The 60,948-nt window shown below is 34.6% G+C and overlaps 3 protein-coding genes and 3 long non-coding RNA genes across 6 annotated transcripts; 5 read left to right on the top strand and 1 right to left on the bottom strand.

The window, feature by feature from the left end:
- The first annotated feature begins 2,612 nt into the window (after positions 1–2,612).
- Positions 2,613–7,950, top strand: LOC113722643 (uncharacterized). The gene is made up of 7 exons (XM_027245912.2): positions 2,613–2,974; positions 3,693–3,746; positions 3,862–4,054; positions 4,755–4,830; positions 5,269–5,374; positions 6,245–6,281; positions 7,562–7,950. Exons 1-5 carry the CDS (start codon positions 2,812–2,814, stop codon positions 5,362–5,364), a joined length of 582 nt encoding a protein of 193 aa, XP_027101713.1. The 5' UTR covers positions 2,613–2,811; the 3' UTR covers positions 5,365–5,374; positions 6,245–6,281; positions 7,562–7,950.
- Positions 7,951–13,087: 5,137 nt separating this feature from the next.
- Positions 13,088–14,557, top strand: LOC113722621 (uncharacterized). Its single transcript, XR_003456763.2, has 2 exons — positions 13,088–13,896; positions 14,133–14,557. It is a non-coding gene; the product is annotated as an uncharacterized lncRNA (long non-coding RNA).
- Positions 14,558–16,852: 2,295 nt separating this feature from the next.
- LOC113722634 (uncharacterized) lies at positions 16,853–24,966 on the top strand. The gene is made up of 3 exons (XR_003456765.2): positions 16,853–17,065; positions 22,136–22,154; positions 24,930–24,966. It is a non-coding gene; the product is annotated as an uncharacterized lncRNA (long non-coding RNA).
- Positions 24,967–25,525: 559 nt separating this feature from the next.
- Positions 25,526–26,866, top strand: LOC113722627 (uncharacterized). The gene is made up of 5 exons (XM_072049498.1): positions 25,526–25,618; positions 25,709–26,068; positions 26,160–26,280; positions 26,376–26,520; positions 26,721–26,866. Exons 2-5 carry the CDS (start codon positions 25,974–25,976, stop codon positions 26,864–26,866), a joined length of 507 nt encoding a protein of 168 aa, XP_071905599.1. The 5' UTR covers positions 25,526–25,618; positions 25,709–25,973.
- A 7,950-nt stretch (positions 26,867–34,816) lies between these two features.
- On the bottom strand, positions 34,817–38,293 carry LOC113722740 (uncharacterized). The gene is made up of 2 exons (XM_072048318.1): positions 37,681–38,293; positions 34,817–35,197 (listed from the first exon to the last, which is right to left on the bottom strand). Exons 1-2 carry the CDS (start codon positions 38,101–38,103, stop codon positions 35,147–35,149), a joined length of 474 nt encoding a protein of 157 aa, XP_071904419.1. The 5' UTR covers positions 38,104–38,293; the 3' UTR covers positions 34,817–35,146.
- Positions 38,294–45,142: 6,849 nt separating this feature from the next.
- LOC113722742 (uncharacterized) lies at positions 45,143–48,364 on the top strand. The gene is made up of 2 exons (XR_003456814.2): positions 45,143–45,689; positions 48,096–48,364. It is a non-coding gene; the product is annotated as an uncharacterized lncRNA (long non-coding RNA).
- The last annotated feature ends 12,584 nt before the right edge of the window (positions 48,365–60,948 follow it).

Here is a 60,948-nt window from a genome sequence, read left to right as displayed (position 1 = left end):
CAATGATTAGGTGTGAGATACAAATAGGGGAAAAAAAGAGATAAAAATATGGTAAAATATCTCTCATACATATGTCATGGATATTGGCGACTTTTAGCCAAAAAAAAAAATTTTGTTGTTAAAATAATATGGTATTATAGTGTGCTAATTATTTTAGAACCATTTTGTACATGAACTAAATTTAATTTAAATTATACAATAGATTATATATGCTTGTGATTTTGTTTAGTGGTTGGATCTTATATTCGTGAACAATCTCCAGAGAAAAAAAAATCTAGATTATACTAATTCTATAATTTTTATTGTTGTATTAATTGTTACACTATTTCTCTCATTTTGTTAGGTCTATATTAATGCAAGTTTAATTTTGATTAATTCTTGTGTCCCAGGCAATAAATATATTAAAACTTTATCATCTTATTATCTTAATAGGTATTAAATTGTAGAAATTACATACATAAGTGATATTCCATATATAACTGGGAAGATGTGTTGTTATTATTATCCAAACTTTTAAACTTTTCAAAAATTTTAAAAATTATTCAAATTATAATACAACAAAATTTTATTACATATTTTATAAGGTTATGTGAAAAATTTTCATAGTATTTTAAAATATATAAATACAAAAAAAATTTTAAATTATACATATAATCAGGTATTATATAGATATATTACGAGTACTTACTAACTAAGGTACTAAGTTTTAATCATTAATAGAACATCTTATCATTATTTCAAATAAACTTCCTTGTATTGGTTTGGTATAAGTTTTTTAAGTTAAATAGTATATTTGTGCCCATAAATTAGTAAGTTTTGGTCATTAATCAAATTTACTATGTTATAAGTAAGAATTACTATTTATGTATAAAAACTTACTATTACTTGAACTAAACTTACTCTCTAAAAAGTATGTTTGGGATATAAAGTAGTAATTTATTTCTTTAAAAAATTAAGTTTCATATTTATTCCAATTTACCTTTTGAGACAGAAAAATTAGTAATTTATTACTGTTAATTTACTATTTAAGATAAGAAACTTACTTCCTTATTTTTATGCATTATCCTATTTAGGTGGATCGGTCCAACAGGTAATTAAATGGTCGCTAAAAGTATGATAACCTATTATATCAGATAAAAACTGTTTAGTTACCATAACGATAGTTGTTACAGCATTTTCCATGACTTACATGTCATTGTTGATTATGCAATACATATTTTGTTGTACTAATACCAAGAATATGCATTAGATTATTGGATTGCACAAGTTCTAACTAATTGAACGTAGGTTAATAAAAGTCAGGGAGTGAAAAAGTGTTTAAATTCTAGATATGTTCATAGTTTGTAGCATTTGTATTTACTTTAGCCTTTTAAATATATTTGAATTCTACATAACTTTCTATTAGTTGCTATTTATGTTTAGGTTACTTCCTATCCAAAATCGAATTTCAAACTATATTTCATTTTTGTTATATTTATACAATCAACAAGGAAACGATGAAATCTAACCCTAAATCAGAAAAAGCATACTCTCAATCTCTCATCAAGGAAAATTTATTCCTCTGTAGCATATGCATATTTTACTGATATTTATTTTTGCTTACGATTTAGGCTTTTCAAAAGCAAACTTAGGCTTTGTTTCGAGGAGCTGGGGTAAGGTTGGTTGCAAGTAGCAACCGTCCAGAAAGGTTGACGGCCATGATTTTACAAAAAAAAAAAAAAAAAAAAAAAAAAAAATTTAATGCCCATCTTGTGTATTGATTTTAACACCATGTATAGGGCCCATAAATTTTGTTTTATATTTACAATTACATCCTATGGAATTGACACAATACCAGCCCAAACAATTTTTTTGACAACTATTTGGACCCCTGGTCCCTGTTTCAATAGCTATTATTTTGGATTTCTTTTTGAATTTTTTCCAATTACATATTTGAATCACTTTTTCGTTTTTTATTTTTTTCAACCATCTTTCTTATTGCACACGTGTTACTTACTTTCCTAGAAAACATACATTAGAATTTTTTCAAATATACTTCTAAACAATACATGCAAAAATGCCCCCTGAATGCGAGGTACATCTACGACTTCTCTGGGATAAATTAAAGAATAAGAATTCGAGCTCCTCATCTACTTTGTGGAGCCATTTTCCTACTCAATACCTTATGATATACTTTAACCATATAATCTTGAATTAAAGCGTCTTGCATGATCATTTAGACATGTTAGTACACAGACAATGTATACGTTAAATATAAATGCGTGCTATATATGTTAAATATATATGTTAGTAACCAGTTTTAAATGCATGCTATATGTGAAATAAAAAAATTAAATATAGATGGAGATTATATGTTATGCTACTAATTAGCGTAAATTATTATATTACTGAAAAATTGATCCCTTTCTTCTTATTATTATTGTTATTATTATTAGTAGAAAATTTTGAATTCAAAAACTTCCAATTTATCACTTAACTCAATTCTCCCCAAAAAATTGATCCCTATCTAATCTTATTGGAAAATTTTACTCTCTTTTAGTGTTTTTTTTTTTATTAAAAATTAACTCTTACACCTTTGCTCTTTACTCGGAGTCAACACTTAAAAAGTCATCGACTTGCGCAAGAACCAAGAAACTGCTAGTAATGGCTGAATTCAAAGCGTCCACACAGTGACTTCAAGTCAAGTTGCTAGTTATACGCAGAGGAAGATCTCGAAATCCCTTTGCTTTTTCGTGCAAATCCGGGGCAAGACAGAGGGGAGCAGAATCAAGAAGTCTGAGATTCAAGCAATTTAGCGAGGAGGAAGAGGAAATGAAGAGAGCATCTGAAGCTGAACCCATCAGGCCGAACCTCGCGTGTTCTTATCCAGATACTGGTACTTCTGTTTTACTGAAAAAAGCCAGACAGTTGCTCCGAGGAGACAATAGAGAATCTTCTGCTTCCTCTTCTTGCTCAGTTAATTCTCCCTTGTGTGGTAAGACTGATTGATTTCATTTTTTTTTTGTCAGCCACGTAATCTTTGTACGAAATTTTTCAGGAGAGGGTATGCTACTCAATTGTTTATTTAGACATTGTCAGTGACAATTACTGGAAACAAAACAATATATGGATAGGATGGAGACTGGTAGTGGGAGAATCACTTGTTGAAAGTGGGATATTTCAGTGACAATTACTGGAAACAAAATATTTCAGCTAATTACTGTTTTACCGTCTACTATTATTGTTTTACTGTCCACATTGTCATGAGTGGTATTGGTGGTGACAATTGTTGAAGCCCTTTTAACTAAGCGAATCATTTTTAGCACTAATTGACTTATGGTGTAGCTAATGTTTAGTTTAATTACTATTTGGATGATCAGTTGTTGAATCGCTTTTTGAAGAATCGATTATCATCTCAATTGGTTGTGGGCTTGTCAACTAACAAATAAAGATTTTGGGCATCTCTGGCCTATAGTTGTTTTGAGTTGGATGATCAGATCAGGTTCTTTAATACGCTGGTTGATTTGTGTATTGGGTAATTTTAGGATTATTAAGGCAGAGGGCCTGGGAATCTTAGCTTTAGAAGAAAATGGCAATGGAAACTTATTCCAGAGTGCCAGTTTTTTGGGCAATGGGGAGGGTCATAGGATGATAGGACGATAAGAGTGATATTGGTAGAGCTTAATGAGTTAATGAAGCTATCTATGATGCAGAGAAAGTCGAACGAAACAGGACTGGCATATCAACTTCTTCAGCAAGTGAGACAGGTGAATAAGTAAACTTGACTTTTGCTCTTTGTTTATGTTTATGTTTATTTGTTTCTTACTTGTTCTTCCCTTGTAGTGTAAGTTGAGCTAAACATCAAGTTACACATTCTGTCAGATGCTTTGCTCTTGGAAATGACATTAGGAGGAAACAAAGAATTGTGGGAGATGCATTGGTTAGGACATAAGGAGAAGATGATGAAGGGCTCTGGTGATGACAAAACTGCGAATGACCAGATAATCTTGCCACGAGCTACTTATTGCTCAGTTAATTCTCCCTTGCCTGTTGAGATTGATGATGACAAGCACAGGTAATTTCCTTGAGTTTTGTTAGTTATATAGCTAAAACTGAGTCTGAAAGGGCACTTGGCTAGAGAACATCAACTCCGTTCTGCATACAAACATATTCGTACACGAAGCTACACGCGCATGTGTTTTTTAGTGAAGAGCTTGTTGCATGTGAATTTGACCTATAATATGTCACTTAGAGTTTCACACTCCACGTCCAATTATGCTGTATAATAATATGCTTCATTCACATCTAAATTGCACCTATTCAACCATGTCAGTCTTCAAATTCTCATTTTGTTTCAATGGTTTTACCCTTTATATTGAATTTCAAAAGGTAAATTTAATAGCAGTAATTGCAAAAGCACTACTTTCCGTATCCCTCATCAGCCACTCCTCAATCCCACTGGAAACCTTGGTTGACCTACTCCCCATTCCCCTCTGGTCTTTTCTGCCTCCTCTTGCCGTTGTTACCCTGTTTCCTGCATTCGTCTGTATGTTTGTTTACTTCTTTCTGGGTTGTGGTTTTACCATGAAGTCCAAAAACTTCCTTGTGTATAGTAATTTTGATTCAACGACCAGTCTTATAATCTAGTAAGACTCGAACAAGCTCAATTTCATTTCAAGTTGACTTATTGCAACATTTATTGCCCCTTGGAATCTCTGTTCTTAGAGATCCTATACTTGTTGCTGAACATTTTATTTATTCTGCACTTACACCAGAAATAAAGAGTTGGAGATCACTGATGCTCGAAAATTACAGATGGAAGTTCAGAAACGGCTGAGAGAACGTCTTGAGGTATTATTGTGAATTTCTTGATGGAATATTGTTGTGAACTGAGGTTTTTGGTTTCGTTCCGAATTACAGGCATAATGCTAAGAATCTAAAGAATTAAAGGATGATTTTTGGTTTTTGTCAAACCTACACTTTTGTAATTCATTGATGCATGACAGAAACCATGTGTATTCTATAGCTCTTATGGCTTTTTGACTATTTAATCATCTCAGATAGATGAAATTTAGTAAAGTTGCAACTGAGGCTTTGTTTTCACTACATGATTCTGTGATGATACTCATGTCTCGAATTCCTGGATCTACAGAGTCGTCTGGTTCTGTTGCTTCGTATTTTATTGACTTGCTATTTTGTACATGAAGCGATTGGTTCTTTTCCTGACAGGAAATTTGAGGTAACTGTCTTTTGATTCTTTGCTGATACTATTATATGAATTGTTGTCAGGCTCAGAGACAGTTGCAGCTGAAATTACAGGAACGATTGCTGCAGCTGAAATTACAGGAACGATTGCAATTTCTCCAGAAACTTAATGAAAATTAGCCAATATCAGGTACCTCTTTCCTTTTTCTCTTCTGATTCTCCTCCTTTTTTCTTTCATTCTCTTATCCAAATTATGTTTTCAATTTCTGAGTGGTATATGCTAAGTTTTTTATGGATGTACTGGACATTAAACAAGTAGATTTACAAACAGATTATGCACTTCAATTCCTGACATTTTCTTTTCTTCTTAGGTGTTTTTCTTATCCACGAGGAAATTGTTAGTTGGTGTTTCTTTTTGTATGTTTATTACTCTACATAAGATGTTTATTTATGAACTATTTGTGTTTGAATGAGCTTTGCTAAATAATCTAAACTGTTGGACTTTTGAAAATATACTCTCTTTCCTGGCATCTATGGGATGTTGGGAGTAGTCCCAAAATTTCCTGATTTCCTTAATTGTGGAAATTGCAGCGTGTGAGACCTCTGACATACAAGTTAATCATTCACTTTAAGCCTAATTTCTAATCTGATTGATGCTTCAATGCGTGATTTGGAAACTTATCATGTACAACTTTGTCATGTGTTCATTATTCCGTGAATCTTTCACTATTTTATTGTGCTTCCACTGACTTGTCAAATGCTCCACCATGCTATCTTACAATGTTAATTTTTCTTTCCTGCAATTGTTTCTTTCTTTTGGTTTAAATATATGAAAAAAAGATTCCCTCCACATACTAAATTTTACTTTGCCAATTGGATGCTTCAGTGATTGGTTTAGGTGACCAGTAAATAAGTCCTTATGATTCCACCATTTTTCCAATTAACTGGGCTTGTATTTTAAATTAATGTTATAATTTAATCCTATCACCTTATTTTCCCTCTATAGCATTCAATATTAAATTTACATACGTCTTCTTCTTTTGATGTGCTTCTCTTGCAGTTTTGATGGGCTAAACGCATTGCTTTTCTTGGCTAAGGTATATTTATTTGTTGTTAAACTTTCACTTTATGTTCCTTTGTGTATGGTTTATATTTCCTAGTGTTCAGATCTTGATGTCAGGGTTCTATACCTTTCTTTATGCTGTTTAACTCTTGGTTTGCTTTGAATGTATCGTTGTATTAGCTTTCTATTTTTTTTATTGCTTTCATTGCTATTTGAGCTATAAAAGAATGGATATCTTTAAGTAGCACAAAATATTAGTGTCATTAAGCCAGTGTCGCTACAATATTGCCATTGTAATGCTTTATGCATCAGTATTTATAATTACCTGCTGAAGTTCTAAAGGTGCAAGTCTTAACTATTAAGTTCCCTTTGTTCTGTAAAGTTAAAATGGATTGACATCAGTGGAATAAAATCTAGTTACATAAATATGTGATAATTTGGAAAGACAATTTTGGAACATGGCGCGGTTAATGAATCTTTTTATGCACTTGAAGATCAATAATTGCTACATTGTCTAATGCCACTCATCGCTGGAGTACTTAATGATCATATACCTGAGGTGTCAAAACTCAGCTAGGGCTTTTTGGATGTTTCATTAATCTTATCTCATATTCATTTATCGAAAAAGCGATATAGCTTTGTTAAACTCCTGTTTTAGATACTCAGGGATATGCACTGAGGATGAGCTTGGTATTGTTTTCAAAGTACGTCTGACAAAATTCAGAGTTGAGACTGGGGTCAAAACTTGTCTTGGGCAAGCTGATTGTCTCACATGTAGGGCTAATTTTGAGTATGCTACCTGTTTCAAATATCGGGTTTGCGTGAGATACTTTTCCCCAAGGGATTTTGCTCAATGACCAAATTAGAATTTGTTGACAACATGTAATTAGTGTTTACAATCACATCCCATATCAGTATAGTACTGGCTGAAGAGGGAAACACCTTTATCAGAGCATGGTAGTGGTTTCAACAGTGTCACTCTCTAACTTGTCGGTTATTCTCCCTTAAGTGGCGATGAAATTGGAAAATCCTAAATTTTGTGGCCTAAATTGAGATTTTGCACATTCTTTAGGGAGTGTTCCTGAAATTTGCCCCAATACAATAATGCAATTCTTGTAGTATGGTGAGGAATTGAAGATGCCATCGACAATGCTTTATTCACGGACAGGCAACTTACTGTCTTCAGCCAGTGAGACTGGCAAATTCTCTTTCCCTCTACAAGTTATCTTTTCTTTTGTTCTTCATTTGTTTATGTTTTTTTTTCCACCTTATTTGTGACGAAATTAAGCTCAAGATGAAGTGGATATTTGTCAGGTACTTTGATCTTGAGCCAGAAAGGAGTGATTAACAGAGATGCAAGGAATGGGACTTGAGGAATTCAAGGCATTAACCGACAAAGCAGGAAACATTTGAGCAATCTGATTATCAGACAACAATGTCAGCTTAAGTCGCTGGTTAGCTAGCTGAAAGGAGATCAACTTCTTTTTCTGTAAATGTGTATCAGATATCAAAGTGAACCTTTATTTTAACAAATAGAATATTAAATACCCTAAGATAGGGGTTGCTTGTTGGCTGTTTTGGGCAAGGTGCCATTTTCTTAGTTTGATGGGAAACAAATAGCGGCTGCTTCTATTTCTGTTTTCAGGTCTGATAATGAACGGTACACTTGAAATATGTTTTACTATTGATGTGCACTTGTGTCCCTTGACATTGTAACTTCTACATCTGATACTTCCTTTCTCAAATGTCCGTCTATTTTCTATGAAAAGGTGTTTGTAGATCATTGAGGTTAGTCTTCATGCTTGGACATTACACAAAGATGAATTCACGAAGATTTAGTTTTAGTCCAGCTTCTGCCACAGAGATTTTTCTATCAAGACCATATCCTTTAGGCCACAATTACATTGAATTTGCCAGTGACTCACCCTTGAAGGTTTTCTGCAGAACACTGAGCAAATGTAAATGCATCATTTGAGATATATATATAATGATCCTTATTCTTAGTTCCACTTGTAGAGCACAGCCAATAATTTTGCCCATGCTGATTTCCTTCTAACAGGGACTTTAGACCCCTGGTTAGGGAAAAGCAGATAGAGGAATATGAGCTTTAATTTTCTTATTCTTTGTTGTGAACTTGTGATCCTTAGGTCCAAACATTAAAACCTCAACAATCTTAAAATTGATTGACAGGAAACAAAGGCAAAAAGGGGGAAAAAGAAAAGAATTTGGGTTGGTTGGTAAGTGTAAGTGGAAGAGAAGCAATTGGTCAACGTATGTGAGATGTGTTCTAGTCAAACTTCCATGGAACCCAACCCTTGTTTTTTTTTTTTTTTTAAAAATTCATTACGCTCGCCCTTCCAATACCCAAGATCAGGAATTCAAATTCTAGACTTGACAGTTAAAAGAATTCTAAAAACCCTCTTCTAATCACTGTGGCGAATTTCAATAGTTCATTGAATCTAACTTAGCTTATAAAAATATTAATCAAATAATGATGAGATTTCTAATTTGATTCTCAAATCCTCCTCTTTATTTTCACCACTTGACAGGGTTCAGATTTTCCTTGAATAAAGAACATAATCTTGCGTATATGCATTCGAAATGGGAACTTGCGTATTATTACTAACTAGTGTTCAGGACACTTAATAAAATAATCATTTCATTTTCTTTGTGTCTTTTCTGTTTAAAGCCCATCATTCTTTTTCTTTAATTGTGAAAAGCAATATGATAGGACCATGACCATCTTGAAATTGACTGCATTGGTGACCTTCAATAATAATTTGGGACAACCATCAATCTTAAGATTACAAAAGGGAGAATTCAGTTAGAAATAGTGCTTAATTTGGTCCCTTATAATATGTGGGCAAAGTGGTAGAGTTGTTATCCATTTGCACTAAGCAAAGTTAAATTTAATTGTCAATGGGTTAATGTGCCGGGGGGTGAAGAGACCAGCCATGCCTCAGAAGAGGACAAGTTGTGGAGAAAGCTGTGGAACCTACCTTTGAAACACAAAGTTAAACACTTTGAAACACAAACAGCGTCCCAGTGAATGAACTCATACACGAGGACAAACAAAAAAAATCCTCTGTTGTGGCGAAGAGATTGAGTTTGTGGAGCATATGTTATTATTAGGTTAATAAACAAAGAATTGTGTCCAACATTGATTGAGAAAGAGTGATTAATATGTAAGTAAGGATGTGAAATCTAATAAATTTTTGGGTCAATGTTTGGACTCTTTAGTGGATTTTCTCCAAGTGTTTCTCCCCAACAAGTGGTATTAGAATGGGATTCAAGGTTGAATCCTAGTTGACTACTGAGATCATGTGAGTTGGAGGCTGTTACCAGATCATGTATGTTGGGCGCTGTTACCAATTCAACAATTTAATACTTTGCATCCTTGTTTCAAGGATTGACAAAAAGTATTAAAGGTGATGGATGGCAAGTCAAAAAGTATGGAAATATTTGGCGTAAGAATGGAAAACTGGAAAGCATGGAGATACTTAACTGTGCAAATCTAGACACATGATTCAAAAGTCAAGAAAAAGATGGAGTCCAATTTTAATTTTGGACATAAATCGCTGAAGACTTTCTCACAATTCCAGTGATTGATATTTCATCCTGGTAGTTGTTAGATTCAGATTATAATTTTTGGATGGTGTGGAATGCGTCCCAACAAAACATAGGGATCCAATTTTCAAGCGCGAGACAACTCTGACGACTATGAGTTTTTCGTTGTTGGTGGAGTTTTGAAAATCACACATGGCAAAATAAATATGAGGATAAAAAGAAATATGGTGATTTTACTACTTGATTGCCTCAATCGTTAGAAGTAGAGCCAATCGAAAGGGATCTTGAATTGCAAAGTAATGGTAAGAAGAAATCCTGTAAAGAAAAACGATGAATTGAGGCACATTCTCGCGAGTCAACTAAAAGTTGGACTCGAATTAATTACACATGTTCATTTGCTAATTGAATCAACTTGGTATCCTGAGTAAAAAATTATATCCCAATTGAATTAACTACACATGTTATTTTTGGGTTCTTGAGTAAAAAATTATATCCTATATTGGTTCGAGAGATAAAGAAAGACCGGTTAATATATAAGTAAGGATCCAAAACCTAACAGTTTAACTTTTTGGGTCAAAGTTGAGTTTCTGACTTACATATTAGAATTTTTGGTAGACTCTATCGAGATGTTTCTCTCCAAAGTTATTCTTTCCAATGGGATGGTTGAGGAATAATGGATGAAACTTCATCAGATGGTGGGAAGGATTCTTTCCAATACATTGGGGTGGATGGAGGAACGATAGATGCAATTTCATCATATGGCAGGAAGGATTTTTAGAAGCTAATACCATGGTCAAAGGTGAGCATCATACAGCTCTAACTGCAAACATTCTTTGCCAAATCTAGAAATCCAGAAATCCAGAAACAGTAAAATGCTCACTGATAAAATGTACAGATAGCAGATTGATTGTACAAAAAGCTCATCATGAATGGTTGAGTTCATCGAAGCCCAAGATGACACTGAAAGGATGCACACTTCTGAAAGTCTGAAACATCTCAAAACTCAAGATTGTTGGAAATAGAAGCCACCGATGGGAGGAGTGATCATGATCAACACAGGTGCAGCAATTTCTTCCCAAAATGATAAGGACTGGTGTGGCTGGTGTAGTTCGGGACTGGAATGGAAAAATAATCAAAGCCTGGGCATGGCTGGAAGATAGAAGACGTGAACCATATATGGAAGAAGCTTCAGCCATCGGAATGGCTCTAATTATGGCCAAAGAAGCAAAATGGAGGAGATTGTAATTTGTAAAGCTGCAATTGACAAGATTCAAGCTGGAAAGGTGGAGGACTCCACCATTGCAACCATCCTTCAACATATACAAGCAATGAGAGAGATGTTTGAACACTGTACTTTCTCTTTTATTTACAATTTGCTGTGAAGCTTGTTAGGAATATAATGTAGGAGAATTCTTTCCCATGTGGCTCGAGAAGAGTGCACAAGATGATATTGGAGCAGTTGCCCTTATTTTGTAATGTTAATCTTGTGTTTTCAAGTTATTAATATAATGGTTATTTTTTTTTTTGTCAAAAAAAAAGATCTGGAGCCAAGTTTAATTGCAATTGCCCCGGAAACAATTGATTGCTCAGAGGGCGCTCAGCTCATGGGGCCCACAATTTGTGTTCCGGCTGTGAATGCATTTACTATATTGACCCCGTGTACTTGTTCAGCTTTATACTTTTAATGTCATTAACTGTTGCTAGAGATGGGTTTTTGGTCTTTTACTGTTATAAGACGTGTAATTGGAACTTCAACTTGTTCTACCAGAAAGTAAACGGGCTAATCTTAAGGGTCACATAATTTCAATTTTACAACTTAAAAGTTCAAAATTTGCATCGATTTTAGTTTAACAAAAAAATCAATTTTTATAAGAATAGAAGCAAAACAATACTAAGAATTAGCTGTTTTAGGGGGTATTTTTGAAAAATTTTACTGTAACAGAATTTTTAGAGTATATTTTGGGATATTTTTAGAAAATATTTTGAAATATTTAAGAGTAGTAAAGTTTTTAAAATATATTTTAGAATTTTTTTAAACATTAAAAAAATTTAGACTATTTTTTAGAGTACCTTTTAGAGTACTTTTTAAAAATTTTTATATAGTATTTGAAAAACTGGTTTTTAAAAAATTGAAGGATCCAAACAAAGCCAAAGTTTGCAAACAAATATATGAAAGGTTCAGATTTTCCCAGATATTTACGTATCTAGTCATTAACTTAGTAAATTTGTTCGAAATCTCCCACTTACGCTTAAAAAAAAAACTTAATAAGTTTGAGATAATATACAAAACCACTGAATTGCCTAGTAAACTAAAATAAAACACTTATCCTAAAGTTCTAGGTATGTAGTATGAGTATATTACAATATACTAGATATATAATTAGTATCTTCAAATTAGATATATACAACATAACTGATACTCAAAGGTAATGAATAAACTATTGAGAAAATTACACTATTAAATTACGTGCACGAGTGTTGCTATTTAGCTGCTTTAACTTTCTATTTTTTTATTTCTTTAAGAGTTATGATTTACTCTAATTTAAGTTTAGTTTAGTGAAAGAGGAAACCAAAAATCATTTACTAGTTATCTTCTCTTATTTGATATCTTTTTTTAAGCAACATTGAATCTTTATTGATTAGCAACAAAAGTATATACAATCGAATGCACTCATTCCAACCACGTTCACAGGTAGCACTATTACTATTACACAAATATTTACACCTGATCTTCTTAGAATGGTAGAAGAAGATAAGAGGTGAAAATTGACGGTTAGAGTGTAAATTCTTATTTTGTTATATAAAACTCGTCAATTCTCCAAAAATATATATATATTTACACCTCAACATCAGTCTGCCAGAATACGCATCTGTTGAGAAGCACATACATGTTTGGATTGTAATTTTTCACAGAAAAATTTTTATATTTTTTGTGAACATATTTTTCAATTATTTTTTTAACTCACATATATCAAATCACTACAATACAATCTTTTTTTAAAAAATTCTTAAAAATAACAATTCAAATGGGCCTAAGCTAGCCCAGCTCCATAGTCAGGTCCCAGTTTTGCTTTGTTAAAGGTATTCATCTACAGCTACATTGTCCCCTTGGTTCTAGACTTCTAGTCACTGCCATGGCTGATTTAATTTAACAGTGAAGACACCAGAGGCACGTGCAGTCCAGTATACATCATCCTTGCTGCCCGGATTAGGAAGAAATGAGGCAGGTGTCTTCTGTATTAGCATTCTCCCTTCAGCAGTTTCCCTTCTTCGTTAAGGCCATCTTCCAAGCATCACCCTGTATGCAGCTAGCAGCTTTTGCAGATATCCCGACTCCAAAGCTATTCCATAGATTCTCAGAGAAATGTTGAACAAGAGGTCCAATGGGATGCCAGTTATCGTACCAAAAGCTGCTACTATCCTCACTATCACCGATCAGATGCTTAAAGTAGAGGTGAACTTCAGGTCTCACCAGTCAGATTCTCCTCCAAGACCAAAGAGCAGTCAATCATTAAGATTCTCTTTGTCTGGTAACAGTGGGGCAGCGTGAATGTTTTTTGAAATGAGTAACGACGAATAATAAAAATTACAAATTTTTCCAAAAGGTTTGTAAGATTTTTTGGTGGCCAGTGAGGGCACTGGCAGTGGAAATCCTCCATTGGTTCTTTGAAATTAATAGAAGAATGACAATTCGAGTCTCTCATAGGCCTGTTGACGATCCGAGCTGCTCGCGAGCCGCTCGCGAGCAGCTCGGGTCAAAGCTCGGCTCGAGCTCGTGTTGACCGAACTCGAGCCGAGTTCGAGCCGCTAGTTAATATAAATGAGCCGAGCACGAGCCTTTATTTCATAGGCTCGATAGCTCGACGAGCCGCTCGATAGGCTCGAATAATTGTGAAATTATAAAAATACCCCTATATTAATTAAAATTTACAAGTTTATGACTATTTCTCATTTTCTCCATCCATTTACCTAATTCCCAAATCCTCACTTCCTCTGCCGACTCCTGCCGATTCCCAACTCCCAAACTCCAAATTCCCACTTCCGCCGGCTCCATCTCCACCAGCTCCACCCAGCTTTTGCAGGTATGTACTCAGCTTCTCTTTCTTTTCCTTTTCCGTTTTCTTTCTTTCCCAGCTTGGCAGCCCCCTCCTTTCAAAGCTTTAGATCTATGGATAATAGCTTTCTTTCTTTCTTCCCCTGCTCGGTAGATCCATCATTTCAAAGCTTTATCATTCAAAGCTTTAGATCTATTGCAAAAGAGGTAGTTGTGGACCCCGTGATGTTCTTTTGTTTTTTCTTCTACGGTGGTCCAACTTAGGGGCTTGAAGCAGATACATTGACTGGGGAACCCATCTTGAGGCTGATATTGATGGAAATGGAGTTCTGGACTATGGAGAGTTTGTAGCAGTGACGATACACTTGCAGAGGATGGAGAATGATGAGCACTTTCGTAGAGCGTTCATGTTTTTTTGACAAAGACGGATTTTTAGCTAATTTGGATATGGCAATTTTTGGTTGTTGTTTGGCCCCTTTTTATGGCTTATTTTTAGCTGTGTTTAAAGCTATATTTTTGCTGATTTTTTGTGCTCAATTTCTCAATTAGCAGGCTGATTTTTTGACTTTTTTTGGCTGCTGTTTTTCTTTCTTTCTTTTTTCTTTTTGGATAGCTCATTTGCTGGTTTCTTTTGCTTCTTAATGTAATTAGAGTTGAAGAGCATAATTACAGCTTGGCTTGACGATGAATTGCTGAAGACACAATTTATATTTGAAATTTATTGGTAACTAAAAATTTCAAATGTTGAACATTTAGATTTTTATATATTATATGTTTAAGATTATATTAGTGGATAATTTGTACCTCTCAAATCAAGATTATGTGAAAATTGCTGTTATTATTCTTAAATTTTACCAAAAATATGCAGACAAAAATTCTATTTTTTTGCCTAAATTTCGAGAAAGTCAGCTGATTTCGAGCTCATCACGAGCCGAAAAATCGAGCAAAATTTGAGCTAATGTGGCGAGCTGCTTGCGAGCCAAAATCGAGCTAAGCTCGCGAGCTATAATCGAGTCGATCTCGAGTGTCCCTTTGTCTATATCGAGTCGAGCTCGAGCTTCATTTTTCGAGCTCGACGAACTCGAGCTCGAACTCGAGCTCGCATATAAATAAGCCTAACTCGACTCGATAAGTCCAAAACTCGACTCGACTCGGCTCGTTTGCACCCCTAGTCTCTCATCTCTTTCGTGGACGGTGGACCCCTTTTGCCTGCCTACTAGACTTACTTTTAACCATTTAATCCATCTAATCTTAGGACTAATAATGTTTCTTACATGCTACATAATGAGTTTCAAATGCTTACAACATTTTAAATTAAAATAAAAAAGAATTTAAATGCGAATAGATGTTATGCATTGTGCATCCAAATCATGTAAAATATTACACTAGGAAAAAATAAATCCCTAATCTTTTTATCCCAATTAGTTGAGAAATTGGCCAGCCAAAATCCTTAGCCTTTTCTTTTTACTAATTTTTTTATTTAATCAATTTGATGTTGATTTCTATGCAACACTTATAACTAGTTTGGAAGCTGTGATTTTTATTTAAAAAAAAAAAAAAAGAGGGAGATAGAGAAAAGAAAGTGACAAAAAAAGACATGTTTTTAGTTGTTTAGGGGTTTTTGAAGGGAAGAAAATAATGAAAATCATAGCATTTGGATGGATGGGCTGGTGGAAGGACCTGCTCTCAAGTTTTAATAATTAGACTTACCTCCCCAATTTTAACCTTTTAGGTAACAAAATAGACCCAATAATAGAACATCAGAAATTTTTCCCTTTGATTATCCTAAATTACCTCCTTGTGATTTAATTTATATTTTTTTCACCATTAATTTCTTCCCTTTCTAAACAGAACCAAAGAAAACTATCCCTCACTATTGGCTTATGTCTTCCTCTCTTTAACAACTTTAAATTCCCAAAAAACTAAATACTTGATACTCTACCAAAGCCCTCTCTAGTGATTTGCTTCCTCAAAGAAATCAGTCCAAATAAACAAGCACAAATACTATACCTTTGAAACAATGAACCCAAACAAAAGCATACAAACATACATAAACTATCCACACCCAACCTTCATCGAAGCAAAACACGTAGACCAATAGATGAGCAACCTGGAATAAAAGAGGCAAAAAAAATGCTAGAATCAAACCCAAATTACAGTATTGATTTACAACTAAGACCAATTTTCCACAGATGCCGCAAATTGAAATTTGTTCCTTTATCAGCAAAAAAGAAATTAAGATGGAAAAGTGGAAACTCTTAAGCGGGTGTTGGGAGGAGGTTTGGTTGGGCCAAAGAAAGGGAAAAAAGGTTGTATTTGGGAACTAATTACTTAGTTATATAGTGATTCAGAGATGGAGTCGGTGATGGTTTTGATATTGTTGTTGGTGATGGTGGTGATAATCTAAGAGAAAGGAGATGAGACCTTTGAAAAATGCTATGCAAAGACATAGAATTTAAGGATTTCAGATAGAATCATGCATTATATGGAAAAGAAGAAAAACTGAAAAAGTTGAAATAGATATTGGTCTTCATGGTAGTGGTTTGCCAAAAAAGAGGTAACGGCATTGAGGCTATTGTACGATAGAACAAACCCCCTTATAACCCACTTGAATGAAGGAAATTATTGTCATTTTACATGATAAAGGGAGGTAAGTGTAATTATGAGAAATTGAGGGGGGTCCTTGCCATTAGGCTAAACCTCAAGGGAGGTATGTGAAATTATCCCTTTTCTTTTCTATCATAAACTCCCAAACCAGCTATTAAGTGCTCGAATTGAGAATGAACCGCGAAAGTGTCCTTCAAAAAAAGAAAAAAACCGCAAAAGTGCTAAATCTTAATTCAAAATCCATTCACACAACAAGTAAATAGTGACTTTGCTTTTATTTTCACAAAAGCAAAGTAAGGAAGCTACAGGAAGATCCCCAAATTCCTTGAGCTTTTTTGTGCGAATCCGGGACAAGAGGCAGGGGAGTAGAAAACTAGAATCAAGAAGTCTGTGATTTCAAGGAATTCAGCGAGGAGGAAGAGGAGAAATGAGGAGAGTATCTGAAACTGAACCCATCAGGCCAAACCTCCCGCCTTCTCTTCCAGATACTGATACTTCTCTGTTGCTGGAAAAAGCCAGAAATTTGCTCCGAGGAGGCAATGGAGAATCTTCATCCTCCTCTTCTTGCTCAGTTAACTCTCCCTTATTCGGTAAGACTGATGGATTGCGTTTCTTCACTTATTTTTTTTTTGGGTGATCCGGAACATACTCTAACTTTAGCCACTTAGAACCTGAGTCGACACATCAAACCGGGCGATACGCCGCGACCCCCCACAACGCACTCAGATTAGATAGGAGGGTTTAAATCTAGAAAAAGATTCAAACCTAAGACCTTATTCAGTCCAAGAGCCCGCTTTACTGCTAAACTTCACTTATTAGTACTACTCTATATAAGTGATTTCTTCACTTATTAGTACTACTCTACCTTACTATATTTATTGCTCATATAAACATCTTGCTTTTCAAAACTGTTATGGTCAGAATTTTTTTTGGCTAATTTATTTGTATGCATTGGTAACCATATCTATCTACATTGGTAATATATATATATATATATATATATGTGTGTGTACTTTCCCACCTATGATGATTCTAATTTTTTGCTTTAGAATCTTCTTTTGCAGGCTTAGGATAGAGAGATTTGGCTTCTCTCTGTTATCCATTTAGTTTTGTATTTATTTTTGACTATAGACAGCAGTAATTAGCTCTGTTTTCAAACTCGGACCGGACCGGCCGGTCGAACCGGTCGAACCGGGAACCGGCCAGGTAGCCGGTCCGAGTCACATTAAAAAACCGGAAAATTAAAACCCGGTCAAAGTCGGTCAAAAACCGGGTTTGACCGGAAAAAACCGGTTTTTCCGGTTCAACAGTAATTTTTTTTAAAAAAATTCAAACTTTTTAATATTATGTTTTGACCCCCTAAATTGTTAAAACTTATTGATATACCTCAAATATTTGATACTTTATAAATATTGTCCTAAAATTTGATGTTATTTTTCAATTAAATTCATAATTTTAATTCTAAACTTGTTAATATTTATTAAATAATATAAATTGCTACTTGATTGTTCTAATTTCTTTGTATTTTCTTGTTAAATATATTTGAAACATCAAATATATATGGATATACCTTTATTAATATCAATATATTATTAGATATTATATATATAATGTTTTAATTTTTAAATAATTTTTATTTATGACGTCATCCGGTTCGACCCCTATCGACCCCCGGTCGAACCCATTGACCCCTGACCCCTGACCTCGGCCGAGTCGCTATCCGGTCCGGTTCTGAAAACATAGGTAATTAGTAGTATTGATATCAAGGTGAGAGACAAAAAAAAAAAAAAAAGAATACATTATCCAAATGTAAAAAAAAAAAATGGTTAAGCTATAAGCCATTATACTAGTGTTTTTTTTTTCATTGTACTAGCATGTTACTTTCCATAAAGAGCACTTGCTCTTTTAAGCGAACCTCTTCAATCACTCTAGATGCATAGACGGAATTAGAATTTTACTTTAAGAGGCGAATCATCAAACATTTGTTGGTGAAAAAATCATAGTAAATTATAAGTTTTGGGGTGGTTAATCCTTTAAACCACAATGATAGAGTTTAGGGGAGAGTCTATGATTGACAGCACATTGATCGAGTTTGACGAAGTTTGACTCGTTTATTTATCGAGCGCCAAACTCAAGCGAGTTTTTTTTTTAAGAAATAAAAAATTTATTATGGTATTTGAAAATCAATCATTAGAATAGGCTGTACAAATGAAGGAGCATAATCTAGTTTGAGCACTTTAAATTTTTTGCATACAAACTGCAAGTTTTGTGCTAATCTAGCCAAATTTGAAATTATACTGAAAACAAAATACTGTTCGTATTTAGTTTGATTAGTTAGTTAACCAAATCAAATGAACTCTTATATGTCCAAACTCGATTAGAATATTGAGTAGCTTGATTCATCTTACAACTCTTAATTCAAGTCAATATAGTATAAATATCTTGTAATTGCAGTTACATTTCCTTTAGTGTATCTTCGTTTCTTTTGTGTAATTTCCTTAATCAATGTGTTATACTAATCGTATGTAGATTAGAAATTACTTTGTTATATGAAATGTTCCGTCTATTGGTCCGTGTTTGATGTCTTTATCAAATGTGGGATTAAACTAATACGGTACCCCACTATCCCATTTTACTTGTCAAGGTCAATTTAATTCATAATGTACGGAACTTAATCTTTGACCAAATAACGAATAACTCTTTTCATAATTATTCCTTAATTTAAATTCAAAATTTGTTTGTTGCTTTTGAATTTTTAAATTTTATAATAGTTTGTTAAAGCATTTAATGCTAAATACATGACTTTAATGCTTGAAAATTGAAGGAAGGATAAAAAGGAAAGATTGGTCTCTTTTCATTTTTTTTTAGATGATACCAAATAACTTAGGACAAAGAAAAATAGAAATCAAGATTAATAAAATGGGACGAAAAAATAATATAGTAATCTGCCATAGTGGGACAAGAAGAGCTTGCTTCTCGTTTTTACTGTTTTCCGATTCCTTCCATGCACCACGCGTCCTCATTGTGTAGGTCTAACCCATGATTTTAAACTTGGATTGGATCGACCAATCCGATTGGTGGAATCAAGAATCGATCAAGTGTTCGGTTCGAGTTATTTTAAAAATTCGAGTTGGTAGAGACTCGGTCAAATTGGTCAAAAACTTGATTTGATAAAAAATCAGGAGTACCGATAAAAATTGGATTTTCTTATTTTCCTTTTCGTCGAATTTTTTTCCTTTCTTACCTCTAACTCTGAGTCCGTTTGAGCTCCCCCCTCCTTTGCAAATTCATTTTCACTCTTCCATTTCAATTCAGCCATCAAAAATCAATGCTGTAGCCTTTTCTTAAACAAGATCAAGGATGTATTCAAAAGGAGAAAAGACCCAAAAAAATGCAAAAAAGAGAGATGAAGAAGAGAAAATTTTAAAGAAAACAGATAAAAGCTTGATATTTTGTGAGATTGAGAATAAATAACTAACAAAATAAGAATGAAAAAAAAATTTAAAAAAAAAAACAAAGAAGAAGAAAGGAGCTGCAGAATGGTTGGAGAAAGAAGAAATGAAACGCTGGCAGTAGTGCTCTGTGGTATGCGTCAGGGAGTAGAGGGAGAAATGCGGAAGTTTTAACGTGGGGTCAAAGCTTTTTCAATATTATGTTTGACCCCCAGGTTGTTAAAAATTATTAATATACTTGAAATATTTTAAACTATTAATATACTTAAAATAAAAAAAGTCCCCTATGATATACCTAATACACAAAAAACCCTTCATAGTTTCAAAATATAAAAAACGACATCTCATGTTTTGAACTAAATTGCAAATTAACAGAATTCGTTAAACTTAACGAAAATGATGGTTTCGGCTGTTAAACTTACCGGATTCTGTAAGTTTATCGGATTCCGTTAAATTTACCGTTAAGTTTACTGGATTCTGTTAAATTTAACAAATTCTGTTAGTTTGCAATTTAGTTCAAAACATGAGGTATGGTTTTGTATGTTTTAAAACCACAGGGGGCTTTTCTATATATTAGGTATACCACAGGGAGTTTTTTTGCTTTTAACCCTACTTTATAAATGTTGTTCTAAAGTTTGGTGTTATTTTTCAATCAAATTCATAATTTTAATTCTAAATTTATTAATAGTCATTGATAATCATGTAACCTATTCATATCATTTTCTAAAATGTAAAAATGTTATATCTTATTTGTAATTAAATAAATAACTTGATCTATATTCATTTTTGTCCCTAAAAAAGTAGGATATATCCCAAATCATATTCACTTTTTCTTCTAAAAAAGTGGGATTTGACCCAATTCAAGTTATTTTTTGCTACTAAGAAGGTGAGATTTGACATCTTTGTACATAAAAAATGGTTACATATGGGTTACGTGGTAATTTTAGATTAAAAAATAGTCGAAAACTTTAGATGGAATCAAATTTTGTTAACTTAAATTTGTAAGGAACATAAAATTAATATTTTAAAAGTGAATGACGAAAGAATTCATAGCAAAATGTACGAGACATTTTAAACAATTCTGTCTAATTAATTTCCCCACTTCAATCCTGCTTCCATTTCCCTGGACAAAAGAATGGAATAATCGTTTGTCCTTCTGACATCCTTAAATTCTGCACTAACAAACGTCTGGCAAAGATAATTACCCTGTGACGTGTATCCCTTTCTAGTCCTCTTGTATTCTTATCACTCTCTTTTAAGTGGGTTATATAATAACTGTCGAGTCCATGCCCGGGCTCTGAGGACTCACTCTTCTTTCTGACTGCTATATTGTTTGATTGATGATGGAGAGCTCTGTAGTGGAAAAGTTGTTTTGGATGGAAGAAGTAATCAGCTATTTGTTCTTTCCTTTCATTTTAAATGTGTTACATTTTCATTGTTCCCCTTTTCCATCTTCTTGTTCTGCTTGCTTTCAATTCCACAGCTCTGCTGTTTCATTCATTGCTCTTGCCTTTTATTAGTAATAACTTAGCTTTTTTTTTGGTATGTTAATCAACAACTTCCTTGCTACTGGTAATCTTTGTTCGTGGCTTTTCCCTGCATTTTTAATTCCTGGTATGCTTTCTTTTTTCTTTCTTTAGATTCATTCAGTATTGTTTTCTGGCTCTGCTCCTCATTTGTTATTATCATATCCATTGTTTTTCATTTTCTCTTACTCTGCATTTAGTTTGTTATTATCGTTATCATGCCTTCTGTATGCTTGCTTCAAACATTTGTCGGAGATCCTTACTTTACCCTCATAATTTGAGCTTTCAAAGGGGAATTCCTCAGTATAGCTCCATATACTTTGGCTCTTCCTTTTTGTAATTTGTTTGCCATTTAGAGCTGAACAATCTTTCTATAGTTGTATAGCATGTGAGTGTATACTTGTCCTATTCTTGCCTTCCTTTCAAAAAATATAGCTATTATAGAGTTAGCTTACAGTGTTTGCTTATATTTTTGTTTTTCCACATGCTTCTGCTTGCAAGAAAGTACCGTCTGAAAGAAAATAACAGTTGAATGAATGTAATCTGGTTGTTATGGACTGACTGTTCCAGCATGGTTTAATCTTGTAATATGTCATTTGGCTATATAAATTTTGCTATTACAGTTGTTACTCCGGACTGATCCACCATCTCTGCCAACTTTTGTCAGGTAACTCTTATTAAGGCTACAGATCCTCTCCAAGGTATGTATGTGTTATCTCTTGTATCTTATGCATCTATTAATGATTGGTAAGCTTTCATTTGTGTGCTTCTTGTGTTCATTTTGCCACCTTCATTTTCCTTTATCACTGTACTCTTTGATCATGACCTTTCATGTCCCTTATAAATATCATGACTGTTAATCCAAGCATATGCTACAGGTGCTTAAGATTTACTTAGTTAGATTTTGTTTGTTTGGGTTAGATTAAATCATGCCTGATGGTGTTGCAGATAGATTACTTGTTCATTTGTTTTAAGTTATGAATCTCTAATTCTTTTCAGCTGCTTTTCTTATTTCTACTGAAATAAAATAGAGCTTAGCCTTTGTTGTTTGATTGCAGATTTGCATACTTGTGGGAATGTATTTTTGCTATTAGCTGTATCACTGGTCTTTTTAATCCAAAAAATATAGCTTCTCAATCTTTTCATTACTTTGAAATATCCCTTTAAGTTAGACGGTAGAAATGCTCACCGGGGTAAGTGCTATGCAGAAATGTCATCTCATGAGAAAAGTTATTGCACAGTTCAATGAGAGGCTTATGCAGAAAAAAGGAATACTTCTACTGCTGCTTCAACTGAAGAAAACAGTCAAAAGAGAACGAAAAACTTATACTACTAGGGCAGGCTTAGGTCATGTAGAAATTGTCCAGCTTCGACTTGCCCAAATTCTAGGCTCAGTAGTGATGATTTCAATACTGAATCTTTGGCCCTATTTTTAGCCACAGCGAGGTGAACCCTGGATCTACCTCAACTGCTCCTCGTAATTAGGTGGTTTAGATGATAAGTGGATGACCAAACTGATTGAGAATGTATTCGCTAATTTGGATTCCTCAAAGTGTGCAAGACATACCTCCTCACCTCTGAATCAAGAAAATGCCTCTGCAAATGTAGGGACTTCTGAAGGTTCTGATTTTGGAGGTTACATGGTTCTTTTCCTTTTTAACCCCTGGTTGTTCACCATTCCTATGTCTCTTGAAATCCTCTGCGCCATGCATATTATCAGAAATCCTGGAGCTATTACAGCTATCTGTTTATCTTTGATCTTTTATCCTTCTTTCTTTGATAAAGATTCCCTTCTATCCAATGGTTCATTCTTTGTTTCTTTGATAAAGATTTCGGTAACTTTACTGTTTCTGTTTTCTTCAATTCTGCTCATTGTCTTTCTCTGCCAAACATCCTCTTTATCAACAACTAGCAACTAGGCCTCCCCAACCCACAATAGTAAACAGGCAGCCCCGTAGGTTAGGTTGCTATTTAAGTTTCCTTCCTACTGGTTATTTGGTTACTCTCAACCATGCTATGGTGCTAATGTTATTTATTCCTCTCAAAATATTTATGCCCTATATACTTGTCTCATAGCAAAGACAAGTAATGATAGCCAATCAAGATCATCTGCATTGTATTCATTGCCCAGAAAATCTATGATTTTGCCTGATGCTCCTGACTGCCAAAAGGTTCCATCTAGAACTAGCAAATTTTGCTGCTCTGGAGGAGAAGTTCCTCTTCCTTTGTTGCAATACCTTACGATTTATGTCGTTTGCTTACTGGAACTGACAAGGAGAGTGTTGAATTCCATAAAAACATTAGATCTTATAACAACAATTTAGTTCTCACTTTGGTTGGAACGAAGTATGACTCAGAACTTACTAAGAACACCAATGGTGTCTATGCCTTCCGCGTTCAGGGGCAGGTCTACCATTTCCTCAATAGCTTAATGGCATCGGATGGTAAGGCTTCTGGAGTTTAGCTATACATTTTTTATACAGAAAATGAGCTGTCAAAGAGGCTGAACATTTCAGAGATGTTTTGTGAAAGCACACTTAAGCTACTGATGTGCATCGTTTCCAACAATCCTTAGTAAAAGTTCTTTGAAGATCTCAAAAATATCTCTGATCTAAAGATCATAACATTGTCCTCAATTTTGATCCCAGTTTAGACCAACGTGTCTATAATCTTCCTACATCCTCACAAGTAGCAGCCATCTGAAGTGAAAATGAGGATAGAACTCTCAAAAAAGGTGCTCATATCCAGGCGTACAGCCATTCTAATACGAGTCATCGCATACACCACTATTAAGGTCTTCTCCAGTTCCATCATGGTGAAACTGGATGGAATCGTAACATCAAAAGAAAATGCTCAAGTAAATGGAAGACATCTGAATCTTGTGATGAGAATAACCAACTTGATCCCACCTCATCAAGTAGTATTCTGGATATGAGTAATTCTAAACGAAGAGGCAAGCCCTTTAGCTTTGTTTTAAACAACTCCATTTCAACTTGCTTATTATTTTTATTCTTCTCTAGAGTATTCTCAGGTTGTTTAAATGCATAAATTGCAGTTGCTGCCGCTGGGAAAACAGATGAAATAATGTCACTACTAGAGAATATTATTGTGAATTTCTGATGAGAGATGATGATAGATCTATGTTACTCCATACAGGCAGGCTCTTACAACAATTTGCCTTAGATATTTGCATAAAAATTGAAACATGTAGACTAGATGATTGTCAGAGGAGGCAGAATGAGGTGAGGATAGAAATATTGCAGAGAGTAATAGATAGCCTTTCAATAGGTGAGATAGATGGAAACAAAATCGGCCTAGAAATAGTCCTGCTAGCCTCTGTCATTGGTGGACCTAGAGATATGCGATGTAGGTATATTGATGCAATGGCCTTGGTACACAAATACGGTAAACCTGATTATTTTCTTACTATGACTTGGAATACAATGTAGCCTAATTATTTTCTTTCTGCAATGTAGGTATATTGATGTTGATATAACATCTTCAAAGTTCTCCTATACCATGTTTAAAGAATTAGCCCAATTCATGGAGCTGAAAGAGCAAGCTGTTGGTTAGTGAAAATTACGACTCATATATGTTATTGTCATCTATTCTCGCTCGATTATCTATTAATCATTGCTACTTATTTTTACATGTTAGACATCCTGGCAGTTGTTATCTCTGTGTTACCAATAAATACTTTCACAAATGAATTTGGACCTGGCAAAGTGCAGGATTTTGTGATCATCAATGAAGAGTTAGTAAACATTTTTCTCAACTTATACCACTCTTGTTACTATATCTCCTTTTGGCTGTAACTTACTATATTTTCTAAGTAAACAAATGCAGAAGTATACCTCTCCAACTATCAATGTTCAACAAGTTTATAGATATTGAAGGCCACCACATAGCAGAAACCATAAACAACTTCCCGGTTATCATTTGCAGAAGGCTGAAGGTTAAGTTTTTCAATGGTAATTATGCCAATTAAATTGCTATACCACTTGCAATACTGTGTTACCTTACAATTGTGTCTCTGTATATTGGTACAAGTAACTAACATTATTACTTTTTACTACTTTTTGCAAGGGGTTACCCTGTCTACTAGGCTGGATTCAACTATTCTGGTCGATCCTCCTGCTCATGAAGCTAGGCAACTTAAGATCTGGTACCAGCAAATGTTAATTCTTGTACACATTCAATTCACACTAAAATACTTTTATGTGCTTATATCTCTCATAATAAAAAATGACATCAGGGCTGGACAGAATGCAGTGCTTTTTGCTCAGATCATTAAAGAAAAACCTTATACTCGATACAACCCAGATCTCTTTCTACAATCTCCTCAGAAGTTTACTCTCATTTTTTATTTGCAACCAACTCAGAAGGTAATAATAGAGAAGGTTGCACGAAAAATAGATGCCATTGTTATCATTTGACTGAACTTTTGGTGCATTCGGTGTTAGTTTGCTTGGGTCAAGGCTTCCATATCATTCCAAAACATTTTCCAGCGTTACTGGTATATGGCATGTAAGAAATGCTACAAAGCAACTGATGCTTCTCATGGACATCCATACTTATGTAACAAATGTTCTGAATACCAGGAAGCTGTACCAAGGTCTATCGCCATACTTTTTGTCAATCTATGTCTGTCTAGATTATTTTTCTAATATCATATTAGTTACTGAGATTTTGGGATTCTTTCACAGATGCCGTTTTGATGTTAATCTTGCTGATAACACTGGAAATGTAACAGCTACTTTATTTGGTGAATTAGCTGAGAAGCTTTTGACTTACTCTGCTCTGGATGCCATGCAGTACTTTATTAGAGTAATCTTCCTTTCACAGGCAATTTGCTCATTCAATTTCTTTTTCAAATTTCTAATGCTGTTAACAATATATGTGTTGTTGTGTCCCTTTACTAGAATGTTGAGCTTCCATTGGAACATGTCCACGAAGCTCTGAAAACTAAACTGTTAGAGGTCCAGATACAGCCAGCTCAGAGCCGCTATGGATATCTCCAGCAACGCTACACTGTTGTGCATTTTTATGAAGAAAATCAGGGTGAAGGTACATCAGAACTCGCTCGAGACTCCTGGTTCTTTCTTACTGGACTCTCCAATGCAACCTACTCCCCTTGAATCACAGGATAATATTCTCACAAATATTGACAATATTGGACCACTTACTAACAATGCTATACGATTTACTCAGTCTAAGGTCCAAATTAAATGACTAACCTATTTGCCTCAAACATCTTTGTTTACTAGAGAATAAGAGCCCTTCGACAAGCATCTGCATCAATATGGCAAGCAATTTCGATGAAACAGACAATCTCGGAGTAACCAGCCCACTAGCCAGCTTCGAAACTGCTCAGATTAGCACTACCAAGAAGACAAAATTAGCATTATGTTGAACATATATTCATAATGATCTAGTACTGGATTAAAATAGCTATTGTCTGAATGTTCAGATCTAACTATGAAGTTTTTGTGATTTAGACAACATCACCACGTCTACTACCTCTTCTAGCCTTATGCTTTTGGTTATGTATCTATTAAATGCTGGTGATGCCAAACCATTGGATGAACATGTTTTTGTTTTACAATGGACTGCTCTTCGAAAAGTATCTTACACTATTTCTACCTAAGTGGATTATTCATGCTATGGCAGCAATGTATTATCCTAGTGCAGCTGATTTCTTTTCGCTGTTCTGTAGGTATCTATTGCTTTTTCAAATTGTTGAGATATGCCAATTTTTCCTACAAATTTTTTTAGATTGTGTTTGATATTATAATAATTTAGTTAATAGAAGAATAAGTCTTGTTATAATATTTGCTAACCAAAGATTATATTGGTTTGTTAACAAATATTTTAGCTAAGATGTGCTAGTAGAACATTATGTTGTCAAGTAGTTTTGTTGAGATTTTTTAGGATAATTATTAGTTAGAAATTATCATAGTTTGTTTCATGTAATTATTATAAATAGTGAGTTGATAAATAAATAACATAAATTCATTTCCAGTTTCATACAAGTCTTTTACAAGTTAATTTTTTGCAATACTAAGGTGTTATTTTTTAGTTTATACTCTAAAAAACCAACAATGTGGTACCAAGAGCCTATGTCTTAAGGCTTGTGTTGTTTTTTGAGAGAGAGTGCATTCGGTGAGAATCCTTTATAAGTTCAAAATCATGACATGAAAGAACTTTTTGTCAAATGTTTCAATATTTAGTGGTGAAACTTACCAAATTTGGATTATTAAATTTTATAATATATACACATATATATTAGTTATGTCCATACATATTACCAAGTACTAATTAGTAAATAGTAACTAATAATTACTTAACCAGTAATTAATGTCTACATATTACTACTAACAAATTTATTGACTAGTTTAACCATTGACTATTTAACTACTCTGTGTACTAACTATTTGACATTTTAGTATTGGTTTACAGCATCACAGAATTGGTTGGAGTTTGGACAGGGGAAATGACAAGATGCAATAGTGATTTGTTATTTTTTGTTTACTTAATGTCATGATGAGTTGATGACTGATCATGTGCTGGTGTTTTTATTTTATTTTATTATTATTATTATTATATTTAAAAGCTGAAAAATATACAATATTATTTTGGTGAAATAATATTTTTTTTTTATAGAAAATTGAAATATTTTAGCTTACCATCGACATTTCGAATTTCGGATGTTACCGAACTACCAATTCTCCGACCAAAATCTAATTTACTAAACTAAAGTTTGAATGGTAATTGGATATTTATCTTGACAAATCGGTTATCAAATCCCAGAAATTTTTTTTATTGAATTCCCAATTAACAGCTGATGAACATCCCTACTAAGAAGGGACTTCGATCCCCCTTTAGTTGTAGGTCGAGGGATCAAATCTCTTTCGCTAGAAGGTGCACTAGGCACCCGTCTGATCCGGTGACGGTTCAATCCCCTCAAAGTCTTTATTAACCCCTTTGGGTTTGCCCTTTTCCTTTAGTGTAAAATCAGAGTAGAAGTAAGGGTAGAATAGAAATTATCACGTTGGAAAGAAAAAATAGGAGTAGAATAGAAATGATCGTGTTTTTGGGGGGGGGGGGAATGGTTGTCTCATATGAGAAGAGGGAGAATGATCTCCAAGAGCATCTTGAGGGTTGTAAAGCCATGGCACACAAGGATGATGGATTAGTCTACAACAACACTACTGAGTAGAAAACATGCACGGACTTATGGAGACTCCGTCCGTGCATTTTCAGCTTTTGGTGATGTTGTTACATTTGACACCACTTAAAGTTCAATTACTTACAATCTACCACCTGGGGCTTGGTTTGGCATAAGCAATCATGGGAGAGCAATTTTGCTTGGTTGTGCTCTCTGACAAGATGAAACATTGCAGTCGTTCTCATAGGCCTTACAGGTTCGTAGTAAAGCCGTGATCTTTCACATTCTACTTCTTACCTCCCACTTACTGCTGCTGTCATCTCTTTCTCGTATAGGTATTTAGTCATGCAACCTATTTCTAACCAAGTCTCGAACCAGAAAATGCATGGCAAATTTTTCTAAAAAATGTCCCACCTCCCATTTCCCGTCCTCTCAAAAGTGGTGGTGGGATAGCTTTTTTTTTTTTTTTTTTTTTTGGGAAGAAAGTATTCCCTTAAAAGCATGGGATAGTTTTGACTGAATTCAGTTTTAACCAGCATGTGACTGTACTTAGTATTCTCTTAACCACCTCCCATTTTTTTTGGTAAATTCAGCTTTCTCCCATTTATTCCCTTAAAAGTGAATTCAGAGATAAAACTGCATATGACTTTTCTTTTCTCCCTCCAATATCAAGTAACCTAGATTCTATCTAGTGTCCTAAGTTAAAGGCCTCAAAAACAGAAAATACATGTTCAGCAACACATCTCGTGCAGAAAGAAACTATCAACAGGTTTCTGCTGCTTCCCTTCACAACGCATCTAGGTGCCATTCTTGTGGAAAAGGTCATTAAGCTTTAACAATGTCTTTCGACTTTGCTTGCAAGGATTCTGTCAGTCTTTAAAGAGACTGAAGGGATTAACACATAGAGCATATAGCACATAGACATAACATCTAAATATAAAATCCTAGGAAAGCGAAAAAATACATAAACACATAAGTATGCTAGCAAATAAGATCTAACTATTACATTGGGAGTCCTAACTATAATCTAAAAGGGGAATTGTGAAAATAATAAACATATCTGTTACATTTATCTAACTAATTATATTTTTGGCAAAAAAAAAATCTATCTATTACATGGTTTAACTACACACATTTCTTGGGTACTTATCTATTACAATTAACATTTTAATGCTTCCCAAATAATCATCAAAATTAAATAAAATGAATGGAAACTTAAAATGGATAAAATGAGTAAATAAAAAAAAACATTCAAAACATGCAATCACACAGAAGAAACACATAGGAGCACATAAAAGAACTAAAATAATAATAGAAGGTACCTTTCTTGAAATAGTGGTTAAATGAGGTTGAATTTGCCCTATTTATACTCCAAAATCAACAAAATAGTCAAGGTACCAATTTAATTAATAATTTAAAAGAAAAATATAAACACATAGCAAATCCACTTTATTTACTTCAAAGAAATATGAATAAATATAAACACCCTTTACTAATTAAATGCATTCAAATGAAGCATGGCTAACAATTAAAGAAGGTAAACAATTATACTTAAGAAATCAAAACCATTAGAGACTCAATTGCAAATATTGAAAAGTTTTTGGGTTAAATTATATTTTTACGAAGATTAGAGGTCAAAATCAAAGAAAAATAAAGTCTAGAGACCAAATGCAATTAAATTAAGGACGTAATTGAAAGAATTCAAAATTTTAGGGCCATAAAGAGATTACTCAAAAGATCAGGGGACTGATTATAAAATTTCGCTTTTGATTTCTTAAGAAAACATTATTGGGCCATTTTTGTTTTATTTTTAGGCCAGAAATCTCTTCGGCCCAAGCCAGAAAAATCGATCAGCCCATCATATTTAAAACCAATCCAACAAAAAAAAAAGTTAGGCCTAAGCATCATAACTCACATGCAAACCCAGCCAAAAATAAAGTCTTTGACCCGGTTTTCAAACCCAAAAACATACCCAATTTTACATCTTAATGGATGAAACATAATAGGACAAAACAAAAATAATTGGAGCAAAAAAAGAAGAAAAAATATAAAGAATTTTCCAAAGGGTATGAAGTCTTCGGTGAATCAACCTGCTGGAAATTGAAAAAATTTTGGTCAAAGTTACTGGAATCTCGCCGGAAGTCCTTTTTTTTTAACTTTTGAGACCGAATCTTTTCATATGCATGCTTCCCATGATTTCATGAATTGATTTAAACATCAAATCGGACCATCAAATACTATAAATTATGAAAAAAATGAGATCTAAGGCACAAAACTTATAAAAGCTAATGTAATGGCTTAAAATCTCATGGAAAACTTTAAATCAATTGAGAGAAAGGGTTATAATTACTTAAAGATGTTTGCAAACTCGAACCAATATGGAGAAACATAAAAAAAAAAATGCTCCCAAATGGGGAAATCGAATCAAGCAAGCTCTTGCTGCAGTGGTCCAAGTACTGATGATGCCATAATTTCAAGCTCCAATTTGAGAGGCTTGGAGATGTTGTTTCAGGAAATGTTCAGCACATAATTTTCTCTCCTACAAGCATAGATGGTTCAGCAACAAATATTTAGCCAAACAGAGGTAGGATGAATTCAGCAAATGCAGATGAACAGGGCTGTTCAGTCAGCCTTGGCTCAATTTTAGCAGAAAAAAGTTTCGAGGAGCGATGTTTGGGCTGCGATTTGAGGGGTCTATACTGATTATCTGGGAAAAGTTTCAATATAAAAGTTCTTTCTCTATATCTCTAGAAGGCGTAGAAAAAATAATTACTCCAAAAGGATCTAAAACGAAAGAGAAAATCACGCTGGAACAGAGCTGATTTCCCAGTTTTTTTCTCAGAATTTTCTGCATAAAATGTTCTTCCTTTTTTTTTATTTTTCTTTCTCTTTTCCTGCTAATTTACTTTCTTTGCTATTTAAATGAGACCAAAAAACCTCAAACCAAAAATGAATGGTTGGGATAAAAAAAGGAAGAAGAAATGAGTTCATGTGGCATGTTTTGAGCAATTTTGATGATTTTTGACCGCTCTCTCTTGCTAGATTTTTTATGATTAGGTGTCCAAGTGATTGCTAAACTTGAAGGGAAAGAGATAAGAAGCAAAAACGAATTTTTTGTTGTCTCAAAAACCAACTTTTGTACTATCTTCGTTGCTGCAATTGCAGCATTTTTTTTTTTTTTTTTTTTGAGAAAAACATAGGAATGGGTTGATGGGCCTTTTTCTTTCTTTCTTTTTCCAGATTTATATTGGGCTTGACTTGGGCTTCTGGGAGGTTTTTCACTTGGGCTTTGGGGTAAAGGTTTTTTTTTTGTTTTTGGGGGAAATTTTGTTGGGTTAAAGACAAAGGAAATTTCTACTATTATATTCTTTTTTTCTAATTTTGAAAATTCCATTTTTTTCTTTTCTCTTTCCCTACAAAAATAAAATAAAATGAATATTTAAACAATGATATAAATAAAGACATGATAAAAATTAACAAATTTTTTGAAAAAAATTTGGTGTCTACATGGGTGTAAGTCCAGGATTCAAATCTCTCAACTTGCATTTTCTTATCCAAACTTCCTAAAAAATTTCACCGGAGGGTGCACAAGGCATCCATTTGGTCCAATGGTGGTTTAATCCCCTTTGGGTCTACCATTTCCCTTTAGTATAGAGTATGAATAAGAATAGAACAGAAATTATCATGTTAGGGGGAAAAAAAGGCTGTCTGAGATGAGAAGAGGGAGAATGATCTCCAAGAGCTTCTTGAAGCTTGTAAAGCCATGGCACAGAAGGATGATGGATTTGTCTACTACTATACTACTGAGGAAGATGGAAAAGCAGAAAACGCTTGGCTTATGGAGACTCCGTCCGTGCATTTTCAGCTTTTGGTGATGCTGTTGCATTTGACACCACTTATAGTTCAATTACTTGCAATCTGCTACTTGGGGTTTGGTTTGGCAAAAGCAATCATGGGAGAGCAATTTTGCTTGGCTGTGCTCTCTTACAAGATGAAACATTGCAGTCGTTCTCATAGGCCTTACAGGTTCGTAGTAAAGCCGTGATCTTTCACATTCTACTTCTTATCTCCCACTTATTGCTACTTTCATCTCTTTCTCGTACAGGTATTTAGTCATGCAACCTATTTCTAACCAAGTCTCAAACCAGAAAATGCATGGCAAATTTTTCTAAAAAATGTCCCACCTCCCATTTCCCGTCCTCTCAAAAGTGGTGGTGGGATAGCTTCTTTTTTTTTTGGGAAGAAAGTATTCCCTTAAAAGCATGGAATGGTTTTGACTGAATTCAGTTTTAACTCGCACATATTGTAACTGTCGTCTCTTTCTCATACAGGTATTTGGTCATGCGATCAGAAAATGGATTTTTTTTTTCAATGCGAGGACCCATTTTAATCATTCTCCCTCGTAATAAACTTTACCACTCGGAGCAAAGTGTATTGCATATAGCCTCAAATTCTTTTCCACAGGTTGAGCATAAAGTAACTCTTCTCAATACCATCACCTTGTGTGACTTCAACGCTCTGCACTTCCGTCTCTGTCTCTCTCTCTCTCTCTCTCTCTCTCTCTCTCTCTCAATTTTTGTAAATTCCTCTTTTGACATACATACAAGTACAAATCTTTTAGCAACAATTTTTCAGGTCAGGTTTACTTTTGCTTTCTTGGCAAACTCCATCTCAGCCTTGTAAAATTTCAAAAAACCCCCGCCCCAAGTCCTCTGTTTTCTTTTTCGGTAATTTCTGCTTGGATTGGTTTGTTATTTTGGCTTTATTTTTGGTTTTCCGTAAAAAAAAAAAAAAGAAAAAAAAACACTAAAGCATCTCAGGAAATGAAAGAGGCAGAAAACCCCAAAAAAAGAGTGTGGCGTTGGTTTCGGTGGAGAAAGATCTCAGGAGTAGGTACCAATGAAGGCAAAAAACTTTTGGGGAGGAAAGAGAGAGGAAGTAATGAAGGGATGCAGATAATATGGTGATGCTGAATAGGGTAGGAAGGAAGCGGTGATTCTGGGGGAAGTAGTACTTAAGGAAGAAGAGATGCTGATGATTGGGTTATCACGGAGAGTAGGAAGCAAATTTGGGATTGAGCGGGGGAGTAGAAAGTCTGAATGTGGGATCACTCGGTTTACATGTGGGACCGTAGACCACGTCTATGCAAGTTTTTGCCATGTTGAAAAAGGGCAAAATCGAAAATCCAAAATTGTACCTGGCCCCAATTGATAGAAAACGCAACCAAAAATAAAATAAAATAATACGAAATAAAGTACCGTAACTGCATATTAAAATCTATGGACACCAGAAAAGAGTGGCAGTGTGTGCGCTGATGTGTGAAATTCTGTGGAAAACAGGGGAAGACTTAATAAAACCAAAAATTAAGGGTCATAAATGAATAGCTGGATTTCCTGCTTCTACTTTAGACTGCATATATTTAGACGCTGAACGAACGAGAGTTGACGTTTTCAGAAAACAAATGAGTTGACCTAATTACACTCTATCACCCGACTCGAAGCCCTCTAAACATGCCCAAATTGCCCATTTTGACACCCACAAGTTGTAACATACACATGTTACGCAAGTAAAAAGACTTCCCATCTTGCATGATACAAAATGTTGCAGACTTGCCAGGAATTTCGATAGAACCTAACATTAGAAATAAGGGTAAAAAATGGTGTTAGCTACAGCAGGGGCACCACTCGAAGAGGTACACCAACTTATCTAAATAAGTTGTACATGAGGCCACAGATTCCCACCTGAGGAACCATGGTGGCAAAGCAGTTCAGAGATCAAACTGCATATCACTCAAAGCATTCTTTTCCCCCTCCAATATCAGGTAACCTAGATTATATATAATGTCCTGAGTTAAAGGCCTCAAAAACAAGAAAATGAATGTTCAGCGCCACAACATGTCTCGTGCAAAAAGAAACTATCAACAGGTTTCTGCTACTTCCCCTCACAACGCATCTAGGTGCCATTCTTGTGGAAAAGGTCAATAAGCTTTAACAATGTCTTTCGACTTTGCTTGCAAGGATTCTGTCAGTCTTCAAAGAGACTGAAGGGATTAACAGGTTCTGATTTTTTGGCAGTCAAATAGACCGAAAGAAACAAAACTATGGTCAGTGGGACACCATAGGTTGAGTCGGCTCCTGCTTCCTGAGGGCTTTCCCAATTTTCAAAAGCATACCTTACTGAATTTGTAGCCCGGACTATGGATAAAATGATAAATTGCTTAAGGCACTGCAATGCATGTACAAGATGGGTACGAGTTGAAGCTCTAAACTAGAGAGAATATGAACAGCAACACAATTAGCACATCAATGAAAAATCTTGATCAATCGAACATCTGGCCCTAACTAGCTGGTCAGAAGATTTTTACATGGATACCAAAAACAAATCCTTAATCACCAAATGACAGGGTTCATATGCACTACAGCCTTGGCGATATTGATTTTTATCAGTCTGAACTTACCAGATCACCTGCAAGGTAGATAAGCAAATCCAACTTGGTGGTGACTCCTAATAGCCTTGCCAAGTTCTTCACATGTTTTCATCCCGGTGCACACAGCTAGAAACAGTCTTCCGCTCATTCTAGTCCAATTGATAAGAAAATAACTAATGAGAAAGTTAATTAGTTAAACACAGACCCAAAAAGGCAAAATACAATAGCAGACAACAAACTAGGAAAGTTATAAGTTCCGCATTCTGTGCATCAAAAGCTGTCATGATGTAGATGGTAAGATGAGCAAATAAAGGGGAAACTTAACTACAATTCCGTTCACACCCTATATTGACCGAAACATATGCTGAAAATAGATCAGCAGTTGCACTAAAATCAAGAAATCAATTGAGCAATGCCTCCAAAAAAGATTGACACATAGTTTGCCACACGATAAATAAGAAACTAAATGAGGCTATTATGCTATTGAAATCTGTCAAACGTTTTTCAGAATTCACTTAATAAATGGGAGAAAACTACAAAGATGTCATACAAGGAAAAATCTCTAAGCTTATTAATAAGATATCTAAGTGGTGCCAAAGAGTTCCAACAGTAAAGTTCAGTGTAAGTCAAGTACAATGCACAACAGTTCTGTAGTCTGTAATATAAGGCTAGACAGCATGACTTAAAAAACAATTCTAGTGTAATTGCAGATGGAAACCAGATTTTTTTTTTTTTTGGGACATCAAAAACCTCTGCAATATGAAGCTAAAACTCCAACATTGTTAATATAACATGCTTCATTGTTTGCAGATTGGTTAACAACAGTAACAACAGTCTAATGTCATCTGAGAAAGGTTCAGGCAAAATTTGAACAGTGATTAAGAGAGTCAACAGAATTTTAAGCGGGACAGTGCTGTTTTGGGGTGGGGGCATTTGTTAGACTTGAGCCACATCAGGGGGAGTGTGAAGAAAACAGTGGAATACCTGGATTCAATTGTTACATTTCTGCTTTCAGTGTATAAAAGGCTCATGCCTTTCACGTTCTCTTTCAGCTTTTTGGATAACCTTAAGACTGCTATTGCTGGCATGTACTTGAAGGAGACATTCAATACCAGAGAGTTTCTAGCAATAGGCAGGAGAAAACATGGGCATAATTCTCTACACAAATTTGCATGAGATTTGGAGGAGGAAGTTCAGATGAAATAATTGCGGAGTTTAGAAAAATTGTGGAGAATGGAACGTTTGGAGATTAAGAGGATAGGTTTGAAACTCCATTCCTTCCTACTCCCATGCATGAATCCTACTATGGATCTCTGTTTATGAGCGGTTTAAAACAAGAGATTACACCAATGGTTAAACTGGTTAAAATCTACCACTTTGCGAGATACCAAGAAAGCTGTTTGAAACTGAATAGATCACTGAACTCTTGGTTCCTTCCCTAAGACTTTCACACTCCTCTTAAAAATGAACATCAACTAATTCTCATAAACGTCAACTAAAAAAGCCTGAACCCGGTCAAAACTCACCAGTCTCTCTTCTGAGCCCCAAAGAAAACCAGAGCAGAAACACAACCAAACTTCCAATAATTTCAGAAAAAAAATTACCCTACGAATTTCCAGGATAAAAGAGAGAAGGGACTCTCTGTCTCAAATGTGATGAACCCTACACTTTCAGGTATGTCTGTAAGAATGCCAACCTGAAATTCATATTGTCAGGAGGGGAGGATTTTGTGATTGCAGAAGAAGGAGAAGAGGGAAGTGATGGATACTGTGACTGTGGAGGGGAGTGATCAGGATACTCTGATGGAACATTCAGTTCATCCTCTAGCTGGGGTTGCTAAGCATAAGACGATTAGAGTTAACGGGAACATTCAAGTGAAGCCGTTGTCCATCTTAATAGACAATGAGAATAGTCATAGCTTAGTGGATGATGGTATAGTCAGGGAGATCAAATGGGAGGTAAGGAGTACCAGCCCACTGCCTGTTACAAATGCAAATGGAGGGAAACTACTCTCTAGTAGAGTATGCAGCTTTTTAAATTTTTAAAAATGTGTGATTATGAGTTTCAGCATGTGGTCATAACCTTGAAGTTAAGAGGAAGTGATATGGTGTTTGGAGTGGACTGATTGGCTAAGTACAGCTCCAATGCAGATAGGCTTCTAGCAGTTAAGAATGAAATTGGAGGAGGGTATGTTGACCAAAAATGAAGAGATTTTCCTGAAAAATGACAGCCAACCAAATGGTGTCGTTGTAGGGTGGGGTGGCGTTGTTAGACTCGAGCCACATCATGGACTCGTGTGAAAAGGACGGTGGACTACTTGGACCAGCGAGTTACACTACTGCTTTCAGTGTTCGATAAATTGCCTCAAAAAAATTTCTTTCTAGTACCAGATTTTTCGTCTCACGAAAAGCACTCCGCTAAAGATTGTCAGCTGAATCAAGCACTAATGCACAAAACTCCTACAGTCCACCGTATACGCACCACACATCATTAGCTAAAAGCAATTAAGCAAACACAAAAGAATTGAAACCAAACCCAGTTTGTATCGATCAAGTAGATGAAATGGCACAGGCATAATTTGACCGACACACAAGCACGAGACAGGATTCCAGAAAGGAGAAAGTTCAATTACCACAAGTGAGATTAATTGGCTTGCCATCTTCTCAACACTCCCAAAGAATCCTTTCTTGATTCCTCTGCGCTTCGCTTCTTCTCTGGATACAGTTAATTTCACCAACTCATTGTTTTCTCCCATTTCGAAGACGAAGGCTCTGTTGTCCTTGAGTTCAGAGACTGGTAGCGGGATCCCTTTCACATCTTCACTTTCAAGGGAAACCGTCCACTCCGGGTACTTTCGCACCACCTTCTGTATATGCTCCCAATGCTTGACAAATTCTGACGCACTGAAGGCGTAATGGTCCCCTGACTTAATTGTTTTTTCGTCGACGGCCTTCCGTACCCATTGCTTCAATTTCTCCTCATACCCCAGCCTCCACTCTGTGAAATTGACATCCTTACCAGAACGGTTGATAACAAGACAAAGAGCCTTGCCCATTCGACAACCAGAAATGCAGGTCGACTTGTAGCGATTTGTGATGAAGAAAGTAGAGGAATAGGATTTAGAGGAAGTCAGTTAGCCGGAGGGCGGCGGCGTTTCCTTAGATGCACTAGACTGATATGATGAAGAAAGTAGGGGAGCAGGATTTGAGAGGAAATTGGCTAGGGTATTTTCGTCTTAAACCATCAGAAAAGTTACTTTTTAACAAGTTGGAAGCGGGTGAAGTGCCAGCGCGAAATTATATGCGGCCGTTTTCAGTTTGCGTCCTCGTGTGACCAAAGTCAATTTGGCAGACACTTCAAGGGTTTCCCGTTAGCAAGTACGTGGTTACATCTAGGGATAATTTCAGAAACCTCCCTTGAGGTTTCATGAAATATCATCCAGCTCCCTTAAACTTTTCAAAATCTCACTTAGCACCCTTGAAGTGATAGTAGGGCCATATACTAATATCAAAGGTGATAAATTGTCAATAATACCTTCATATTTAAATTTTCTGAACTTGTTTTTCTTTCTCTAAATTTCCTACTTTTCTTTAACATTGTTTATACAAACATACATACATACATACATATATATATATATATAATTGAATTGCAAATGTCAATGAAATATAGAATTTAATCAATGAAATATTCAATGCATTTGGAGAAGAATAGTTGCAGGTTCTTTTTTTTTTCCTTTTTTTGGTGTTTCACAACTTTATTTATTTATTTATTCCTATTCATGTAGAGCGCAAGAGAAATAAAGTAATTGAAACTCCAAATAGTTTTTCAAATTCTGACTTTTTCTATAATAAAATTTTCATATTTCACACCCATAAAAAAAGTCTGTCTATTTTGAGTAAATTTTTTGTATGATATTGAAATTGAATTTCATCTATTACTAAGTTTTTTTTTACTCAAATGTATAATTTTACATTTTAATTACCTTCAATGCTACGAAGGGTTCTATTTGTAGAAATGATTTAAAAAATAGTATTTGCTTTTACTATCTCTTCCTACTGTAGAAGTGACTATTGGCTGTAACATAAAATCTTACCAATTTTTATCTCCTCACTTTTAAGATGGTTCCAATTTAGTACTTTTTTTCCTTGATTTGTAAAATGTTTATTTTTTTATAGTCTAAGGGTATTAAAGGCACTAAAATAATCCCTCTCCTCAAACATGAACTTTTTAATATTACTTTTGGTTAGAAGGGCTTCCAATATTACCAAAATGTCAATTCAAGGGGTTCTAAGTGAGATTTTGAAAACCTCAAGGGAGCTAGATGATATTTCATAAAACCTCAGGGGAGGTTTATGAAATTATCCATTACATCTATGCAGGAAAGTCCATTAGTGAGGGACTTAAGTCCCTCTTTGGACTGTAGGTGAGGGTTCAAATCTCACTTGCAGCGAAAAAAAATCTAAGAGTTATGCCATAATATTCCCTTAATGTAGTTGGGTCTGTATACTCACTAATCCCCTACCACAGCCTCCTTAGGCTCCCCCTCCCCCTCCCCCCTAAATTAGGATAGAATAGATTATACAAATGTATCGTTGCTAAAAAAAAAAAAAAAAAAAAGTCCACTTTTCTGCCTAGAGTGGGCAAAAGCAATGCAAGGTAGATGGGATTCTCCGTTTAATATATCTGTTCAATTTTTTTATTTAATACAAAATTATGTAGTTTTATTTATTAATTTTATTGATATGACAAATGGGTTTTAAATTATAAAAGGAAAAAGAAAGGGACAAAAATGTACCATAAAAATATAGGGCAATAACATAAATACAATATAAGGCAAAAAGGTAAAAGGTACGGATGATATATATAGCATTGCATGTACAAAAAACAAAAGCAAGTCAGAGTCAAATGGCGAAGATTCAAGTTCAAACGAAAGGAGCCGTCTTTCATCATTCAATTCAAAGAAGCATAAAAACGAAAAACTGACCTACCTCTGTGGTCGACAGAGGAGAACAATGGGTCAATAAAAAATAGGGCCAAAGAAGAAGTGAATTACAAAGCAGCCAAACGACTTGTAACATTGATCTTGAATCAAGGCAAAAATGAATGGCATAAGCGGAAAATAGGAAAACAACTAAGGCTAAAGCAATACCTCCAAAGAATTAACTCACCTATCTCCGTGGCCCACACAAAGACAGTAATGCGTCAAACAAAGTATGGACAAAAACAAATAAATTACAAAGCAACAAAGAACTATAACGTGTATCTTATCCCGGAATTCCAGGGTGGACAATCAAGTCAACGCCTTATATTAAGGCGTCTTTTGTAGTTGATCCTATGATTGGCAACCGGCTATGTCAGTCTGAAAAGGGCTGGCTGGACTGCGTGCGGTGCCGTCAAATCTTGGTGTTTTTGTGGTCCACAATACTCCGCATAAATACGCGCCAGTGGGGCGAAATGGCAGCACCAGGGAGCATAAATAAATCCAAGATTTCAGAAAATTTTTCATAGTTTCTCAAAATATTAAAAATTAGTTGCTTATGTCCTCGTAAAATGAAACCTTGCCACCAGGATTTTTAGAATTGTTTTATATCCTCTTGAAATGTTCCTTATGAATATTAGACTTTATCTATGCAATATTTTTTATAAAAATATAAGGATGCCTCTTCATGGCTTTTTTACTAATTTTGCCCCACTCAAGCATGCATAAACCTTTTCTGCTATCAACTATATATACAGATACAAAAATTTAAGTATTCATTATTAAAATTGTTAAACATCAAATAAGTATGATATTTAGTGGTCGATTATTTATATCGCTTTTGAAAAAGTAGGATAACTAAATATTGCAAGTAGAAAAAATGTTTTGAATTATATATTTAATTATGGAACGCTTGTTATAAATTAATAAACAAGTGAAGAAAATTATGATAATAGAATTGTAATTAATATTTATGGAAATTTGTACTCATGCTTAATTGTTACTTATTGCCAAAAGTAATGCATCAACATATAGAAACATATTACTGTATGTTATTACATTTAAATGTGCAATTATATCAAATCAAGTTCAAACGGTACACTACTAAAAAACTTGAAGTTGAACCGTAACTTGTTAAGCTGTTGAAAGTTGAGTTTGAATTTGAATCGAATTTATTTTATCTTACTTGAGTTCAATTAGATCGAGCACAATCAAGCTCAATTAATTGAGCTTAGTCAACCCAATAAAGTTTCATTAAACTCAATTCAGTTCAATTGAGTTTAGTCGAGCCCAATCAAGTTTAAGTAATACAAACTAATGTTTTATACATTTTTAAACAAAGGACATGATAGATATTTTATACTAATAAATATAAAATTATATATAAATATTGAAGTGTAATTGAGCTAGTTTATACTCGATAAATTTTCGAGACTCACATATTAGGTTTAAACTTGAGCTCTTCAAGTTAGTTGATCTATTTGAACTCAATCAGCGGGTACTTAAGCTTGCAAGTAATTCTATTGAGTTCGACTTATTTACACCTTTAATTACACCTAAAATGCCCATCATATTTTTTTTCAAAATTTTATGTTATAACCTATTTTTTTTTGTTTTTATAATAGTTAAATATCATGGGCAGTTAAAGAAACAATTCTAGTAAAAATACGTAGTGTGAAGTTTCATTTGGTTTGCCTCGCATTACATGTTGTAGAAATACAATTATATTTGGTATGAAAAATGAATAATCAATGATTTAATAATAGGCTTGTTAGAATAAAATTTTAAGTTTAAATAAAAGTAGGCATTTTAATGAATCAAATCTTATCTAAATCCAATTCAAACCCAACATGCTTGGTTAAAATTTCAATCCTTCTAGTTGTGCATACGAACAAGGTTGTCATTTCAATCCTTCTAGTTGTGCCGTTAGAATACTCTTTGTCTAGCTATCATTTCAATCCTGTGTCTATTATAAATATCTTGATGTCAGCATCAACATGTGTCCCTCTCAAGTTTATTCTCCATTTATGTGGAGTTGACTGAAGACTCCATAGAAGTCAGATCCGCATCCTATCTTGTCTTGTCTTCAATAAAGGGCAAAAACGAATTGCACAAGCGGAAAGTAGCCAACAACTAAGGCTAAAGCAACTGAGTTTGTTTGGATAAGAGTTTATTTGGATGATTTATTTGAAATATTTACTGTAGCACTTTTATGATGTGATGTATGTGAGATAAAAAAATGATTGAGAAGATAAAAAGGTGATTGAGATTTGTGAAAACAAATTTTGCAAATCAAATTATCTTTGTCCAAACAAATTCAGTGTCTCCAAATCTATGGCACCGAGCAAATGGACCATAATGGGACAAACAAATCAACAGATGGCCAAATAACCAATTGAGACACTCATTTACTGTTCATTCAGGTAACTCCCACTTTTATATAGTGTAGATAGCTTTCTTTTCGTAAGTTAATCAACGACTTCCTTGCTATTGGTAGTGGCTTTTCCCTGCATTTTTAGTTCCTGGCATGCTTTCCCTTTTCTTTCTTTAGTTTCATTGAATATGGTTTTCTGGTTCTGCTCCCTCATTTGTTATTATCATATGCATTGTTTTTCATCTTCTCTTACTCCGCATTCAGTAAGTTATTATCGTTATTATGCCTTCTACATTCAGTAAGTTATTATTTACCCTCATGATTTGAGCTTTCAGAGGGGAATTCCACAGTATAGCTCCATATTCTTTCGCTCTTCTTTCTTATAATTTGTTTGACATTTAGCGTTGAGCAATCTTTCTATAGTTGTATAGCATATGAGTGCATACTTTCACGATTCTTGCCTTTACTTTCAAAGTATATAGCTATTATAGAGTTAGCTTAAAGAGTGTTTGCTTGTATTTTTGTTTTCCCATATGCTTCTGCTTGCAAGAAAGTGCTAGAGGTGGAAATGAGTCGAATTGATTCCTAACAGTGCTATACTTAAACTCGACATCGACTTGATATAGCACTGCTCGAGATTGAACTCGACTCAATCAAGTTTGAAATTCTATGGATCAAGCTAGATTCACTAACGTTTCTGAGATGCTCGAGTTCGATTCATTTGGGCTCGAGCGAACTCAAACCCAATTGAGTTGGAACTCGAGCTCGATGTATTGAACTCGATTAGAAAATGAGGTATTTTGGGAATTTACAAGAACTTAATACCTATATCGATAAGATTCAACGAGCTATCGACCTTAATTAAAAATGATCAAAACTCGAGTTGTTTGGCTAAATGAGCTGCTCGAGATCGACTCGAACTCTATCAACGCTGAGTTGAGTAGATCCTTTGATTGATTAACTTATGAGCAGCTCATGAGTTATTCGGTTCGTTTGCACCCCTAGGAAGAACCGTCTGAAAGAAAATAACGGTTGAATGGATGTAATCTGGTTTTTATGGAGTGATTGTTCCACCATGGTTTAATCTTGTAATATGTCACTGTATAAATTTTGCTATTAGAGTTGTTACTCTGCAGTCCGTACTGATCCACCATCTCTGTCAAATTGTCTGATTACTCCTTATTAAGGCTATAGATCTTGTCCAAGGTATTTATGTGTTATCTCTTGTATCTTATACATCTTTTAATGATTAGTAAGCTTTCATTAGTGTGCTTCTTGTGTTCATTTTACCTCCTTTATTTACCTTTTTATCACTATGCTGTTTGACCTTGACCTTTCATGTCCCTTTTATAACTATCATGGCTGTTAATTCAAGCATATGCTACAGGTGCTTAATATTTACTTTTGGTACAAAAATACATGCACAATCTTAATATATATATATATATATATATGAAAATATGTGGAAAAAAGAGGAGAATTAACATATAAACAAATATTGAACAATTTATTAACTTAAATCTCAATAATAACAATATCAAGTGGTAACCTTTCGCTCCTGATAACTCACAAATCTCAACTATGAGGGTTTTTCTCAAACTCACTCTCAAAACTCAACACAATTCAACTCTTTTTTCAAGCAAAAACTTATTATACTGTTAGTATTTATAACAGAGTTATTATCACTTTACCCCTCCAACTTTTAAAGCTATTTTCAGTTTACCATCTAATATTATTTTTTAGTCAATTTATTCATTTCCATTAGCCAGCTCAGTAAGTTGACTGAAAAGTTGGTCATGTGACTTTTTCTGTATTGTTACTAAATTTTAGGACAAAAATACCCTTAACCCTTTTTTCTTCTCTTTTTTGCTCATAACATTTGCAAGTGTCTTGATTTATTTTAACTCCTTTTCTATTAAAATGATATCCAGCCTTTTTTTTATTCTCTTTTTTTCCTAAACCATTCACTCATCCCTTAATTTTTTAATTCCTTTTCTCTTTATTTCTTGTTTCTTCTTTTAATTTCTTGACTACTTTAGTTACAAGGTTATATTATGAAATTTTTCTAGACTTATCTAAACTTTTTCGTAAGTATAAAAAAATTATCTGAACTTTTTGGTACGTCTAAACTTTTTATTTTCTTATGTAATGTGTCTTTTTCCCGCTTAGTGCAACTTTAGAACAAATGGGCATTGTTGTCATTAACTATTATTTTAGAGTACATATGTCCTTTCATTTAAATCATATAACGCTGTTTGTTTTGACCGTTAGTTTTGAAAGTAAACCAACTAAAAAATAACATTAGAAGTAAATTAATAGTAGCTATAAAGGTTAAGGGAGTAAAGTGATAATAACCCTTTATAGGAGGCTGAACTTCCTAATAACTAGTTTCCAAATGGACAAAGGAATCAATCACACAATCGGATTCCAGCTACAACTGTTCACCGCATCAAGCTTTATGGAAACAAGGCTGAACCAAAAAAGAATTGGAATATTCCCGGATCAAATAATTTAGAAACAACTAATTTAATACTATACTTACTGACGGGAAACCTTTGAAGTGTCTGCCAAATTGACTTTGGTCACACGTGGACACAAATTAAAAACGGCCGCATATAATTTCGCGCTAGCACTTCACCCGCTTCCAACTTATTAGTAAAAAGTAACTTTTCTGATGGTTTAAGACGAAAATACCCTACCCAATTTCCTGTCAAATCCTGCTCCTCTACTTTCTTCATCATATCAGTCTAGTGCATCTAAGGAAACGCCACCGCTCTCCGGCTAACTGACTTCCTCTAAACCCTATTCCTCTACTTTCTTCATCACAAATCGCTACAAGTCGACCTGCATTTCTGGTTGTCGAATGGGCAAGGCTCTTTGTCTTGTTATCAACCGTTCTGGTAAGGATGTCAATTTCACAGAGTGGAGGCTGGGGTATGAGGAGAAATTGAAGCAATGGGTACGGAAGGCCGTCGACGAAAAAACAATTAAGTCAGGGGACCATTACGCCTTCAGTGCGTCAGAATTTGTCAAGCATTGGGAGCATATACAGAAGGTGGTGCGAAAGTACCCGGAGTGGACGGTTTCCCTTGAAAGTGAAGATGTGAAAGGGATCCCGCTACCAGTCTCTGAACTCAAGGACAACAGAGCCTTCGTCTTCGAAATGGGAGAAAACAATGAGTTGGTGAAATTAACTGTATCCAGAGAAGAAGCGAAGCGCAGAGGAATCAAGAAAGGATTCTTTGGGAGTGTTGAGAAGATGGCAAGCCAATTAATCTCACTTGTGGTAATTGAACTTTCTCCTTTCTGGAATCCTGTCTCGTGCTTGTGTGTCGGTCAAATTATGCCGGTGCCATTTCATCTACTTGATCGATACAAACTGGGTTTGGTTTCAATTCTTTTGTGTTTGCTTAATTGCTTTTAGCTAATGATGTGTGGTGCGTATACGGTGGACTGCAGGAGTTTTGTGCATTAGTGCTTGATTCAGCTGACAATCTTTAGCGGAGTGCTTTTCGTGAGACGAAAAATCTGGTACTAGAAAGAAATTTTTTTGAGGCAATTTATCGAACACTGAAAGCAGTAGTGTAACTCGCTGGTCCAAGTAGTCCACCGTCCTTTTCACACGAGTCCATGATGTGGCTCGAGTCTAACAACGCCACCCCACCCTACAACGACACCATTTGGTTGGCTGTCATTTTTCAGGAAAATCTCTTCATTTTTGGTCAACATACCCTCCTCCAATTTCATTCTTAACTGCTAGAAGCCTATCTGCATTGGAGCTGTACTTAGCCAATCAGTCCACTCCAAACACCATATCACTTCCTCTTAACTTCAAGGTTATGACCACATGCTGAAACTCATAATCACACATTTTTAAAAATTTAAAAAGCTGCATACTCTACTAGAGAGTAGTTTCCCTCCATTTGCATTTGTAACAGGCAGTGGGCTGGTACTCCTTACCTCCCATTTGATCTCCCTGACTATACCATCATCCACTAAGCTATGACTATTCTCATTGTCTATTAAGATGGACAACGGCTTCACTTGAATGTTCCCGTTAACTCTAATCGTCTTATGCTTAGCAACCCCAGCTAGAGGATGAACTGAATGTTCCATCAGAGTATCCTGATCACTCCCCTCCACAGTCACAGTATCCATCACTTCCCTCTTCTTCTTCTGCAATCACAAAATCCTTCCCTCCTGACAATATGAATTTCAGGTTGGCATTCTTACAGACATACCTGAAAGTGTAGGGTTCATCACATTTGAGACAGAGAGTCCCTTCTCTCTTTTATCCTGGAAATTCGTAGGGTAATTTTTTTTCTGAAATTATTGGAAGTTTGGTTGTGTTTCTGCTCTGGTTTTCTTTGGGGCTCAGAAGAGAAACTGGTGAGTTTTGACTGGGTTCAGGCTTTTTTAGTTGACGTATTATGAGAATTAGTTTATGTCCATTTTTAAGAAAAGTGTGAAAGTCTTAGGGAAGGAACCAAGAGTTCAGTGATCTATTCAGTTTCAAACAGCTTTCTTGGTATCTTGCAAAGTGGTAGATTTTAACCAGTTTGACCATACGTGTAATCTCTACTTTTAGACCACTCATAAACAGAGATCCATAGGAGGATTCATGCATGGGAGTAGGGAAGGAATTACTAAAGCTTTTGGAGTTTCAAACTTATCCTCTTAATCTCCAAAAGTTCTGTTTTGCACAATTTTTCTAAACTCCACAATTATTTCATCTGGACTTCCTCCTCCAAATCTTATGCAAATTTGTGTAAAGAATTATGCCCACATTATCTCCTGCCTATTGCTAGAAACTCCCTGGTCAGAAAGGTTATCCAAAAAGCTGAAAGAGAACATGAAAGGCATGAGCCTTTTATACACTGAAAGCAGAAATGTAGCAAATGAATCCAGGTGGTCCACTGTCTTCTTCACACGTCCCCTGATGTGGCTCAAGTCTAACAAATGCCTGCACTTCAAAACGGCACTGTCCTGCTTAAAATTCTGTTAACTCTCTTAATCACCATTCAAATTTTGCCTGAACCTTTCTCAGATGACATTAGACTGATGTTACTGTTGCTAACCAATCTGCAAACGATGAAGTATATTACAATAACAATGTTGGTGTTTTAGCTTCATATTGCAGAGGTTTTTCATGTCCCAAAAAAAAAAATCTGGTTTCAATCTGCAATTACAGTAGAATTGTTTTGCATTGTACTTGATTTATGCTGGACTCTATGGTTGGAACTTTTTGGCACCACTTAGATATCTTATTAATAAGCTTAGAGTTTTTGCCTTGTATGACATCTTTGTAGTTTTCTCCCATTATTAAGTGAATTCTGAAAAACGTTTGACAGATTTCAATAGCATAATAGCCTCATTTAGTTTCTTATTTATTGTGTGGCAAACTATGCATCAATCTTTTTTGGAGGCATTACTCGATTAATTTCTTGATTTTAGTGCACCTGCTGATGTAATTTCAGGATATGTTTTGGTTAATATAGGGTGTGAACAGAATTGTGGTTAAGTTTCCCCTTTATTTGCTCATCTTACTGTCGACATCATGACAGCTTTTGATGCACAGAATGTGGAACTTATGACTTTTCTAGTTTGTCGTCTGCCATTTTATTTTGCCTTTTTGGGTCTGTATTTTACTAATTAACTTTCTCATTGGTTATTTTCTTATCAATTGGACTAGAACGAGCGGAATAACATGTGAAGAACTTGGCAAGGCTATTAGGAGTCAGCACCAAGTTGGATTTGCTTATCTACCTTGCAAGTGATCTGGTAAGTTCAGACCGATAAAAATCAATATCGCCAAGGCTGTAGTGCATATGAACCCTGTCATTTGGTGATTAGGGATTTGTTTTTGGTATCCATGTAAAAATCTTCTGACCAGCTAGTTAGGGCCAGATGTTCGATTGATCAAGTTTTTTCGTTGATATGCTAATTGTATTGTTGTTCCTATTCTCTCTAGTTTAGAGCTTCACCTCGTACCCGTCTTGTACATGCATTCCAGTGCCTTAAGCAATTTGTCATTTTATCCATAGTCTGGGCTGCAAATTCAGTAAGGTAAGCTTTTGAAAATTGGGAAAGCCCTCAGGAAGTAGGAGCCAACTCAACCTATGGTGTCTCACTTTTCCCACTGTCCATAGTTTTGTTTCTTTCGGCCCATTTGACTGCCAAAAAATCAGAACCTGTTAATCTCTTCAGTCTCTTTGAAGACTGACAGAATCCTTGCAAGCTAAGTCGAAAGACACTGTTAAAGCTTAATGACCTTTTCCACAAGAATGGCACCTAGATGCGTTGTGAGGGGACGCAGCAGAAACCTGTTGATAGCTTCTTTTTGCACGAAATATGTTGTATTGCTGAACATTCATTTTCTTGTTTTTGAGGCCTTTAACTTAGGACACTATATAGAATCTAGGTTACCTGATATTGGAGCGGGAAAAGAATGCTTTGAATGATATGCAGTTTGATCTCTGAACTGCCTTGTCACCATGGTTACTCAGGTGGGAATCTGTGGCCTCATGTATAAGTAATTTAGATAAGTTGGTGTCCCTCTTGCGATTGATGCCCCTGCTGCAGCTAACACCATTTTTTACCCTTATTTCTAATATTAGGTTCTTTCAAAATTCCTGGCAAGTCTGCAACATTTGTATCATGGAAGATGGGAAGTCTTTTTACTTGCGTAACATGTGTATGTTACAACTTGTGGGTGTCAAAATGGGCAATTTGGACATGTTTTGGGCATGTTTGGAGGGCTTGTAGTTGGGTGATAGTGTAATTAGGTGAACTCATTTGTTTTAAGACGTCAACCCATTCATTCAGTGTCTAAATATATGCGGTCTAACGTAGGAGCAGGAAATCCAGCTATTCATTTATGACCCTAATTTTTAGTTTTACTTCTTTTCCACAATTTCACACATTAGCACACACACTGCCATCTTTCTGTTGTCCATATATTTTAATATCCAGTTAAGGTATTTTATTTTATTTTATTTTTTGTTGCATTTTCTATCAATTGGGACAAGGTACAATTTTGGGTTTTCGTACATTTATGCTCAACTTGTGGAACAGAATTTGAGGCTATATGCAGTACATTTTGCTTTGATTGCTGAAGTTTATTACGAGGGAGAATGATCAACATGGGTCCTCATTGAAAAAAAAAAAATCCATTTTTAGTGTCTGACATACAAAACGATGCAAAAATAGTCCCTCGTATGTAAAAAATCCACCAATTCAGTTTCGAAGTCTATTTCTGATGAAGGAATCGGAGTAATGCTTCCTTCGAAAAACGGCTATCCCACCCCCACTTTTGAGAGGACGGGAAATGGGAGCTGGGACATTTTTGAGAAAAATATGCCATGCATTTTCTGGTTGGAGACTTGGTCAAAAATAGGTTGCATGACCAAATACCTGTACAAGAAAGAGACGACAGTAACCGTAAGTGCGAGGTAAGAAGTAGAACATGAAAGATCAAGGCTTCACTATGAACCTGTAAGGGCCCAAGAGAACGACTGTGATGTTTCATCTCGTAAGAGAGGACAGCCGAGCAAAATTGCTCCCATGATTGATTATGCCAAACCAAACCCCAAGTTGCTGATTGTAAGTAATTGAACGATAAGTGGTGTCAAATGTAACAACATCGCCAAAAACTGAAAATGCACGGACGGTGATACGAATCCCGTTGATGACGAGGATCGCGACAACAAACCTTGGACCGATGGTGATATTCACAGGTTTGAATTAAGTGAAATTTTTTATTTCAGAACCCTCTAATCCCTTTGATCGCAAATCTTCTTGACCTACAATCAAATGAATTAGCGAACCCTAGGAATTTGTTAGAAGACACAACAATCAAGAATGTAATTTTTGATTGATTAGCCAAATATGAACACTAGACGATTCTAGATGTTCAATGGAAGCTTGTAGAGCCAAAGAAAGAAATCCCTCAAAAACGATATTCTCAAATTATCGTATTCTGACATTGAAAGAGGAAAAATGATGTTTTAATGTTTTGACACAAATGTACCCAAACATGAGTTTAACAAACTTGGGCCTAACAACCTAGGCTTAACAACTAAGTGGATCTTAACATGTGGCCCAAAATCCTCGAAACTAAAAACGGATCCAAGTTTATGATTGGATTGTTTTATTTAGCTATTAAGTATGTCCAAAATAACAACTAATTAACAATTAACATTCGACCTTTCAAGAATCATCTTCATCTCTGGCTTGGAGCAAGGTAACGAGATTGGATTCCATATTTGGTGCTCCAATTGATTGTTGGACAATGCAAACCAGGGCTGGAAGTGACTTATTGAGGTGCTTGGCTTGAGCTCACATCATTGGACCCACCGGAACAATCATTGACCCAACTTGAGTATTCGGATCGACTTGGACAGCCTTGGATACTCCATCAAATGGAGTCTCCATAAGCCCGTGCAATATTTTCTACTCCTCAATAGTATAGTTATAGACAAATCCATCATCCTACTGTGCCATGGCATTACAAGCCTCAAGATGCTCTTGGAGATCATTCTCCCTCGTCTCATCTCAGACAGCCTTTCTTTTTCCCCCAACACAATAATTTCCGTTCTACTCTTATTTTTTTTCCCCCTCAACATGATAATTTCCGTTCTACTCTTACTCCTACTCTTACTTTACATAAAAGGGAAAGGACGAACCCAAAGGAGTCAATAGAGACCCGGAGGGGATTGAACCGCCACCGAACTAGACTGGTGCCTCGTGCACCCATTAGTGAAAATTTCTAGGGAAGCCTGGATAGGAAAATGTAAGTCGAGAGATTTGATCTCTCGACCTACACCCAAGGGGGGATTTAATTCCCTCCTTAGTAGAGGTGTTCATCAGCTGGTAATCGAGAATTCAACAAAATTTTTTTTAGGGATTTAATAATAAGTTTGTCAAGATAAATATTTGATTACTGTCCAAACTTTAGTTTGATAAATTGGAGGGGAGAGGGCCTTGGTTCAAGCTTAGGAATTGGAGTAATTGGAATCACATCCAAAAATTCAGTATGAAATTTGATCAAGCGTATCATTACAATGACTAGTGTTTGGTATATATTTATAAGATTTTGGAATCAACTTATTTTTTATTTTATTTTATTTATTTTTTTCTTCTTTCCCTTTTCCTACTTCCTTCTTCCCAACTTTTACGTACTCATGCTTCACCAAATTCTCTTGAACCTCAACCTAACCATCACCAATCAACCTTGCAATCTATAGAACTTGGGAGAGCAACTGACAAGAGGTGAGAGAAAGGCTTACACAAAAAGAAAAAAAATAGAGAGGAGAGAGAACTAGATGGAGAGGAGCGGCTGCCATGGAGTATTAGAGAAGAGAGGAAGAGAGTGAAAAGAGAAGAAAAGGGAAAGTGAGAGAGAGATTAACAAGAAAGGAGAGAAAGAACTAAATAGGTTGGGGCTGCTGCCATGGAGGGTCGGAGGAGAGAGTGAAGAGAGAAGGAAGAGAGAAAATGATGATAATGAAATGGATACGGGATGAGAGAGAAGATGAAAGAGGAAATCTGATGGTAAGGTGCTACCATGAAGGTTGGGTCGACATGATAGAGTGATGAAAATGATATGTTTTCTTTTCTTTTTTGAAGTCTTCAAGTCAAATTGTGTCAAATTTGGGAGTCCACCAAAACCCCACAATTTGTTAGAGATTGAGAATTTTCAAATTTTAATGATTCACTCTAAGATTCTAAATCCAATACATGTAATCCAAATAGAAAGAATTGGAATCATTTCAATTCCTGATTCCGATCTCTTTTTGCCAAACGGCACCTGGATTTTGGTCGGAGAACTGGTAGTTTGGTAACATCCGAAATTCTAAATGTCGATAGTAAACTAAAATATTTCAATTTTCTACAAAAATATTATTACACCAAAATAATATTGCATATGTTTTTTCAGCTTTTCACTAAAAAAAAACACCAGCACATGATCAGTCATCAACTCATAATAACATTAAGTAAACAAAAAGTAGCAAGTCAACATTGCATCTTGTCATTTCCCCAATACAAACTCCAATCAATCCGTAATGCAGTAAACTAATACTAAACCAATTCCGTAATGCAGTAAACCAATACTAAATGTCAAATAGTTAGTGGTTAGTACACAGAGCAGTTTTTTTTTTTTTTTTTTTGTCGAAACGATAGATGTCCTATAACCTAATCAAGCCTAGTCTAAGGGGAAGGGGAAGGGTTCGATGTGAGTACAAACTCCATCGATGAAGGTCAATTAAGACCGCCACAAATTGTGGCAAATTTGTGGGAGGCAGGGATTGAACCCCTGACCTCCAGCATCACCTTTAATGGTGACGACCACTGGACCAAATGGCCAGTGGCTAGTACACAGAGCAGTTAAATAGTCAATAGTTAAACTAATCAATGAGTTTGTCAGTAGTAATATGTAGTCATCAACTACTGGTTAAGTTATAATTAGTTACTATTTACTAATTAGTACTTAGTAATATGTATGGATATAACTAATATATATATATATGTGTATATATTGTAAAAATTTTAAAAATTCAGCCAGTAATCGGTAATTCAATAACATATTTTTAATATCCGTTTCTTGACCGTTTTACTAAATATTAAAATTCGATATGTTTCAGTTTTGCCTAATTCCGTTTTACTGAAATCTGAAATCCAATTTAGATTGGATCAACCGATTTTTCAGTCTTTTCCAAATACACCCCTACTCCCTGGTGGCCAACTCAGCTAACCTGAGTTCCCTCTTCTCAGACAGCATAGCATCATTTTCTTGAACTGTCTTTTTACATGTCCTGACACAATTCCTTACATCTTTTTCAATAAAAGGCAATTGATTTGGTTGAACACCATTTTCTAACTCCAGCACCTTTTCTATTCGATTCACGGGAAATCCAGCCTTAGAGAGTAGAAGGATGCGCTCTTGGTCTGCCTCTTGAATTTTTCAGTGGGTAGGAAGTAGCTGCACCGAGAGACTGAGAGACACCTTCCATTAGCTCGTGGTTATGAACATTACTGAACTGAGAGACATACCATTGAGCTTGGCCATCTACAACCTCCTTCGTTAGCTACACTTTTGCATAACAACCACACAGTACTGATTTTCGATCCAGTGGATGCTCCACATTGGCTTTCTTCCTTGACTGATTAAATCCTGAACGGTAACAAACAAAATCCCTGAATTTTGGCTTTCTGTTGGACAGGCTTTCCTGATTGAGAACCCATTCTTTCGAGCAAAGTTGCTATAACATTCAAAAGCTTCATCATCACTTCGAAATATCTAGCCAACATAAGGAGTAAAAACAACTTCATTCAACGAAGAAATTGTTGTTTCATTCTTCATGAATGTGATCCAACAGTTGGTTGGTCATCTCCTTTGTACTTAATAATATGGCACTTCCAATCTCCACAAGGGCATTGCGCCGTCTAATCCATATATTATTCAATGTCTTCACAGCCATAGTTAAGAGGGAAATCTATATATAAATATAATATCAGAAATCCCAAGTCTGCCACCTTGAGCCCTTAAACCTCTGAATCTTGAGAAGCCAAATTTCTTGATTCTTAGCACAATACCACAACTAGAATTACTTCAGCATGGAAGTTAAACTGCCAGCTGCTCATTTACAGAGAGCTCAACATGTAAGAAAGAAAGCCCAAATTATTTCAATTGACTACACAAAATTGCAGAGATGTCAAACAGCTACAAAATATTTATCAAAAAAAAAAAAAAATCACAAACACATACATTTCAGCTACAGTACAAACAGCAATAATTCAAAGAAAAAGCACTTAATTACCACCCCAGTTTTCTTTATATCATTCCTTCTAAAACGATAACTGTAATGTGGTGTCAATAGACACACTGAACCTTTTTTTGTGTACCTCTAATTACCAAAAAGATATTCCCAAGATTAACAGATAATTAACTGAACAGAAAAGTGATAAATTTTCAAATGATACTGAAGAGAGAAAGAACTTTCCACTGAAATATAATAAGGTGAATTGTGCATTACAGGGATGCGTGGAAGACGGAAATTATCTGAAGATTATGATGACAATCATTAGCATAAATCCTCTGAGCAACCCTCCTTTGGTTACTTTATCTAGTTTTCATATCTTCTAATTGCTTTATGTTTCAAAACTTTGCTACTCCTCCACGGGTGCGATACATCTATCTAAAATGAGAGCTTCTCTTCTCCTATTCAGAAGGAGCTTAACAAATAAAATCTGCTAAGAACTTTATATCCATCCATCCCCACACCTTTTTCTCCTTTTCTTGGATCATTAAAGCATTAATTTCTCTCTCTAGTGCACCACGGGGAGCACCCGCAGAGGAAGCGGGGCGGGGCAGGGGAGGTAGTGGGCAATCGCCTACCTCCCGTCCCAATCCCGCCCTGCTGCCATCCGTAGGTATTGGGTGAGATCAATCTAAAGTCATTCCAAAGTGATTGTCCAAATTAGTTCCAAATCACATATAGACAAGGTTGGTACTAAATCCATATTATTTGGTCCTATCAAACTTAAGCAAATCCTGTTCATCTCGGCCATTTTGCCACCTCTAGGTGTTACTTGCCAAGAGATGATACCATAGTGTATAAAATGCTATTGGAATATGCTTCTCGAGCATCCTTGGCGGACAAAATCTATGAATCAGGTGCCAAATATGAAGTTAAGCTTCTATACTACGTCTATTCCCGAGGGATTGAACCGCATCTAAAAAGCTTGTTATGTGCATCACTACCTAAAGCTAGATATCGTTTTGCTACCACGGGAAGTAATTGTTGGGATTCAAACGCAGAATATATAACTATTGAGATTTCAAGTACATAATAATTTAATGACAATCAAACCATAACCATGAAAGATAAGTGACACGTAAGATTTAACGTGGTTCGATTTCATCACTAAAGTTACGTCCAATGAGAAAAACTTATTCTTTATTATAAAAGAAAAACTTTGTACAAGACTACAACTTGAACCCAAACCCTATTCTTTACCCTCTCAACTCCAATAGTAGTGAGAGAAAGAAAAATAAAAGGCTGTCTAAAGATAGCAAAGTATGTGTAAGACTTGGTTGATAAAAGCCTCTATTTATAGGATGAGAAATTAGGAGTATTAAAATATAGGAATAAATACCATATTTTCAACTACAAATTGAAAAGGTCTAAGTTTATTATATAACAATAAAAATCCACTAAATGAATTCATAAACCTAATCATTACATAGGTTACAAAATTCAAGACATAAATCTCATTTTAAAAGACATAAATTACACTTCTGAATGATTCAACGTTTTTTTTATTAAAATATCCAATATCTTATAAATTGGAAACTTAAACTTTGAGCTGATCTTGTTAAGATGCATACATTTTTCCCTGGACGACGCCACTCTCTAACGTTCCCCAAAAACATTTTTCAGGAAACAATGGTATATTAAGATTTCACCTTTTCTATTGAATCTTACACACATATATATAAAATTAAGATTTCAATGGTACATTAAGATCTCACCTATTTGAAGAGTTTCGTAATATTACACCAGCATTTGTCTTTCCTAGGCAGGCCAGCAATTTCCATCCGTCAAGAATCTTTTTTTTTTTTTTTGAAGGAATCCGTCAAGAATCAAAGATATCTTATTCTCTCTCACCAACAACAGATAAGAAAGCTAAACAGATAACAAAGATTTCTTTTTGTCTTTTACACAGACTTTTATGATGATCAATCCCGATGTAGTTATGCTGCGCAATAGACAATTGGCTGATAAATCATGAAAAAGTTGTTTGTTCTTGAAAGGTTATCAAATTATATGAAAAGATCTGTTGCACGTTTTCCTGTTTCCTAGCACTACTTGAAGGATATCTAACTTTGAAACTTCAAATTTTTATGCAATTTGAGGATTTCTGGGTCTCCCTTTTCTCTATTTGGGGAACAGAATGTGCAGATACAAATTGTGAGTCAATTACCAAGCAAAGTTTTGCTACACTACAAGTTCATTAGCAATGGGTGTTGAAGTTGTTATGATAGTATTTAGGAAAGAAACCTCACTAGATTGAGTACATGAAATCTGAAACCTTTTCCAAATTACTAGTATAAGAAAATCAAAACTTTTTTACCATTTGTATCGTCCTTTCTTGATAGCGATTTGAGTGCTAACTTGCTTCTCCACAAACATATTATATGCTTAACTATTGGCTTTGGCTTTAAAATTTAGAAGAATTGTATATGCTTCCTTGTGTTAAAAGCTAGCGAATTGGTCGTTTATTGATCATTTATTGGTGCAAAACACTGAGCTAGTTCTTATCTATGCTCTTTATTTGCATGAATTTGGTGCATCAAATTTGCATTTCATAAAGTAAGTAAGAGTAAACCTAGTTATTCACTATGAGAATAGAGAAAACTAGTCTATTTTAGGTCATTTCATCATGAGAATGAGATTTGGTAATATTGAAAATGAATCTTTAGTTAACAAGAGATAAATCTATTCATTTGTATCGTTTATGTCATAAGTGGAATCTATATCCCTAGACTCAAGTGTTGAATTTTCTCCATTATTACTTTGCAATTATTTAATTAAGACTAGTTAGGCAGTAATAATTATAACTTCTTCTGCTCAAATTGATTATTAAGTTTAAATAATAGAGTAAGTAAGAACTTAGTACTTGCAAAGTAGCTCTCCGTGGGATCGATCCGATATTTGCTCTAAAACTACTAATTTGACTTGTATATATACTTGCAGTCAAAAATTTTTATACCATTTGCATTGTCCTTTCTTGATAGCGATTTGAGTGCTAACCTGCTCTTCCACAAACATATTATATGCTTAACCATTGGCTTTAGCTTTAAAATTTAGAAGAATTTGTGTATGCTTCTTTCCATGTTCTTTAATTGTTTTCTGATGTTTCCTTATGTTAAAAGCTAGCGAATTGGTCGTTTATTGATCATTTATTGGTGCAAAACACTGAACTAGTTCTTATCTATGCTTTTTGTTTGCATGAATTTGATCTTTTATGAATTTCATATCTGGTAAATTTTGTTTAGTTTCAAAAATTACCACACAATATATGAAAAGAAGTATAGAAGTTTTACAAGGTCAAACAAACAAACTAAGATGATATAAAAAAGACAAAGCAATGCTGAGGCATTTGATTAATAAGGAAAAAAAAACAGTTTAAAAAATAAAATGGGATTTATTAGGTATTTGGGTGGTACCAAACCAAAATGGATCTAACCCATTTTCGTCCCACCCATAATTAACTAGTAATTATTTAAACCCATAGTAGGTGCACGTTCGTTCCTAAAAATAGATAAAAGCCGCTTGGGGCCTTTCCGAGTTCTCATCATTCATGGGCTGCTCGGGGTGCACGTGACCTCCGATGTGGTCGTCTCGCTACACGTGTTTCTTTCCTTTGTTCTCTTCTTTTTCTATTTCTTCTCTCTCCCCTTAATTAATTGGAAAAATCATTTAAAATGATCATCATATTTTGTCAAATGATTTTTTTTTATCATTCACTTTTAAAATAATAACTTTACGTCCCTTAAAAATCAAGTCATAAAATTTAGTAGCAATTCAGATATTCGATAACTTATTATTCTGAATTCATAACGTAACCTCTACATGGTCATTTTTTTATGTGCAAAAAGATCAAATCTTATTCGTAATTAAATAAACAAGCTGATTTATATTCATTTTTGCTCATAGAAAAATAAGATCTAATGGAATTCATATTAGATTTTCTCTTAAAAAGTAAAATTTGACTCAATTCATATTATTTTTTACTACTAAAAAGATGAGATTTGATATTTTTGTGCATGAAAATGACTACATAAGAGTGATGTGGTAATTTTATATTAATTAGTAGTCGGAAACTTTAGGATAGAATCAAATTTTATGAAAGTACCAAGAAACGGGTGGTTTAGAGAGATGTGTATTTTGGAAGTATCACAAGCATTTAATGCAGAGATAAAAGCAACACTCTTAGATCCTGTTGGATAACTCAGTTCAACACTTAAAATTAATTGATTCAAATCTTAACATATTCAAACAATTTGATAACCAAAAATTGAACATCTGAATTAATTAAGTGACACTGAATTTTCTATACGAAACTTGGTCCCAAAATTAAGTGATAAACTATTTACTTATCACTAAATGTGATGTGCACTCAAACATATTATATTTAATACTTAACAATTCAATACTTTAAAGGATTTAGATTTCAAATTTTAAATTTTAAATTCAATTTTATCAAACGTACCCTTGGTCTTAGTAACAAACAAAAAGGCAAAAAATTTACTTACTCCCCGTGACACGAAATCGTAGCACAACAGCGGGTAACAAAATTACAATTAGAGGTGTCAAAATGGGTGACTTGGGCGGGTTTGGGTTGGGTGAAATGGGTAATGGGTATAAGTGAGTCAACTCATTTATATCCATTTAATTAGATGGGTATAAATGAGTGAGTAAAAAAATGAATTGAATAACCCAATTACCCATTTATAACCCATTTATTTTAACTTTTTGTAAACTCATTTAAATTTATTTTTGCAAACTAAGTTATCAATTTATACCACTATTTGTAACCATCATTAGTTTTAAATATTTATTTATAATGTTTAATAAACTTAATTACCAATTTTTTTCCATTTATACTCTATGTCACAAAATTACCTATTATTTAATAATTGAATAATAAAAATGTAAAAAATTTGAACTAAATACTATAAAAATTAATATAAAAACTTAATCCAAAATTTTTGAACCCCTAATATTTTTTTCATATATAAATTTAAATTTTCATTTTAGAAAGATAAGAAAATAGGCTAAAATTTATCATAAATTAGTAATGTTGAAAAATGAACAAGTTAACAAACTAAGAGAAAATAAAATAATAAAATAAAACCAACAAATAATAATAATAATAATAATAATAATAATAATAATGAAACAAAAGTAGTTAACATCATGACAAAATGAAAAATTTGAAAAAAAAAATGGGTGGGGGAAAAGAAGAGACTTGGGGGGAAGAAAATTCTAAATGGGTTAATTGGGTTTGATGGGTTACCCAATAATACCCATTTATTAAATGAGTATTATTGGGTAACCTATTTATACCCATATACAAAAATTTAAGATACCCATACCCATCTATTCATGGGCGGGTATGAGTAAATTTAATTAAGTGGGTTGATTTGCCATCTCTAATTACAATTGACCTGGGGAAGCAGCAGAAACAATTAGTAAATGGGAAAATAAAGGGGCATAAATGTATCATAAAAATAGGCAATAACATAAATACAATATAAGGCAAAAAAGAAAAAGGTACGATTGATATACATATAGCATTGCAAATATGAAAATAAAAGTTAGCCAGAGTCAAACGGAAGCTTCCAAGTTCCAACAGAAGAAGCCGTCTTTATCTTTCAATTCAAAAGAAGCATAAAAACAAAAACTGACCTATCAGTCCTATCTCTGTCGTCCACAGAAGAGAACAATTCGTTCAGTCAAAAATAGGGCCAAAGAAGAAGTGAATTACAAAGCAGCCAAACAGCTTGTAACATAGATCTTGAATCAAGGCAAAACGAATGGCATAAGCGGAAAATAGGAAAACAACTAAGGCTAAAGTAATAGCTTCAAATAATTAACTCACCCATCTATGTGGCCCAGAAAAGACGCCAATCGGTCAAACAAAAGAGCGACAAGAAACAAGTGAATTACAAAGCAACCAAAGAACTATAAAATGGGCTTATCCGTCAATTCCACGGTGGACAATCTAATCAACTCCTTATATTAAGGCGCCTTTTGTAGTTGATCCTATGATTGGCAACCGGCTATGTCAGTCTGAAAAGGGCTGGCTGGACGCCTGCGGTGCTGTCAAAACTTGTGATTTTGTGGTCCACAATACTCCGCATAACGACGCGCACCAGGGAGCATAAATAAATCCAAGATTTCAGAAAATTTTTCATAGTTCCTCAAAATATTAAAAATTAGTTGCTTATGTCCTCGTAAAATGAAACCTTGCCACCAGGATTTTTAGAATTGTTTTATATCCTCTTGAAATGTTCCTTATGAATATTAGACTTTATCTATGCAATTTTTTTTTATAAAAATATAAGGATGCCTCTTCATGACATTTTTACTAATTTTGCCCCACTCAAGCATGCATAAACCTTTTCTGCTATCAACTATATATACAGATACAAAAATTTAAGTATTCATTATTAAAATTGTTAAACATCAAGTAAGTATGATATTTAGTGGTCGATTATTTATATCGCTTTTGAAAAAGTAGGATAACTAAATATTGCAAGTAGAAAAAATGTTCCGAATTATATATTTAATTTTGGAAAGCTTGTTATAAATTAATAAACAAGTGAAGAAAATTATGATAATAGAATTGTAACTAATATTTATGGAAATTTGTACTCATGCTTAATTGTTACTTATTGCCAAAAATAATGCATCAACATGTAGAAACATATTACTGTATGTTATTACATTTAAATGTGCAATTATATCAAATCA

The sequence above is a fragment of the Coffea arabica genome, chromosome 5e (assembly GCF_036785885.1).
Source record: "Coffea arabica cultivar ET-39 chromosome 5e, Coffea Arabica ET-39 HiFi, whole genome shotgun sequence".
In the NCBI taxonomy this organism is placed as follows: domain Eukaryota; kingdom Viridiplantae; phylum Streptophyta; class Magnoliopsida; order Gentianales; family Rubiaceae; genus Coffea; species Coffea arabica.
Note: the sequence above shows the minus strand (reverse complement) of the source record. Positions and strands in the feature narration are given on the sequence as shown.

Excerpts from the sequence above, each read along its gene's own strand:
- LOC113722627 (XM_072049498.1), top strand. The coding sequence starts at position 25,974 with ATGGCATGTAAGAAATGCTACAAAGCAACTGATGCTTCTCATGGACAT. Across the intron at positions 26,069-26,159 it reads TACCAGGAAGCTGTACCAAG|ATGCCGTTTTGATGTTAATC; the intron begins GTCTATCGCCAT and ends ATTCTTTCACAG. Across the intron at positions 26,521-26,720 it reads TGAAGAAAATCAGGGTGAAG|AGAATAAGAGCCCTTCGACA; the intron begins GTACATCAGAAC and ends TTTGTTTACTAG.
- LOC113722643 (XM_027245912.2), top strand. The coding sequence starts at position 2,812 with ATGAAGAGAGCATCTGAAGCTGAACCCATCAGGCCGAACCTCGCGTGT. Across the intron at positions 3,747-3,861 it reads TTCTTCAGCAAGTGAGACAG|ATGCTTTGCTCTTGGAAATG; the intron begins GTGAATAAGTAA and ends ACATTCTGTCAG. Across the intron at positions 4,831-5,268 it reads GGCTGAGAGAACGTCTTGAG|GCTCAGAGACAGTTGCAGCT; the intron begins GTATTATTGTGA and ends AATTGTTGTCAG.
- LOC113722740 (XM_072048318.1), bottom strand. The coding sequence starts at position 38,103 with ATGGGCAAGGCTCTTTGTCTTGTTATCAACCGTTCTGGTAAGGATGTC. Across the intron at positions 35,198-37,680 it reads GCCAATTAATCTCACTTGTG|AATGAGCGGAAGACTGTTTC; the intron begins GTAATTGAACTT and ends CAATTGGACTAG.